General features: G+C 63.7%; 14 pseudogenes; all 14 read left to right on the forward strand.

The window, feature by feature from the left end:
- The first annotated feature begins 2,672 nt into the window (after window positions 1–2,672).
- Window positions 2,673–2,747, forward strand: LOC128580248 (uncharacterized; annotated as a pseudogene).
- Window positions 2,748–6,290: 3,543 nt separating this feature from the next.
- On the forward strand, window positions 6,291–6,365 carry LOC128580250 (uncharacterized; annotated as a pseudogene).
- Window positions 6,366–9,908: 3,543 nt separating this feature from the next.
- On the forward strand, window positions 9,909–9,983 carry LOC128580252 (uncharacterized; annotated as a pseudogene).
- A 3,543-nt stretch (window positions 9,984–13,526) lies between these two features.
- LOC128580253 (uncharacterized) lies at window positions 13,527–13,601 on the forward strand (annotated as a pseudogene).
- A 3,543-nt stretch (window positions 13,602–17,144) lies between these two features.
- LOC128580254 (uncharacterized) lies at window positions 17,145–17,219 on the forward strand (annotated as a pseudogene).
- A 3,543-nt stretch (window positions 17,220–20,762) lies between these two features.
- LOC128580255 (uncharacterized) lies at window positions 20,763–20,837 on the forward strand (annotated as a pseudogene).
- Window positions 20,838–24,380: 3,543 nt separating this feature from the next.
- LOC128580256 (uncharacterized) lies at window positions 24,381–24,455 on the forward strand (annotated as a pseudogene).
- Window positions 24,456–27,998: 3,543 nt separating this feature from the next.
- LOC128580257 (uncharacterized) lies at window positions 27,999–28,073 on the forward strand (annotated as a pseudogene).
- A 3,543-nt stretch (window positions 28,074–31,616) lies between these two features.
- On the forward strand, window positions 31,617–31,691 carry LOC128580258 (uncharacterized; annotated as a pseudogene).
- Window positions 31,692–35,234: 3,543 nt separating this feature from the next.
- On the forward strand, window positions 35,235–35,309 carry LOC128580259 (uncharacterized; annotated as a pseudogene).
- A 3,543-nt stretch (window positions 35,310–38,852) lies between these two features.
- Window positions 38,853–38,927, forward strand: LOC128580260 (uncharacterized; annotated as a pseudogene).
- Window positions 38,928–42,470: 3,543 nt separating this feature from the next.
- Window positions 42,471–42,545, forward strand: LOC128580262 (uncharacterized; annotated as a pseudogene).
- Window positions 42,546–46,088: 3,543 nt separating this feature from the next.
- LOC128580263 (uncharacterized) lies at window positions 46,089–46,163 on the forward strand (annotated as a pseudogene).
- Window positions 46,164–49,706: 3,543 nt separating this feature from the next.
- On the forward strand, window positions 49,707–49,781 carry LOC128580264 (uncharacterized; annotated as a pseudogene).
- Window positions 49,782–52,656: the final 2,875 nt, after the last annotated feature.

Consider the following 52,656-nt stretch of genomic DNA (forward strand, 5'->3'; position numbering starts at 1 on the left):
TTGAGACGATAATCAGGTCTGGTCTAATGGGGCGCTCTCATCCCTCGAAACTTCCCACAGGACGCCGCGGGCCAGGAGCTGTGTTCCCCCTGGGCGAATGGCTTCTTCTCCCTGAAGGCCAGACCGGCAGGAACAGGCGGGACCTGCTGGCACCGATGCTGCCCTCTCACATCCTCCCGGTCCAGCCGCCTGTGCGCCCTCCCTGAGCCTTGACTGGCGAACGTGCCTTCCCTCCCCCTCAGGGGCATCCTGTCGCTTTGAGGAGAGCGAGAGCCTGGCGCTGCCTGTCGGGCTGAGGCCCGCCCTTTCTCCGTGCTGAGGTCGCGTGAGAGGGTGTGTCCCTGGGCCGCAGACAGCTGAGGGCATCGCGGTCTGCCCCACGTCCGGGGCCCCTGGTCCCCTGTTGTCGATGTGCCTGGATCGATGATGACAGAACCCAAAGGATTTCCTTGCCGTCTGAACGAAATGAGTGACCGGGCCACTTCTGTGAGGTGAGGTCCAGCACGGGGACCGTGCACGACAGCCACCCGGAGGGAGTTGTGTGGGGCAGGCCGCAGTGAGCACACAGCCTGGTCCGCGGGGACAAGCCGGGTCCTCGGACGGACGTCTGCCCGCTTGCCTTGGCCAGCGGAAATGAATGGTGCCTGTTCTCTGGCTTGACCCTTGAGCGTTGGATCAGCCGTGCCGTTCAGACGCAGGGGAAAGAGGCCGTGGGGGCAAGACCTTGACTAGGGAGAGGATAGGGCATGGCCACTGCCCGTACTCGTGACACTCAGGCATTTGTCGGAGGTGCCAGGACCTGGCGTGTGAAAAACAGCCCCTGTGAGGGCCAGGGTCTGGGCACCGGCCACCGAAGTGGCCGTTGGTCCCGGTCATTGTCCTTCGAGCAGAACAAATCCCGGCGGGCTCCCCTGGGGATGTCACCAGGGGCTGCCGACTGAGCCGCTCAGGTGGGGCCTGGTGGCTCCACTCTGTTGCTCTCTCCCTTGGAGCTGAGCCCATGCTGAGCCGCATGCAGTTGTGCCCGGGACGGTGCTCTGCATGGCGGTTTTCATGCAGAGCAGGTGGCGTTTGCGCCTGAGCAGGGTGATGAGATGAAGGACGGAATAGATATGAGTGCAAGCGGAAAAGGCAATTTCATCTGTGCTGTACACGGGCAGCCCTCTCCTTTGGGACTGAGGTGCCAGTGGATGCGGCTGCCAAGCGCATTCGGTCAGCCTGTCAGTCGTTTGGGACGTCGTTTGTCTCTGCTGGGGCCACCAATTAGAGCAGGTGGGAGGACGCGTGTGGTTTGGGTACCGCGATAGGCCACGGAGGGCCTCGGGGTCTCGTGCGGCCTGGGCGCGGTGCACCCTCGTAGGATCCTGGATCCGGAGGCCCAAGGAGGGCAGGGACCTTCGTACATGGGCGCGGGCGCTCCAGCTCCATGCTGGCTCAAGCCTGGTCCGATACCGGCTGCTGGTCTTGCCAAATCTGGCATGATTAGGTGGGCTCTGAACCCACCCTCCGGGACAGGCCAAGAGATTCCAGCGTGTACCCGGGGATAGGCTAGCAGGGTGACGGGTGGTTTGGAGCGGGATGTGCCGAGTGCTCGCCACGAGGCTGATTCGGCAGAAGTGGCATCCCCCTGAAGCGAGACTTCAGTCAGTCTGATTCTCCTGGGCGAGGACATGGCGTGAGGAGGGTCCGGGTCCATTGGCGGCAGCAGGGCTCACAAGCAAATCCTGCCGAGCGCCTGTGCCCTTTGCCAGCGTGCCGGAGTTGCCCTGTGCTTGGCATGTTGCGCCGCAGCACGTGCCGCCGGATCTCACGGGGGCACCCGGGGTGTAAGTCTTGGTCGTGGGCAATGGCCCAAGTCCGTGGGCAGGGAGAGGACATTGGCCACCTGAGGTCAGCCCCGAGTCCTGATGGTGAGTTTGTCTGGGGAGCGGGCGGCGCGATGGCCCAGACTCGATTAGGCGACTCGGGGAGGGAGTGCGCAATGTGCCAAGAGTCGGGCGAGGAGTTCCAAAGAGGGAGCGTGTGTGGCCAAGGCCCCTAGGGGCTCGCTGGGGCTTCAGTCGCTCTCACATTGAGATCGTCCATTTTTCTCAGATTTCAGCTGCACCAGCAGCATCCCATGCGCGGTGAAGCGATTGGCATCCAGTTCCGAGCTTGTCAGCCGGGCCTAGGGATCACGGGCAGCCTTGGACTGGGATCGTGACCTTCCGACCGTACGGGGCCGCTGCCGCTTGTGGGGCCGTTTCCCTTCGCTCGTGCCCACGAGCGGAAAGAAGGCATGTGGTCCTCAGCGGTCCCCTGACGCCCGCTCTCCTTCCGGCAGGGCGTGGACCGAGAAGTGGCCTTTTGGGGGACGGGCGGTGAGGTCCCTGGTATGGAGGCAGAAAGGCTCTAGGGAGCAGTTGCGCCTGCCACCGCCACGGTCCAGCGGGAATCCTGTCGAGCGGTAAGGACTGTGTGGGCCGATCCCCGCTGTGACTCCTAAGGAGGGGATGGTGAGGTGGTGTGGAGGCGGGGCGCGGGCCACGCCAGCCAGCCGTGGGGCCGGGCGTGGAGTGCGATGCGGTGCCTCTGCTGGGACACAGTGGGCCCGTGCGTCCCGGGGTGACACGGAGCCACGCGCTCGGTGTCTGCCACGTATGGAGCTCCAGGTCCCGCCAATCAATGTGCCTGGATCGATGATGTCTACAAAAAAATGGAAACTTTTGAAATCTGAACAAAATGAGTGAGGACTTGAGCTGAGGTCTAGCACGGGGACCATGCCAGTAGACACACATGTGGAGGGAGCTCCGTTTGTTCAGCTGGTGGTAGCCAGAAGGCCCGTGGTGTCCGGCATGCCAAGCTGCTCACATCCGATTGGGGCCGATTCGCTGCCCGGCGCTCTGTCAGGAACCAGACCTTGGGGGCTCTAAAGTGGAGAGGCGTGGGTTGCCTGCCTGGCGGCATCCTTCCAGGCATGGCCAGAGCTCAAGCCTTGGGACTCCCAGGTGGACGGGAGGTGCCCCCTGGCCGTGGCCTCAGTGGGTTTCTTTCCCCCGTGACGTCCGAAGGCCCGATTTTGCCGTGGATGTGCCGGTGCCAGTTTGAGGCGGGCGTGATAGGAACGCGGTCGTCCGGGCCAGCCTCCAGGGCGATGTGAGCAGGGTGGTTGTGGTCCTCCACGTGGCGCGACCAATGTGGGGCCCCAGCTGCGACAAGTGCTTGGTGGGGGGCGGTGTCCCATTGGGCCTATGGTGCTTCCCCTGCACTCTCCAGATGGGGTGTGATGCGATCCAGTGACCACGGACCCGCGGACCAAGGAAGTGCTGAATGGGACACGTGCAGCAGACCCCTCCACCGCAAAGCTCAAGACAGTGGACCCGTGAGGTAACACCCAGTGGCGAGTAGACGTCCCAGCGTGGGCTGTTTGCAAATCGCGGGAACCCGGCCCGGAATTTCCCTAGCGTCCACCTCGGGTTGGTGAGCCCAGAGAGAGTCGGGCGTAGGTGAACAGAGGGTGTCCCTATGGGTGAGCTGTGCCTTGTTGCGCTGCCGTCCTCACCTGGCTTGATATTGGACGTCCAGCCCGAGCCCGATCTGCGGGCAGAGGTGGGGAGGACCTTCGTCTCTGAGGCAACTTTGAGACGATAATCAGGTCTGGTCTAATGGGGCGCTCTCATCCCTCGAAACTTCCCACAGGACGCCGCGGGCCAGGAGCTGTGTTCCCCCTGGGCGAATGGCTTCTTCTCCCTGAAGGCCAGACCGGCAGGAACAGGCGGGACCTGCTGGCACCGATGCTGCCCTCTCACATCCTCCCGGTCCAGCCGCCTGTGCGCCCTCCCTGAGCCTTGACTGGCGAACGTGCCTTCCCTCCCCCTCAGGGGCATCCTGTCGCTTTGAGGAGAGCGAGAGCCTGGCGCTGCCTGTCGGGCTGAGGCCCGCCCTTTCTCCGTGCTGAGGTCGCGTGAGAGGGTGTGTCCCTGGGCCGCAGACAGCTGAGGGCATCGCGGTCTGCCCCACGTCCGGGGCCCCTGGTCCCCTGTTGTCGATGTGCCTGGATCGATGATGACAGAACCCAAAGGATTTCCTTGCCGTCTGAACGAAATGAGTGACCGGGCCACTTCTGTGAGGTGAGGTCCAGCACGGGGACCGTGCACGACAGCCACCCGGAGGGAGTTGTGTGGGGCAGGCCGCAGTGAGCACACAGCCTGGTCCGCGGGGACAAGCCGGGTCCTCGGACGGACGTCTGCCCGCTTGCCTTGGCCAGCGGAAATGAATGGTGCCTGTTCTCTGGCTTGACCCTTGAGCGTTGGATCAGCCGTGCCGTTCAGACGCAGGGGAAAGAGGCCGTGGGGGCAAGACCTTGACTAGGGAGAGGATAGGGCATGGCCACTGCCCGTACTCGTGACACTCAGGCATTTGTCGGAGGTGCCAGGACCTGGCGTGTGAAAAACAGCCCCTGTGAGGGCCAGGGTCTGGGCACCGGCCACCGAAGTGGCCGTTGGTCCCGGTCATTGTCCTTCGAGCAGAACAAATCCCGGCGGGCTCCCCTGGGGATGTCACCAGGGGCTGCCGACTGAGCCGCTCAGGTGGGGCCTGGTGGCTCCACTCTGTTGCTCTCTCCCTTGGAGCTGAGCCCATGCTGAGCCGCATGCAGTTGTGCCCGGGACGGTGCTCTGCATGGCGGTTTTCATGCAGAGCAGGTGGCGTTTGCGCCTGAGCAGGGTGATGAGATGAAGGACGGAATAGATATGAGTGCAAGCGGAAAAGGCAATTTCATCTGTGCTGTACACGGGCAGCCCTCTCCTTTGGGACTGAGGTGCCAGTGGATGCGGCTGCCAAGCGCATTCGGTCAGCCTGTCAGTCGTTTGGGACGTCGTTTGTCTCTGCTGGGGCCACCAATTAGAGCAGGTGGGAGGACGCGTGTGGTTTGGGTACCGCGATAGGCCACGGAGGGCCTCGGGGTCTCGTGCGGCCTGGGCGCGGTGCACCCTCGTAGGATCCTGGATCCGGAGGCCCAAGGAGGGCAGGGACCTTCGTACATGGGCGCGGGCGCTCCAGCTCCATGCTGGCTCAAGCCTGGTCCGATACCGGCTGCTGGTCTTGCCAAATCTGGCATGATTAGGTGGGCTCTGAACCCACCCTCCGGGACAGGCCAAGAGATTCCAGCGTGTACCCGGGGATAGGCTAGCAGGGTGACGGGTGGTTTGGAGCGGGATGTGCCGAGTGCTCGCCACGAGGCTGATTCGGCAGAAGTGGCATCCCCCTGAAGCGAGACTTCAGTCAGTCTGATTCTCCTGGGCGAGGACATGGCGTGAGGAGGGTCCGGGTCCATTGGCGGCAGCAGGGCTCACAAGCAAATCCTGCCGAGCGCCTGTGCCCTTTGCCAGCGTGCCGGAGTTGCCCTGTGCTTGGCATGTTGCGCCGCAGCACGTGCCGCCGGATCTCACGGGGGCACCCGGGGTGTAAGTCTTGGTCGTGGGCAATGGCCCAAGTCCGTGGGCAGGGAGAGGACATTGGCCACCTGAGGTCAGCCCCGAGTCCTGATGGTGAGTTTGTCTGGGGAGCGGGCGGCGCGATGGCCCAGACTCGATTAGGCGACTCGGGGAGGGAGTGCGCAATGTGCCAAGAGTCGGGCGAGGAGTTCCAAAGAGGGAGCGTGTGTGGCCAAGGCCCCTAGGGGCTCGCTGGGGCTTCAGTCGCTCTCACATTGAGATCGTCCATTTTTCTCAGATTTCAGCTGCACCAGCAGCATCCCATGCGCGGTGAAGCGATTGGCATCCAGTTCCGAGCTTGTCAGCCGGGCCTAGGGATCACGGGCAGCCTTGGACTGGGATCGTGACCTTCCGACCGTACGGGGCCGCTGCCGCTTGTGGGGCCGTTTCCCTTCGCTCGTGCCCACGAGCGGAAAGAAGGCATGTGGTCCTCAGCGGTCCCCTGACGCCCGCTCTCCTTCCGGCAGGGCGTGGACCGAGAAGTGGCCTTTTGGGGGACGGGCGGTGAGGTCCCTGGTATGGAGGCAGAAAGGCTCTAGGGAGCAGTTGCGCCTGCCACCGCCACGGTCCAGCGGGAATCCTGTCGAGCGGTAAGGACTGTGTGGGCCGATCCCCGCTGTGACTCCTAAGGAGGGGATGGTGAGGTGGTGTGGAGGCGGGGCGCGGGCCACGCCAGCCAGCCGTGGGGCCGGGCGTGGAGTGCGATGCGGTGCCTCTGCTGGGACACAGTGGGCCCGTGCGTCCCGGGGTGACACGGAGCCACGCGCTCGGTGTCTGCCACGTATGGAGCTCCAGGTCCCGTCAATCAATGTGCCTGGATCGATGATGTCTACAAAAAAATGGAAACTTTTGAAATCTGAACAAAATGAGTGAGGACTTGAGCTGAGGTCTAGCACGGGGACCATGCCAGTAGACACACATGTGGAGGGAGCTCCGTTTGTTCAGCTGGTGGTAGCCAGAAGGCCCGTGGTGTCCGGCATGCCAAGCTGCTCACATCCGATTGGGGCCGATTCGCTGCCCGGCGCTCTGTCAGGAACCAGACCTTGGGGGCTCTAAAGTGGAGAGGCGTGGGTTGCCTGCCTGGCGGCATCCTTCCAGGCATGGCCAGAGCTCAAGCCTTGGGACTCCCAGGTGGACGGGAGGTGCCCCCTGGCCGTGGCCTCAGTGGGTTTCTTTCCCCCGTGACGTCCGAAGGCCCGATTTTGCCGTGGATGTGCCGGTGCCAGTTTGAGGCGGGCGTGATAGGAACGCGGTCGTCCGGGCCAGCCTCCAGGGCGATGTGAGCAGGGTGGTTGTGGTCCTCCACGTGGCGCGACCAATGTGGGGCCCCAGCTGCGACAAGTGCTTGGTGGGGGGCGGTGTCCCATTGGGCCTATGGTGCTTCCCCTGCACTCTCCAGATGGGGTGTGATGCGATCCAGTGACCACGGACCCGCGGACCAAGGAAGTGCTGAATGGGACACGTGCAGCAGACCCCTCCACCGCAAAGCTCAAGACAGTGGACCCGTGAGGTAACACCCAGTGGCGAGTAGACGTCCCAGCGTGGGCTGTTTGCAAATCGCGGGAACCCGGCCCGGAATTTCCCTAGCGTCCACCTCGGGTTGGTGAGCCCAGAGAGAGTCGGGCGTAGGTGAACAGAGGGTGTCCCTATGGGTGAGCTGTGCCTTGTTGCGCTGCCGTCCTCACCTGGCTTGATATTGGACGTCCAGCCCGAGCCCGATCTGCGGGCAGAGGTGGGGAGGACCTTCGTCTCTGAGGCAACTTTGAGACGATAATCAGGTCTGGTCTAATGGGGCGCTCTCATCCCTCGAAACTTCCCACAGGACGCCGCGGGCCAGGAGCTGTGTTCCCCCTGGGCGAATGGCTTCTTCTCCCTGAAGGCCAGACCGGCAGGAACAGGCGGGACCTGCTGGCACCGATGCTGCCCTCTCACATCCTCCCGGTCCAGCCGCCTGTGCGCCCTCCCTGAGCCTTGACTGGCGAACGTGCCTTCCCTCCCCCTCAGGGGCATCCTGTCGCTTTGAGGAGAGCGAGAGCCTGGCGCTGCCTGTCGGGCTGAGGCCCGCCCTTTCTCCGTGCTGAGGTCGCGTGAGAGGGTGTGTCCCTGGGCCGCAGACAGCTGAGGGCATCGCGGTCTGCCCCACGTCCGGGGCCCCTGGTCCCCTGTTGTCGATGTGCCTGGATCGATGATGACAGAACCCAAAGGATTTCCTTGCCGTCTGAACGAAATGAGTGACCGGGCCACTTCTGTGAGGTGAGGTCCAGCACGGGGACCGTGCACGACAGCCACCCGGAGGGAGTTGTGTGGGGCAGGCCGCAGTGAGCACACAGCCTGGTCCGCGGGGACAAGCCGGGTCCTCGGACGGACGTCTGCCCGCTTGCCTTGGCCAGCGGAAATGAATGGTGCCTGTTCTCTGGCTTGACCCTTGAGCGTTGGATCAGCCGTGCCGTTCAGACGCAGGGGAAAGAGGCCGTGGGGGCAAGACCTTGACTAGGGAGAGGATAGGGCATGGCCACTGCCCGTACTCGTGACACTCAGGCATTTGTCGGAGGTGCCAGGACCTGGCGTGTGAAAAACAGCCCCTGTGAGGGCCAGGGTCTGGGCACCGGCCACCGAAGTGGCCGTTGGTCCCGGTCATTGTCCTTCGAGCAGAACAAATCCCGGCGGGCTCCCCTGGGGATGTCACCAGGGGCTGCCGACTGAGCCGCTCAGGTGGGGCCTGGTGGCTCCACTCTGTTGCTCTCTCCCTTGGAGCTGAGCCCATGCTGAGCCGCATGCAGTTGTGCCCGGGACGGTGCTCTGCATGGCGGTTTTCATGCAGAGCAGGTGGCGTTTGCGCCTGAGCAGGGTGATGAGATGAAGGACGGAATAGATATGAGTGCAAGCGGAAAAGGCAATTTCATCTGTGCTGTACACGGGCAGCCCTCTCCTTTGGGACTGAGGTGCCAGTGGATGCGGCTGCCAAGCGCATTCGGTCAGCCTGTCAGTCGTTTGGGACGTCGTTTGTCTCTGCTGGGGCCACCAATTAGAGCAGGTGGGAGGACGCGTGTGGTTTGGGTACCGCGATAGGCCACGGAGGGCCTCGGGGTCTCGTGCGGCCTGGGCGCGGTGCACCCTCGTAGGATCCTGGATCCGGAGGCCCAAGGAGGGCAGGGACCTTCGTACATGGGCGCGGGCGCTCCAGCTCCATGCTGGCTCAAGCCTGGTCCGATACCGGCTGCTGGTCTTGCCAAATCTGGCATGATTAGGTGGGCTCTGAACCCACCCTCCGGGACAGGCCAAGAGATTCCAGCGTGTACCCGGGGATAGGCTAGCAGGGTGACGGGTGGTTTGGAGCGGGATGTGCCGAGTGCTCGCCACGAGGCTGATTCGGCAGAAGTGGCATCCCCCTGAAGCGAGACTTCAGTCAGTCTGATTCTCCTGGGCGAGGACATGGCGTGAGGAGGGTCCGGGTCCATTGGCGGCAGCAGGGCTCACAAGCAAATCCTGCCGAGCGCCTGTGCCCTTTGCCAGCGTGCCGGAGTTGCCCTGTGCTTGGCATGTTGCGCCGCAGCACGTGCCGCCGGATCTCACGGGGGCACCCGGGGTGTAAGTCTTGGTCGTGGGCAATGGCCCAAGTCCGTGGGCAGGGAGAGGACATTGGCCACCTGAGGTCAGCCCCGAGTCCTGATGGTGAGTTTGTCTGGGGAGCGGGCGGCGCGATGGCCCAGACTCGATTAGGCGACTCGGGGAGGGAGTGCGCAATGTGCCAAGAGTCGGGCGAGGAGTTCCAAAGAGGGAGCGTGTGTGGCCAAGGCCCCTAGGGGCTCGCTGGGGCTTCAGTCGCTCTCACATTGAGATCGTCCATTTTTCTCAGATTTCAGCTGCACCAGCAGCATCCCATGCGCGGTGAAGCGATTGGCATCCAGTTCCGAGCTTGTCAGCCGGGCCTAGGGATCACGGGCAGCCTTGGACTGGGATCGTGACCTTCCGACCGTACGGGGCCGCTGCCGCTTGTGGGGCCGTTTCCCTTCGCTCGTGCCCACGAGCGGAAAGAAGGCATGTGGTCCTCAGCGGTCCCCTGACGCCCGCTCTCCTTCCGGCAGGGCGTGGACCGAGAAGTGGCCTTTTGGGGGACGGGCGGTGAGGTCCCTGGTATGGAGGCAGAAAGGCTCTAGGGAGCAGTTGCGCCTGCCACCGCCACGGTCCAGCGGGAATCCTGTCGAGCGGTAAGGACTGTGTGGGCCGATCCCCGCTGTGACTCCTAAGGAGGGGATGGTGAGGTGGTGTGGAGGCGGGGCGCGGGCCACGCCAGCCAGCCGTGGGGCCGGGCGTGGAGTGCGATGCGGTGCCTCTGCTGGGACACAGTGGGCCCGTGCGTCCCGGGGTGACACGGAGCCACGCGCTCGGTGTCTGCCACGTATGGAGCTCCAGGTCCCGTCAATCAATGTGCCTGGATCGATGATGTCTACAAAAAAATGGAAACTTTTGAAATCTGAACAAAATGAGTGAGGACTTGAGCTGAGGTCTAGCACGGGGACCATGCCAGTAGACACACATGTGGAGGGAGCTCCGTTTGTTCAGCTGGTGGTAGCCAGAAGGCCCGTGGTGTCCGGCATGCCAAGCTGCTCACATCCGATTGGGGCCGATTCGCTGCCCGGCGCTCTGTCAGGAACCAGACCTTGGGGGCTCTAAAGTGGAGAGGCGTGGGTTGCCTGCCTGGCGGCATCCTTCCAGGCATGGCCAGAGCTCAAGCCTTGGGACTCCCAGGTGGACGGGAGGTGCCCCCTGGCCGTGGCCTCAGTGGGTTTCTTTCCCCCGTGACGTCCGAAGGCCCGATTTTGCCGTGGATGTGCCGGTGCCAGTTTGAGGCGGGCGTGATAGGAACGCGGTCGTCCGGGCCAGCCTCCAGGGCGATGTGAGCAGGGTGGTTGTGGTCCTCCACGTGGCGCGACCAATGTGGGGCCCCAGCTGCGACAAGTGCTTGGTGGGGGGCGGTGTCCCATTGGGCCTATGGTGCTTCCCCTGCACTCTCCAGATGGGGTGTGATGCGATCCAGTGACCACGGACCCGCGGACCAAGGAAGTGCTGAATGGGACACGTGCAGCAGACCCCTCCACCGCAAAGCTCAAGACAGTGGACCCGTGAGGTAACACCCAGTGGCGAGTAGACGTCCCAGCGTGGGCTGTTTGCAAATCGCGGGAACCCGGCCCGGAATTTCCCTAGCGTCCACCTCGGGTTGGTGAGCCCAGAGAGAGTCGGGCGTAGGTGAACAGAGGGTGTCCCTATGGGTGAGCTGTGCCTTGTTGCGCTGCCGTCCTCACCTGGCTTGATATTGGACGTCCAGCCCGAGCCCGATCTGCGGGCAGAGGTGGGGAGGACCTTCGTCTCTGAGGCAACTTTGAGACGATAATCAGGTCTGGTCTAATGGGGCGCTCTCATCCCTCGAAACTTCCCACAGGACGCCGCGGGCCAGGAGCTGTGTTCCCCCTGGGCAAATGGCTTCTTCTCCCTGAAGGCCAGACCGGCAGGAACAGGCGGGACCTGCTGGCACCGATGCTGCCCTCTCACATCCTCCCGGTCCAGCCGCCTGTGCGCCCTCCCTGAGCCTTGACTGGGGAACGTGCCTTCCCTCCCCCTCAGGGGCATCCTGTCGCTTTGAGGAGAGCGAGAGCCTGGCGCTGCCTGTCGGGCTGAGGCCCGCCCTTTCTCCGTGCTGAGGTCGCGTGAGAGGGTGTGTCCCTGGGCCGCAGACAGCTGAGGGCATCGCGGTCTGCCCCACGTCCGGGGCCCCTGGTCCCCTGTTGTCGATGTGCCTGGATCGATGATGACAGAACCCAAAGGATTTCCTTGCCGTCTGAACGAAATGAGTGACCGGGCCACTTCTGTGAGGTGAGGTCCAGCACGGGGACCGTGCACGACAGCCACCCGGAGGGAGTTGTGTGGGGCAGGCCGCAGTGAGCACACAGCCTGGTCCGCGGGGACAAGCCGGGTCCTCGGACGGACGTCTGCCCGCTTGCCTTGGCCAGCGGAAATGAATGGTGCCTGTTCTCTGGCTTGACCCTTGAGCGTTGGATCAGCCGTGCCGTTCAGACGCAGGGGAAAGAGGCCGTGGGGGCAAGACCTTGACTAGGGAGAGGATAGGGCATGGCCACTGCCCGTACTCGTGACACTCAGGCATTTGTCGGAGGTGCCAGGACCTGGCGTGTGAAAAACAGCCCCTGTGAGGGCCAGGGTCTGGGCACCGGCCACCGAAGTGGCCGTTGGTCCCGGTCATTGTCCTTCGAGCAGAACAAATCCCGGCGGGCTCCCCTGGGGATGTCACCAGGGGCTGCCGACTGAGCCGCTCAGGTGGGGCCTGGTGGCTCCACTCTGTTGCTCTCTCCCTTGGAGCTGAGCCCATGCTGAGCCGCATGCAGTTGTGCCCGGGACGGTGCTCTGCATGGCGGTTTTCATGCAGAGCAGGTGGCGTTTGCGCCTGAGCAGGGTGATGAGATGAAGGACGGAATAGATATGAGTGCAAGCGGAAAAGGCAATTTCATCTGTGCTGTACACGGGCAGCCCTCTCCTTTGGGACTGAGGTGCCAGTGGATGCGGCTGCCAAGCGCATTCGGTCAGCCTGTCAGTCGTTTGGGACGTCGTTTGTCTCTGCTGGGGCCACCAATTAGAGCAGGTGGGAGGACGCGTGTGGTTTGGGTACCGCGATAGGCCACGGAGGGCCTCGGGGTCTCGTGCGGCCTGGGCGCGGTGCACCCTCGTAGGATCCTGGATCCGGAGGCCCAAGGAGGGCAGGGACCTTCGTACATGGGCGCGGGCGCTCCAGCTCCATGCTGGCTCAAGCCTGGTCCGATACCGGCTGCTGGTCTTGCCAAATCTGGCATGATTAGGTGGGCTCTGAACCCACCCTCCGGGACAGGCCAAGAGATTCCAGCGTGTACCCGGGGATAGGCTAGCAGGGTGACGGGTGGTTTGGAGCGGGATGTGCCGAGTGCTCGCCACGAGGCTGATTCGGCAGAAGTGGCATCCCCCTGAAGCGAGACTTCAGTCAGTCTGATTCTCCTGGGCGAGGACATGGCGTGAGGAGGGTCCGGGTCCATTGGCGGCAGCAGGGCTCACAAGCAAATCCTGCCGAGCGCCTGTGCCCTTTGCCAGCGTGCCGGAGTTGCCCTGTGCTTGGCATGTTGCGCCGCAGCACGTGCCGCCGGATCTCACGGGGGCACCCGGGGTGTAAGTCTTGGTCGTGGGCAATGGCCCAAGTCCGTGGGCAGGGAGAGGACATTGGCCACCTGAGGTCAGCCCCGAGTCCTGATGGTGAGTTTGTCTGGGGAGCGGGCGGCGCGATGGCCCAGACTCGATTAGGCGACTCGGGGAGGGAGTGCGCAATGTGCCAAGAGTCGGGCGAGGAGTTCCAAAGAGGGAGCGTGTGTGGCCAAGGCCCCTAGGGGCTCGCTGGGGCTTCAGTCGCTCTCACATTGAGATCGTCCATTTTTCTCAGATTTCAGCTGCACCAGCAGCATCCCATGCGCGGTGAAGCGATTGGCATCCAGTTCCGAGCTTGTCAGCCGGGCCTAGGGATCACGGGCAGCCTTGGACTGGGATCGTGACCTTCCGACCGTACGGGGCCGCTGCCGCTTGTGGGGCCGTTTCCCTTCGCTCGTGCCCACGAGCGGAAAGAAGGCATGTGGTCCTCAGCGGTCCCCTGACGCCCGCTCTCCTTCCGGCAGGGCGTGGACCGAGAAGTGGCCTTTTGGGGGACGGGCGGTGAGGTCCCTGGTATGGAGGCAGAAAGGCTCTAGGGAGCAGTTGCGCCTGCCACCGCCACGGTCCAGCGGGAATCCTGTCGAGCGGTAAGGACTGTGTGGGCCGATCCCCGCTGTGACTCCTAAGGAGGGGATGGTGAGGTGGTGTGGAGGCGGGGCGCGGGCCACGCCAGCCAGCCGTGGGGCCGGGCGTGGAGTGCGATGCGGTGCCTCTGCTGGGACACAGTGGGCCCGTGCGTCCCGGGGTGACACGGAGCCACGCGCTCGGTGTCTGCCACGTATGGAGCTCCAGGTCCCGTCAATCAATGTGCCTGGATCGATGATGTCTACAAAAAAATGGAAACTTTTGAAATCTGAACAAAATGAGTGAGGACTTGAGCTGAGGTCTAGCACGGGGACCATGCCAGTAGACACACATGTGGAGGGAGCTCCGTTTGTTCAGCTGGTGGTAGCCAGAAGGCCCGTGGTGTCCGGCATGCCAAGCTGCTCACATCCGATTGGGGCCGATTCGCTGCCCGGCGCTCTGTCAGGAACCAGACCTTGGGGGCTCTAAAGTGGAGAGGCGTGGGTTGCCTGCCTGGCGGCATCCTTCCAGGCATGGCCAGAGCTCAAGCCTTGGGACTCCCAGGTGGACGGGAGGTGCCCCCTGGCCGTGGCCTCAGTGGGTTTCTTTCCCCCGTGACGTCCGAAGGCCCGATTTTGCCGTGGATGTGCCGGTGCCAGTTTGAGGCGGGCGTGATAGGAACGCGGTCGTCCGGGCCAGCCTCCAGGGCGATGTGAGCAGGGTGGTTGTGGTCCTCCACGTGGCGCGACCAATGTGGGGCCCCAGCTGCGACAAGTGCTTGGTGGGGGGCGGTGTCCCATTGGGCCTATGGTGCTTCCCCTGCACTCTCCAGATGGGGTGTGATGCGATCCAGTGACCACGGACCCGCGGACCAAGGAAGTGCTGAATGGGACACGTGCAGCAGACCCCTCCACCGCAAAGCTCAAGACAGTGGACCCGTGAGGTAACACCCAGTGGCGAGTAGACGTCCCAGCGTGGGCTGTTTGCAAATCGCGGGAACCCGGCCCGGAATTTCCCTAGCGTCCACCTCGGGTTGGTGAGCCCAGAGAGAGTCGGGCGTAGGTGAACAGAGGGTGTCCCTATGGGTGAGCTGTGCCTTGTTGCGCTGCCGTCCTCACCTGGCTTGATATTGGACGTCCAGCCCGAGCCCGATCTGCGGGCAGAGGTGGGGAGGACCTTCGTCTCTGAGGCAACTTTGAGACGATAATCAGGTCTGGTCTAATGGGGCGCTCTCATCCCTCGAAACTTCCCACAGGACGCCGCGGGCCAGGAGCTGTGTTCCCCCTGGGCGAATGGCTTCTTCTCCCTGAAGGCCAGACCGGCAGGAACAGGCGGGACCTGCTGGCACCGATGCTGCCCTCTCACATCCTCCCGGTCCAGCCGCCTGTGCGCCCTCCCTGAGCCTTGACTGGCGAACGTGCCTTCCCTCCCCCTCAGGGGCATCCTGTCGCTTTGAGGAGAGCGAGAGCCTGGCGCTGCCTGTCGGGCTGAGGCCCGCCCTTTCTCCGTGCTGAGGTCGCGTGAGAGGGTGTGTCCCTGGGCCGCAGACAGCTGAGGGCATCGCGGTCTGCCCCACGTCCGGGGCCCCTGGTCCCCTGTTGTCGATGTGCCTGGATCGATGATGACAGAACCCAAAGGATTTCCTTGCCGTCTGAACGAAATGAGTGACCGGGCCACTTCTGTGAGGTGAGGTCCAGCACGGGGACCGTGCACGACAGCCACCCGGAGGGAGTTGTGTGGGGCAGGCCGCAGTGAGCACACAGCCTGGTCCGCGGGGACAAGCCGGGTCCTCGGACGGACGTCTGCCCGCTTGCCTTGGCCAGCGGAAATGAATGGTGCCTGTTCTCTGGCTTGACCCTTGAGCGTTGGATCAGCCGTGCCGTTCAGACGCAGGGGAAAGAGGCCGTGGGGGCAAGACCTTGACTAGGGAGAGGATAGGGCATGGCCACTGCCCGTACTCGTGACACTCAGGCATTTGTCGGAGGTGCCAGGACCTGGCGTGTGAAAAACAGCCCCTGTGAGGGCCAGGGTCTGGGCACCGGCCACCGAAGTGGCCGTTGGTCCCGGTCATTGTCCTTCGAGCAGAACAAATCCCGGCGGGCTCCCCTGGGGATGTCACCAGGGGCTGCCGACTGAGCCGCTCAGGTGGGGCCTGGTGGCTCCACTCTGTTGCTCTCTCCCTTGGAGCTGAGCCCATGCTGAGCCGCATGCAGTTGTGCCCGGGACGGTGCTCTGCATGGCGGTTTTCATGCAGAGCAGGTGGCGTTTGCGCCTGAGCAGGGTGATGAGATGAAGGACGGAATAGATATGAGTGCAAGCGGAAAAGGCAATTTCATCTGTGCTGTACACGGGCAGCCCTCTCCTTTGGGACTGAGGTGCCAGTGGATGCGGCTGCCAAGCGCATTCGGTCAGCCTGTCAGTCGTTTGGGACGTCGTTTGTCTCTGCTGGGGCCACCAATTAGAGCAGGTGGGAGGACGCGTGTGGTTTGGGTACCGCGATAGGCCACGGAGGGCCTCGGGGTCTCGTGCGGCCTGGGCGCGGTGCACCCTCGTAGGATCCTGGATCCGGAGGCCCAAGGAGGGCAGGGACCTTCGTACATGGGCGCGGGCGCTCCAGCTCCATGCTGGCTCAAGCCTGGTCCGATACCGGCTGCTGGTCTTGCCAAATCTGGCATGATTAGGTGGGCTCTGAACCCACCCTCCGGGACAGGCCAAGAGATTCCAGCGTGTACCCGGGGATAGGCTAGCAGGGTGACGGGTGGTTTGGAGCGGGATGTGCCGAGTGCTCGCCACGAGGCTGATTCGGCAGAAGTGGCATCCCCCTGAAGCGAGACTTCAGTCAGTCTGATTCTCCTGGGCGAGGACATGGCGTGAGGAGGGTCCGGGTCCATTGGCGGCAGCAGGGCTCACAAGCAAATCCTGCCGAGCGCCTGTGCCCTTTGCCAGCGTGCCGGAGTTGCCCTGTGCTTGGCATGTTGCGCCGCAGCACGTGCCGCCGGATCTCACGGGGGCACCCGGGGTGTAAGTCTTGGTCGTGGGCAATGGCCCAAGTCCGTGGGCAGGGAGAGGACATTGGCCACCTGAGGTCAGCCCCGAGTCCTGATGGTGAGTTTGTCTGGGGAGCGGGCGGCGCGATGGCCCAGACTCGATTAGGCGACTCGGGGAGGGAGTGCGCAATGTGCCAAGAGTCGGGCGAGGAGTTCCAAAGAGGGAGCGTGTGTGGCCAAGGCCCCTAGGGGCTCGCTGGGGCTTCAGTCGCTCTCACATTGAGATCGTCCATTTTTCTCAGATTTCAGCTGCACCAGCAGCATCCCATGCGCGGTGAAGCGATTGGCATCCAGTTCCGAGCTTGTCAGCCGGGCCTAGGGATCACGGGCAGCCTTGGACTGGGATCGTGACCTTCCGACCGTACGGGGCCGCTGCCGCTTGTGGGGCCGTTTCCCTTCGCTCGTGCCCACGAGCGGAAAGAAGGCATGTGGTCCTCAGCGGTCCCCTGACGCCCGCTCTCCTTCCGGCAGGGCGTGGACCGAGAAGTGGCCTTTTGGGGGACGGGCGGTGAGGTCCCTGGTATGGAGGCAGAAAGGCTCTAGGGAGCAGTTGCGCCTGCCACCGCCACGGTCCAGCGGGAATCCTGTCGAGCGGTAAGGACTGTGTGGGCCGATCCCCGCTGTGACTCCTAAGGAGGGGATGGTGAGGTGGTGTGGAGGCGGGGCGCGGGCCACGCCAGCCAGCCGTGGGGCCGGGCGTGGAGTGCGATGCGGTGCCTCTGCTGGGACACAGTGGGCCCGTGCGTCCCGGGGTGACACGGAGCCACGCGCTCGGTGTCTGCCACGTATGGAGCTCCAGGTCCCGTCAATCAATGTGCCTGGATCGATGATGTCTACAAAAAAATGGAAACTTTTGAAATCTGAACAAAATGAGTGAGGACTTGAGCTGAGGTCTAGCACGGGGACCATGCCAGTAGACACACATGTGGAGGGAGCTCCGTTTGTTCAGCTGGTGGTAGCCAGAAGGCCTGTGGTGTCCGGCATGCCAAGCTGCTCACATCCGATTGGGGCCGATTCGCTGCCCGGCGCTCTGTCAGGAACCAGACCTTGGGGGCTCTAAAGTGGAGAGGCGTGGGTTGCCTGCCTGGCGGCATCCTTCCAGGCATGGCCAGAGCTCAAGCCTTGGGACTCCCAGGTGGACGGGAGGTGCCCCCTGGCCGTGGCCTCAGTGGGTTTCTTTCCCCCGTGACGTCCGAAGGCCCGATTTTGCCGTGGATGTGCCGGTGCCAGTTTGAGGCGGGCGTGATAGGAACGCGGTCGTCCGGGCCAGCCTCCAGGGCGATGTGAGCAGGGTGGTTGTGGTCCTCCACGTGGCGCGACCAATGTGGGGCCCCAGCTGCGACAAGTGCTTGGTGGGGGGCGGTGTCCCATTGGGCCTATGGTGCTTCCCCTGCACTCTCCAGATGGGGTGTGATGCGATCCAGTGACCACGGACCCGCGGACCAAGGAAGTGCTGAATGGGACACGTGCAGCAGACCCCTCCACCGCAAAGCTCAAGACAGTGGACCCGTGAGGTAACACCCAGTGGCGAGTAGACGTCCCAGCGTGGGCTGTTTGCAAATCGCGGGAACCCGGCCCGGAATTTCCCTAGCGTCCACCTCGGGTTGGTGAGCCCAGAGAGAGTCGGGCGTAGGTGAACAGAGGGTGTCCCTATGGGTGAGCTGTGCCTTGTTGCGCTGCCGTCCTCACCTGGCTTGATATTGGACGTCCAGCCCGAGCCCGATCTGCGGGCAGAGGTGGGGAGGACCTTCGTCTCTGAGGCAACTTTGAGACGATAATCAGGTCTGGTCTAATGGGGCGCTCTCATCCCTCGAAACTTCCCACAGGACGCCGCGGGCCAGGAGCTGTGTTCCCCCTGGGCGAATGGCTTCTTCTCCCTGAAGGCCAGACCGGCAGGAACAGGCGGGACCTGCTGGCACCGATGCTGCCCTCTCACATCCTCCCGGTCCAGCCGCCTGTGCGCCCTCCCTGAGCCTTGACTGGGGAACGTGCCTTCCCTCCCCCTCAGGGGCATCCTGTCGCTTTGAGGAGAGCGAGAGCCTGGCGCTGCCTGTCGGGCTGAGGCCCGCCCTTTCTCCGTGCTGAGGTCGCGTGAGAGGGTGTGTCCCTGGGCCGCAGACAGCTGAGGGCATCGCGGTCTGCCCCACGTCCGGGGCCCCTGGTCCCCTGTTGTCGATGTGCCTGGATCGATGATGACAGAACCCAAAGGATTTCCTTGCCGTCTGAACGAAATGAGTGACCGGGCCACTTCTGTGAGGTGAGGTCCAGCACGGGGACCGTGCACGACAGCCACCCGGAGGGAGTTGTGTGGGGCAGGCCGCAGTGAGCACACAGCCTGGTCCGCGGGGACAAGCCGGGTCCTCGGACGGACGTCTGCCCGCTTGCCTTGGCCAGCGGAAATGAATGGTGCCTGTTCTCTGGCTTGACCCTTGAGCGTTGGATCAGCCGTGCCGTTCAGACGCAGGGGAAAGAGGCCGTGGGGGCAAGACCTTGACTAGGGAGAGGATAGGGCATGGCCACTGCCCGTACTCGTGACACTCAGGCATTTGTCGGAGGTGCCAGGACCTGGCGTGTGAAAAACAGCCCCTGTGAGGGCCAGGGTCTGGGCACCGGCCACCGAAGTGGCCGTTGGTCCCGGTCATTGTCCTTCGAGCAGAACAAATCCCGGCGGGCTCCCCTGGGGATGTCACCAGGGGCTGCCGACTGAGCCGCTCAGGTGGGGCCTGGTGGCTCCACTCTGTTGCTCTCTCCCTTGGAGCTGAGCCCATGCTGAGCCGCATGCAGTTGTGCCCGGGACGGTGCTCTGCATGGCGGTTTTCATGCAGAGCAGGTGGCGTTTGCGCCTGAGCAGGGTGATGAGATGAAGGACGGAATAGATATGAGTGCAAGCGGAAAAGGCAATTTCATCTGTGCTGTACACGGGCAGCCCTCTCCTTTGGGACTGAGGTGCCAGTGGATGCGGCTGCCAAGCGCATTCGGTCAGCCTGTCAGTCGTTTGGGACGTCGTTTGTCTCTGCTGGGGCCACCAATTAGAGCAGGTGGGAGGACGCGTGTGGTTTGGGTACCGCGATAGGCCACGGAGGGCCTCGGGGTCTCGTGCGGCCTGGGCGCGGTGCACCCTCGTAGGATCCTGGATCCGGAGGCCCAAGGAGGGCAGGGACCTTCGTACATGGGCGCGGGCGCTCCAGCTCCATGCTGGCTCAAGCCTGGTCCGATACCGGCTGCTGGTCTTGCCAAATCTGGCATGATTAGGTGGGCTCTGAACCCACCCTCTGGGACAGGCCAAGAGATTCCAGCGTGTACCCGGGGATAGGCTAGCAGGGTGACGGGTGGTTTGGAGCGGGATGTGCCGAGTGCTCGCCACGAGGCTGATTCGGCAGAAGTGGCATCCCCCTGAAGCGAGACTTCAGTCAGTCTGATTCTCCTGGGCGAGGACATGGCGTGAGGAGGGTCCGGGTCCATTGGCGGCAGCAGGGCTCACAAGCAAATCCTGCCGAGCGCCTGTGCCCTTTGCCAGCGTGCCGGAGTTGCCCTGTGCTTGGCATGTTGCGCCGCAGCACGTGCCGCCGGATCTCACGGGGGCACCCGGGGTGTAAGTCTTGGTCGTGGGCAATGGCCCAAGTCCGTGGGCAGGGAGAGGACATTGGCCACCTGAGGTCAGCCCCGAGTCCTGATGGTGAGTTTGTCTGGGGAGCGGGCGGCGCGATGGCCCAGACTCGATTAGGCGACTCGGGGAGGGAGTGCGCAATGTGCCAAGAGTCGGGCGAGGAGTTCCAAAGAGGGAGCGTGTGTGGCCAAGGCCCCTAGGGGCTCGCTGGGGCTTCAGTCGCTCTCACATTGAGATCGTCCATTTTTCTCAGATTTCAGCTGCACCAGCAGCATCCCATGCGCGGTGAAGCGATTGGCATCCAGTTCCGAGCTTGTCAGCCGGGCCTAGGGATCACGGGCAGCCTTGGACTGGGATCGTGACCTTCCGACCGTACGGGGCCGCTGCCGCTTGTGGGGCCGTTTCCCTTCGCTCGTGCCCACGAGCGGAAAGAAGGCATGTGGTCCTCAGCGGTCCCCTGACGCCCGCTCTCCTTCCGGCAGGGCGTGGACCGAGAAGTGGCCTTTTGGGGGACGGGCGGTGAGGTCCCTGGTATGGAGGCAGAAAGGCTCTAGGGAGCAGTTGCGCCTGCCACCGCCACGGTCCAGCGGGAATCCTGTCGAGCGGTAAGGACTGTGTGGGCCGATCCCCGCTGTGACTCCTAAGGAGGGGATGGTGAGGTGGTGTGGAGGCGGGGCGCGGGCCACGCCAGCCAGCCGTGGGGCCGGGCGTGGAGTGCGATGCGGTGCCTCTGCTGGGACACAGTGGGCCCGTGCGTCCCGGGGTGACACGGAGCCACGCGCTCGGTGTCTGCCACGTATGGAGCTCCAGGTCCCGTCAATCAATGTGCCTGGATCGATGATGTCTACAAAAAAATGGAAACTTTTGAAATCTGAACAAAATGAGTGAGGACTTGAGCTGAGGTCTAGCACGGGGACCATGCCAGTAGACACACATGTGGAGGGAGCTCCGTTTGTTCAGCTGGTGGTAGCCAGAAGGCCCGTGGTGTCCGGCATGCCAAGCTGCTCACATCCGATTGGGGCCGATTCGCTGCCCGGCGCTCTGTCAGGAACCAGACCTTGGGGGCTCTAAAGTGGAGAGGCGTGGGTTGCCTGCCTGGCGGCATCCTTCCAGGCATGGCCAGAGCTCAAGCCTTGGGACTCCCAGGTGGACGGGAGGTGCCCCCTGGCCGTGGCCTCAGTGGGTTTCTTTCCCCCGTGACGTCCGAAGGCCCGATTTTGCCGTGGATGTGCCGGTGCCAGTTTGAGGCGGGCGTGATAGGAACGCGGTCGTCCGGGCCAGCCTCCAGGGCGATGTGAGCAGGGTGGTTGTGGTCCTCCACGTGGCGCGACCAATGTGGGGCCCCAGCTGCGACAAGTGCTTGGTGGGGGGCGGTGTCCCATTGGGCCTATGGTGCTTCCCCTGCACTCTCCAGATGGGGTGTGATGCGATCCAGTGACCACGGACCCGCGGACCAAGGAAGTGCTGAATGGGACACGTGCAGCAGACCCCTCCACCGCAAAGCTCAAGACAGTGGACCCGTGAGGTAACACCCAGTGGCGAGTAGACGTCCCAGCGTGGGCTGTTTGCAAATCGCGGGAACCCGGCCCGGAATTACCCTAGCGTCCACCTCGGGTTGGTGAGCCCAGAGAGAGTCGGGCGTAGGTGAACAGAGGGTGTCCCTATGGGTGAGCTGTGCCTTGTTGCGCTGCCGTCCTCACCTGGCTTGATATTGGACGTCCAGCCCGAGCCCGATCTGCGGGCAGAGGTGGGGAGGACCTTCGTCTCTGAGGCAACTTTGAGACGATAATCAGGTCTGGTCTAATGGGGCGCTCTCATCCCTCGAAACTTCCCACAGGACGCCGCGGGCCAGGAGCTGTGTTCCCCCTGGGCGAATGGCTTCTTCTCCCTGAAGGCCAGACCGGCAGGAACAGGCGGGACCTGCTGGCACCGATGCTGCCCTCTCACATCCTCCCGGTCCAGCCGCCTGTGCGCCCTCCCTGAGCCTTGACTGGCGAACGTGCCTTCCCTCCCCCTCAGGGGCATCCTGTCGCTTTGAGGAGAGCGAGAGCCTGGCGCTGCCTGTCGGGCTGAGGCCCGCCCTTTCTCCGTGCTGAGGTCGCGTGAGAGGGTGTGTCCCTGGGCCGCAGACAGCTGAGGGCATCGCGGTCTGCCCCACGTCCGGGGCCCCTGGTCCCCTGTTGTCGATGTGCCTGGATCGATGATGACAGAACCCAAAGGATTTCCTTGCCGTCTGAACGAAATGAGTGACCGGGCCACTTCTGTGAGGTGAGGTCCAGCACGGGGACCGTGCACGACAGCCACCCGGAGGGAGTTGTGTGGGGCAGGCCGCAGTGAGCACACAGCCTGGTCCGCGGGGACAAGCCGGGTCCTCGGACGGACGTCTGCCCGCTTGCCTTGGCCAGCGGAAATGAATGGTGCCTGTTCTCTGGCTTGACCCTTGAGCGTTGGATCAGCCGTGCCGTTCAGACGCAGGGGAAAGAGGCCGTGGGGGCAAGACCTTGACTAGGGAGAGGATAGGGCATGGCCACTGCCCGTACTCGTGACACTCAGGCATTTGTCGGAGGTGCCAGGACCTGGCGTGTGAAAAACAGCCCCTGTGAGGGCCAGGGTCTGGGCACCGGCCACCGAAGTGGCCGTTGGTCCCGGTCATTGTCCTTCGAGCAGAACAAATCCCGGCGGGCTCCCCTGGGGATGTCACCAGGGGCTGCCGACTGAGCCGCTCAGGTGGGGCCTGGTGGCTCCACTCTGTTGCTCTCTCCCTTGGAGCTGAGCCCATGCTGAGCCGCATGCAGTTGTGCCCGGGACGGTGCTCTGCATGGCGGTTTTCATGCAGAGCAGGTGGCGTTTGCGCCTGAGCAGGGTGATGAGATGAAGGACGGAATAGATATGAGTGCAAGCGGAAAAGGCAATTTCATCTGTGCTGTACACGGGCAGCCCTCTCCTTTGGGACTGAGGTGCCAGTGGATGCGGCTGCCAAGCGCATTCGGTCAGCCTGTCAGTCGTTTGGGACGTCGTTTGTCTCTGCTGGGGCCACCAATTAGAGCAGGTGGGAGGACGCGTGTGGTTTGGGTACCGCGATAGGCCACGGAGGGCCTCGGGGTCTCGTGCGGCCTGGGCGCGGTGCACCCTCGTAGGATCCTGGATCCGGAGGCCCAAGGAGGGCAGGGACCTTCGTACATGGGCGCGGGCGCTCCAGCTCCATGCTGGCTCAAGCCTGGTCCGATACCGGCTGCTGGTCTTGCCAAATCTGGCATGATTAGGTGGGCTCTGAACCCACCCTCCGGGACAGGCCAAGAGATTCCAGCGTGTACCCGGGGATAGGCTAGCAGGGTGACGGGTGGTTTGGAGCGGGATGTGCCGAGTGCTCGCCACGAGGCTGATTCGGCAGAAGTGGCATCCCCCTGAAGCGAGACTTCAGTCAGTCTGATTCTCCTGGGCGAGGACATGGCGTGAGGAGGGTCCGGGTCCATTGGCGGCAGCAGGGCTCACAAGCAAATCCTGCCGAGCGCCTGTGCCCTTTGCCAGCGTGCCGGAGTTGCCCTGTGCTTGGCATGTTGCGCCGCAGCACGTGCCGCCGGATCTCACGGGGGCACCCGGGGTGTAAGTCTTGGTCGTGGGCAATGGCCCAAGTCCGTGGGCAGGGAGAGGACATTGGCCACCTGAGGTCAGCCCCGAGTCCTGATGGTGAGTTTGTCTGGGGAGCGGGCGGCGCGATGGCCCAGACTCGATTAGGCGACTCGGGGAGGGAGTGCGCAATGTGCCAAGAGTCGGGCGAGGAGTTCCAAAGAGGGAGCGTGTGTGGCCAAGGCCCCTAGGGGCTCGCTGGGGCTTCAGTCGCTCTCACATTGAGATCGTCCATTTTTCTCAGATTTCAGCTGCACCAGCAGCATCCCATGCGCGGTGAAGCGATTGGCATCCAGTTCCGAGCTTGTCAGCCGGGCCTAGGGATCACGGGCAGCCTTGGACTGGGATCGTGACCTTCCGACCGTACGGGGCTGCTGCCGCTTGTGGGGCCGTTTCCCTTCGCTCGTGCCCACGAGCGGAAAGAAGGCATGTGGTCCTCAGCGGTCCCCTGACGCCCGCTCTCCTTCCGGCAGGGCGTGGACCGAGAAGTGGCCTTTTGGGGGACGGGCGGTGAGGTCCCTGGTATGGAGGCAGAAAGGCTCTAGGGAGCAGTTGCGCCTGCCACCGCCACGGTCCAGCGGGAATCCTGTCGAGCGGTAAGGACTGTGTGGGCCGATCCCCGCTGTGACTCCTAAGGAGGGGATGGTGAGGTGGTGTGGAGGCGGGGCGCGGGCCACGCCAGCCAGCCGTGGGGCCGGGCGTGGAGTGCGATGCGGTGCCTCTGCTGGGACACAGTGGGCCCGTGCGTCCCGGGGTGACACGGAGCCACGCGCTCGGTGTCTGCCACGTATGGAGCTCCAGGTCCCGTCAATCAATGTGCCTGGATCGATGATGTCTACAAAAAAATGGAAACTTTTGAAATCTGAACAAAATGAGTGAGGACTTGAGCTGAGGTCTAGCACGGGGACCATGCCAGTAGACACACATGTGGAGGGAGCTCCGTTTGTTCAGCTGGTGGTAGCCAGAAGGCCCGTGGTGTCCGGCATGCCAAGCTGCTCACATCCGATTGGGGCCGATTCGCTGCCCGGCGCTCTGTCAGGAACCAGACCTTGGGGGCTCTAAAGTGGAGAGGCGTGGGTTGCCTGCCTGGCGGCCTCCTTCCAGGCATGGCCAGAGCTCAAGCCTTGGGACTCCCAGGTGGACGGGAGGTGCCCCCTGGCCGTGGCCTCAGTGGGTTTCTTTCCCCCGTGACGTCCGAAGGCCCGATTTTGCCGTGGATGTGCCGGTGCCAGTTTGAGGCGGGCGTGATAGGAACGCGGTCGTCCGGGCCAGCCTCCAGGGCGATGTGAGCAGGGTGGTTGTGGTCCTCCACGTGGCGCGACCAATGTGGGGCCCCAGCTGCGACAAGTGCTTGGTGGGGGGCGGTGTCCCATTGGGCCTATGGTGCTTCCCCTGCACTCTCCAGATGGGGTGTGATGCGATCCAGTGACCACGGACCCGCGGACCAAGGAAGTGCTGAATGGGACACGTGCAGCAGACCCCTCCACCGCAAAGCTCAAGACAGTGGACCCGTGAGGTAACACCCAGTGGCGAGTAGACGTCCCAGCGTGGGCTGTTTGCAAATCGCGGGAACCCGGCCCGGAATTTCCCTAGCGTCCACCTCGGGCTGGTGAGCCCAGAGAGAGTCGGGCGTAGGTGAACAGAGGGTGTCCCTATGGGTGAGCTGTGCCTTGTTGCGCTGCCGTCCTCACCTGGCTTGATATTGGACGTCCAGCCCGAGCCTGATCTGCGGGCAGAGGTGGGGAGGACCTTCGTCTCTGAGGCAACTTTGAGACGATAATCAGGTCTGGTCTAATGGGGCGCTCTCATCCCTCGAAACTTCCCACAGGACGCCGCGGGCCAGGAGCTGTGTTCCCCCTGGGCGAATGGCTTCTTCTCCCTGAAGGCCAGACCGGCAGGAACAGGCGGGACCTGCTGGCACCGATGCTGCCCTCTCACATCCTCCCGGTCCAGCCGCCTGTGCGCCCTCCCTGAGCCTTGACTGGCGAACGTGCCTTCCCTCCCCCTCAGGGGCATCCTGTCGCTTTGAGGAGAGCGAGAGCCTGGCGCTGCCTGTCGGGCTGAGGCCCGCCCTTTCTCCGTGCTGAGGTCGCGTGAGAGGGTGTGTCCCTGGGCCGCAGACAGCTGAGGGCATCGCGGTCTGCCCCACGTCCGGGGCCCCTGGTCCCCTGTTGTCGATGTGCCTGGATCGATGATGACAGAACCCAAAGGATTTCCTTGCCGTCTGAACGAAATGAGTGACCGGGCCACTTCTGTGAGGTGAGGTCCAGCACGGGGACCGTGCACGACAGCCACCCGGAGGGAGTTGTGTGGGGCAGGCCGCAGTGAGCACACAGCCTGGTCCGCGGGGACAAGCCGGGTCCTCGGACGGACGTCTGCCCGCTTGCCTTGGCCAGCGGAAATGAATGGTGCCTGTTCTCTGGCTTGACCCTTGAGCGTTGGATCAGCCGTGCCGTTCAGACGCAGGGGAAAGAGGCCGTGGGGGCAAGACCTTGACTAGGGAGAGGATAGGGCATGGCCACTGCCCGTACTCGTGACACTCAGGCATTTGTCGGAGGTGCCAGGACCTGGCGTGTGAAAAACAGCCCCTGTGAGGGCCAGGGTCTGGGCACCGGCCACCGAAGTGGCCGTTGGTCCCGGTCATTGTCCTTCGAGCAGAACAAATCCCGGCGGGCTCCCCTGGGGATGTCACCAGGGGCTGCCGACTGAGCCGCTCAGGTGGGGCCTGGTGGCTCCACTCTGTTGCTCTCTCCCTTGGAGCTGAGCCCATGCTGAGCCGCATGCAGTTGTGCCCGGGACGGTGCTCTGCATGGCGGTTTTCATGCAGAGCAGGTGGCGTTTGCGCCTGAGCAGGGTGATGAGATGAAGGACGGAATAGATATGAGTGCAAGCGGAAAAGGCAATTTCATCTGTGCTGTACACGGGCAGCCCTCTCCTTTGGGACTGAGGTGCCAGTGGATGCGGCTGCCAAGCGCATTCGGTCAGCCTGTCAGTCGTTTGGGACGTCGTTTGTCTCTGCTGGGGCCACCAATTAGAGCAGGTGGGAGGACGCGTGTGGTTTGGGTACCGCGATAGGCCACGGAGGGCCTCGGGGTCTCGTGCGGCCTGGGCGCGGTGCACCCTCGTAGGATCCTGGATCCGGAGGCCCAAGGAGGGCAGGGACCTTCGTACATGGGCGCGGGCGCTCCAGCTCCATGCTGGCTCAAGCCTGGTCCGATACCGGCTGCTGGTCTTGCCAAATCTGGCATGATTAGGTGGGCTCTGAACCCACCCTCCGGGACAGGCCAAGAGATTCCAGCGTGTACCCGGGGATAGGCTAGCAGGGTGACGGGTGGTTTGGAGCGGGATGTGCCGAGTGCTCGCCACGAGGCTGATTCGGCAGAAGTGGCATCCCCCTGAAGCGAGACTTCAGTCAGTCTGATTCTCCTGGGCGAGGACATGGCGTGAGGAGGGTCCGGGTCCATTGGCGGCAGCAGGGCTCACAAGCAAATCCTGCCGAGCGCCTGTGCCCTTTGCCAGCGTGCCGGAGTTGCCCTGTGCTTGGCATGTTGCGCCGCAGCACGTGCCGCCGGATCTCACGGGGGCACCCGGGGTGTAAGTCTTGGTTGTGGGCAATGGCCCAAGTCCGTGGGCAGGGAGAGGACATTGGCCACCTGAGGTCAGCCCCGAGTCCTGATGGTGAGTTTGTCTGGGGAGCGGGCGGCGCGATGGCCCAGACTCGATTAGGCGACTCGGGGAGGGAGTGCGCAATGTGCCAAGAGTCGGGCGAGGAGTTCCAAAGAGGGAGCGTGTGTGGCCAAGGCCCCTAGGGGCTCGCTGGGGCTTCAGTCGCTCTCACATTGAGATCGTCCATTTTTCTCAGATTTCAGCTGCACCAGCAGCATCCCATGCGCGGTGAAGCGATTGGCATCCAGTTCCGAGCTTGTCAGCCGGGCCTAGGGATCACGGGCAGCCTTGGACTGGGATCGTGACCTTCCGACCGTACGGGGCCGCTGCCGCTTGTGGGGCCGTTTCCCTTCGCTCGTGCCCACGAGCGGAAAGAAGGCATGTGGTCCTCAGCGGTCCCCTGACGCCCGCTCTCCTTCCGGCAGGGCGTGGACCGAGAAGTGGCCTTTTGGGGGACGGGCGGTGAGGTCCCTGGTATGGAGGCAGAAAGGCTCTAGGGAGCAGTTGCGCCTGCCACCGCCACGGTCCAGCGGGAATCCTGTCGAGCGGTAAGGACTGTGTGGGCCGATCCCCGCTGTGACTCCTAAGGAGGGGATGGTGAGGTGGTGTGGAGGCGGGGCGCGGGCCACGCCAGCCAGCCGTGGGGCCGGGCGTGGAGTGCGATGCGGTGCCTCTGCTGGGACACAGTGGGCCCGTGCGTCCCGGGGTGACACGGAGCCACGCGCTCGGTGTCTGCCACGTATGGAGCTCCAGGTCCCGTCAATCAATGTGCCTGGATCGATGATGTCTACAAAAAAATGGAAACTTTTGAAATCTGAACAAAATGAGTGAGGACTTGAGCTGAGGTCTAGCACGGGGACCATGCCAGTAGACACACATGTGGAGGGAGCTCCGTTTGTTCAGCTGGTGGTAGCCAGAAGGCCCGTGGTGTCCGGCATGCCAAGCTGCTCACATCCGATTGGGGCCGATTCGCTGCCCGGCGCTCTGTCAGGAACCAGACCTTGGGGGCTCTAAAGTGGAGAGGCGTGGGTTGCCTGCCTGGCGGCCTCCTTCCAGGCATGGCCAGAGCTCAAGCCTTGGGACTCCCAGGTGGACGGGAGGTGCCCCCTGGCCGTGGCCTCAGTGGGTTTCTTTCCCCCGTGACGTCCGAAGGCCCGATTTTGCCGTGGATGTGCCGGTGCCAGTTTGAGGCGGGCGTGATAGGAACGCGGTCGTCCGGGCCAGCCTCCAGGGCGATGTGAGCAGGGTGGTTGTGGTCCTGCACGTGGCGCGACCAATGTGGGGCCCCAGCTGCGACAAGTGCTTGGTGGGGGGCGGTGTCCCATTGGGCCTATGGTGCTTCCCCTGCACTCTCCAGATGGGGTGTGATGCGATCCAGTGACCACGGACCCGCGGACCAAGGAAGTGCTGAATGGGACACGTGCAGCAGACCCCTCCACCGCAAAGCTCAAGACAGTGGACCCGTGAGGTAACACCCAGTGGCGAGTAGACGTCCCAGCGTGGGCTGTTTGCAAATCGCGGGAACCCGGCCCGGAATTTCCCTAGCGTCCACCTCGGGCTGGTGAGCCCAGAGAGAGTCGGGCGTAGGTGAACAGAGGGTGTCCCTATGGGTGAGCTGTGCCTTGTTGCGCTGCCGTCCTCACCTGGCTTGATATTGGACGTCCAGCCCGAGCCTGATCTGCGGGCAGAGGTGGGGAGGACCTTCGTCTCTGAGGCAACTTTGAGACGATAATCAGGTCTGGTCTAATGGGGCGCTCTCATCCCTCGAAACTTCCCACAGGACGCCGCGGGCCAGGAGCTGTGTTCCCCCTGGGCGAATGGCTTCTTCTCCCTGAAGGCCAGACCGGCAGGAACAGGCGGGACCTGCTGGCACCGATGCTGCCCTCTCACATCCTCCCGGTCCAGCCGCCTGTGCGCCCTCCCTGAGCCTTGACTGGCGAACGTGCCTTCCCTCCCCCTCAGGGGCATCCTGTCGCTTTGAGGAGAGCGAGAGCCTGGCGCTGCCTGTCGGGCTGAGGCCCGCCCTTTCTCCGTGCTGAGGTCGCGTGAGAGGGTGTGTCCCTGGGCCGCAGACAGCTGAGGGCATCGCGGTCTGCCCCACGTCCGGGGCCCCTGGTCCCCTGTTGTCGATGTGCCTGGATCGATGATGACAGAACCCAAAGGATTTCCTTGCCGTCTGAACGAAATGAGTGACCGGGCCACTTCTGTGAGGTGAGGTCCAGCACGGGGACCGTGCACGACAGCCACCCGGAGGGAGTTGTGTGGGGCAGGCCGCAGTGAGCACACAGCCTGGTCCGCGGGGACAAGCCGGGTCCTCGGACGGACGTCTGCCCGCTTGCCTTGGCCAGCGGAAATGAATGGTGCCTGTTCTCTGGCTTGACCCTTGAGCGTTGGATCAGCCGTGCCGTTCAGACGCAGGGGAAAGAGGCCGTGGGGGCAAGACCTTGACTAGGGAGAGGATAGGGCATGGCCACTGCCCGTACTCGTGACACTCAGGCATTTGTCGGAGGTGCCAGGACCTGGCGTGTGAAAAACAGCCCCTGTGAGGGCCAGGGTCTGGGCACCGGCCACCGAAGTGGCCGTTGGTCCCGGTCATTGTCCTTCGAGCAGAACAAATCCCGGCGGGCTCCCCTGGGGATGTCACCAGGGGCTGCCGACTGAGCCGCTCAGGTGGGGCCTGGTGGCTCCACTCTGTTGCTCTCTCCCTTGGAGCTGAGCCCATGCTGAGCCGCATGCAGTTGTGCCCGGGACGGTGCTCTGCATGGCGGTTTTCATGCAGAGCAGGTGGCGTTTGCGCCTGAGCAGGGTGATGAGATGAAGGACGGAATAGATATGAGTGCAAGCGGAAAAGGCAATTTCATCTGTGCTGTACACGGGCAGCCCTCTCCTTTGGGACTGAGGTGCCAGTGGATGCGGCTGCCAAGCGCATTCGGTCAGCCTGTCAGTCGTTTGGGACGTCGTTTGTCTCTGCTGGGGCCACCAATTAGAGCAGGTGGGAGGACGCGTGTGGTTTGGGTACCGCGATAGGCCACGGAGGGCCTCGGGGTCTCGTGCGGCCTGGGCGCGGTGCACCCTCGTAGGATCCTGGATCCGGAGGCCCAAGGAGGGCAGGGACCTTCGTACATGGGCGCGGGCGCTCCAGCTCCATGCTGGCTCAAGCCTGGTCCGATACCGGCTGCTGGTCTTGCCAAATCTGGCATGATTAGGTGGGCTCTGAACCCACCCTCCGGGACAGGCCAAGAGATTCCAGCGTGTACCCGGGGATAGGCTAGCAGGGTGACGGGTGGTTTGGAGCGGGATGTGCCGAGTGCTCGCCACGAGGCTGATTCGGCAGAAGTGGCATCCCCCTGAAGCGAGACTTCAGTCAGTCTGATTCTCCTGGGCGAGGACATGGCGTGAGGAGGGTCCGGGTCCATTGGCGGCAGCAGGGCTCACAAGCAAATCCTGCCGAGCGCCTGTGCCCTTTGCCAGCGTGCCGGAGTTGCCCTGTGCTTGGCATGTTGCGCCGCAGCACGTGCCGCCGGATCTCACGGGGGCACCCGGGGTGTAAGTCTTGGTCGTGGGCAATGGCCCAAGTCCGTGGGCAGGGAGAGGACATTGGCCACCTGAGGTCAGCCCCGAGTCCTGATGGTGAGTTTGTCTGGGGAGCGGGCGGCGCGATGGCCCAGACTCGATTAGGCGACTCGGGGAGGGAGTGCGCAATGTGCCAAGAGTCGGGCGAGGAGTTCCAAAGAGGGAGCGTGTGTGGCCAAGGCCCCTAGGGGCTCGCTGGGGCTTCAGTCGCTCTCACATTGAGATCGTCCATTTTTCTCAGATTTCAGCTGCACCAGCAGCATCCCATGCGCGGTGAAGCGATTGGCATCCAGTTCCGAGCTTGTCAGCCGGGCCTAGGGATCACGGGCAGCCTTGGACTGGGATCGTGACCTTCCGACCGTACGGGGCCGCTGCCGCTTGTGGGGCCGTTTCCCTTCGCTCGTGCCCACGAGCGGAAAGAAGGCATGTGGTCCTCAGCGGTCCCCTGACGCCCGCTCTCCTTCCGGCAGGGCGTGGACCGAGAAGTGGCCTTTTGGGGGATGGGCGGTGAGGTCCCTGGTATGGAGGCAGAAAGGCTCTAGGGAGCAGTTGCGCCTGCCACCGCCACGGTCCAGCGGGAATCCTGTCGAGCGGTAAGGACTGTGTGGGCCGATCCCCGCTGTGACTCCTAAGGAGGGGATGGTGAGGTGGTGTGGAGGCGGGGCGCGGGCCACGCCAGCCAGCCGTGGGGCCGGGCGTGGAGTGCGATGCGGTGCCTCTGCTGGGACACAGTGGGCCCGTGCGTCCCGGGGTGACACGGAGCCACGCGCTCGGTGTCTGCCACGTATGGAGCTCCAGGTCCCGTCAATCAATGTGCCTGGATCGATGATGTCTACAAAAAAATGGAAACTTTTGAAATCTGAACAAAATGAGTGAGGACTTGAGCTGAGGTCTAGCACGGGGACCATGCCAGTAGACACACATGTGGAGGGAGCTCCGTTTGTTCAGCTGGTGGTAGCCAGAAGGCCCGTGGTGTCCGGCATGCCAAGCTGCTCACATCCGATTGGGGCCGATTCGCTGCCCGGCGCTCTGTCAGGAACCAGACCTTGGGGGCTCTAAAGTGGAGAGGCGTGGGTTGCCTGCCTGGCGGCATCCTTCCAGGCATGGCCAGAGCTCAAGCCTTGGGACTCCCAGGTGGACGGGAGGTGCCCCCTGGCCGTGGCCTCAGTGGGTTTCTTTCCCCCGTGACGTCCGAAGGCCCGATTTTGCCGTGGATGTGCCGGTGCCAGTTTGAGGCGGGCGTGATAGGAACGCGGTCGTCCGGGCCAGCCTCCAGGGCGATGTGAGCAGGGTGGTTGTGGTCCTCCACGTGGCGCGACCAATGTGGGGCCCCAGCTGCGACAAGTGCTTGGTGGGGGGCGGTGTCCCATTGGGCCTATGGTGCTTCCCCTGCACTCTCCAGATGGGGTGTGATGCGATCCAGTGACCACGGACCCGCGGACCAAGGAAGTGCTGAATGGGACACGTGCAGCAGACCCCTCCACCGCAAAGCTCAAGACAGTGGACCCGTGAGGTAACACCCAGTGGCGAGTAGACGTCCCAGCGTGGGCTGTTTGCAAATCGCGGGAACCCGGCCCGGAATTTCCCTAGCGTCCACCTCGGGTTGGTGAGCCCAGAGAGAGTCGGGCGTAGGTGAACAGAGGGTGTCCCTATGGGTGAGCTGTGCCTTGTTGCGCTGCCGTCCTCACCTGGCTTGATATTGGACGTCCAGCCCGAGCCCGATCTGCGGGCAGAGGTGGGGAGGACCTTCGTCTCTGAGGCAACTTTGAGACGATAATCAGGTCTGGTCTAATGGGGCGCTCTCATCCCTCGAAACTTCCCACAGGACGCCGCGGGCCAGGAGCTGTGTTCCCCCTGGGCGAATGGCTTCTTCTCCCTGAAGGCCAGACCGGCAGGAACAGGCGGGACCTGCTGGCACCGATGCTGCCCTCTCACATCCTCCCGGTCCAGCCGCCTGTGCGCCCTCCCTGAGCCTTGACTGGCGAACGTGCCTTCCCTCCCCCTCAGGGGCATCCTGTCGCTTTGAGGAGAGCGAGAGCCTGGCGCTGCCTGTCGGGCTGAGGCCCGCCCTTTCTCCGTGCTGAGGTCGCGTGAGAGGGTGTGTCCCTGGGCCGCAGACAGCTGAGGGCATCGCGGTCTGCCCCACGTCCGGGGCCCCTGGTCCCCTGTTGTCGATGTGCCTGGATCGATGATGACAGAACCCAAAGGATTTCCTTGCCGTCTGAACGAAATGAGTGACCGGGCCACTTCTGTGAGGTGAGGTCCAGCACGGGGACCGTGCACGACAGCCACCCGGAGGGAGTTGTGTGGGGCAGGCCGCAGTGAGCACACAGCCTGGTCCGCGGGGACAAGCCGGGTCCTCGGACGGACGTCTGCCCGCTTGCCTTGGCCAGCGGAAATGAATGGTGCCTGTTCTCTGGCTTGACCCTTGAGCGTTGGATCAGCCGTGCCGTTCAGACGCAGGGGAAAGAGGCCGTGGGGGCAAGACCTTGACTAGGGAGAGGATAGGGCATGGCCACTGCCCGTACTCGTGACACTCAGGCATTTGTCGGAGGTGCCAGGACCTGGCGTGTGAAAAACAGCCCCTGTGAGGGCCAGGGTCTGGGCACCGGCCACCGAAGTGGCCGTTGGTCCCGGTCATTGTCCTTCGAGCAGAACAAATCCCGGCGGGCTCCCCTGGGGATGTCACCAGGGGCTGCCGACTGAGCCGCTCAGGTGGGGCCTGGTGGCTCCACTCTGTTGCTCTCTCCCTTGGAGCTGAGCCCATGCTGAGCCGCATGCAGTTGTGCCCGGGACGGTGCTCTGCATGGCAGTTTTCATGCAGAGCAGGTGGCGTTTGCGCCTGAGCAGGGTGATGAGATGAAGGACGGAATAGATATGAGTGCAAGCGGAAAAGGCAATTTCATCTGTGCTGTACACGGGCAGCCCTCTCCTTTGGGACTGAGGTGCCAGTGGATGCGGCTGCCAAGCGCATTCGGTCAGCCTGTCAGTCGTTTGGGACGTCGTTTGTCTCTGCTGGGGCCACCAATTAGAGCAGGTGGGAGGACGCGTGTGGTTTGGGTACCGCGATAGGCCACGGAGGGCCTCGGGGTCTCGTGCGGCCTGGGCGCGGTGCACCCTCGTAGGATCCTGGATCCGGAGGCCCAAGGAGGGCAGGGACCTTCGTACATGGGCGCGGGCGCTCCAGCTCCATGCTGGCTCAAGCCTGGTCCGATACCGGCTGCTGGTCTTGCCAAATCTGGCATGATTAGGTGGGCTCTGAACCCACCCTCCGGGACAGGCCAAGAGATTCCAGCGTGTACCCGGGGATAGGCTAGCAGGGTGACGGGTGGTTTGGAGCGGGATGTGCCGAGTGCTCGCCACGAGGCTGATTCGGCAGAAGTGGCATCCCCCTGAAGCGAGACTTCAGTCAGTCTGATTCTCCTGGGCGAGGACATGGCGTGAGGAGGGTCCGGGTCCATTGGCGGCAGCAGGGCTCACAAGCAAATCCTGCCGAGCGCCTGTGCCCTTTGCCAGCGTGCCGGAGTTGCCCTGTGCTTGGCATGTTGCGCCGCAGCACGTGCCGCCGGATCTCACGGGGGCACCCGGGGTGTAAGTCTTGGTCGTGGGCAATGGCCCAAGTCCGTGGGCAGGGAGAGGACATTGGCCACCTGAGGTCAGCCCCGAGTCCTGATGGTGAGTTTGTCTGGGGAGCGGGCGGCGCGATGGCCCAGACTCGATTAGGCGACTCGGGGAGGGAGTGCGCAATGTGCCAAGAGTCGGGCGAGGAGTTCCAAAGAGGGAGCGTGTGTGGCCAAGGCCCCTAGGGGCTCGCTGGGGCTTCAGTCGCTCTCACATTGAGATCGTCCATTTTTCTCAGATTTCAGCTGCACCAGCAGCATCCCATGCGCGGTGAAGCGATTGGCATCCAGTTCCGAGCTTGTCAGCCGGGCCTAGGGATCACGGGCAGCCTTGGACTGGGATCGTGACCTTCCGACCGTACGGGGCCGCTGCCGCTTGTGGGGCCGTTTCCCTTCGCTCGTGCCCACGAGCGGAAAGAAGGCATGTGGTCCTCAGCGGTCCCCTGACGCCCGCTCTCCTTCCGGCAGGGCGTGGACCGAGAAGTGGCCTTTTGGGGGACGGGCGGTGAGGTCCCTGGTATGGAGGCAGAAAGGCTCTAGGGAGCAGTTGCGCCTGCCACCGCCACGGTCCAGCGGGAATCCTGTCGAGCGGTAAGGACTGTGTGGGCCGATCCCCGCTGTGACTCCTAAGGAGGGGATGGTGAGGTGGTGTGGAGGCGGGGCGCGGGCCACGCCAGCCAGCCGTGGGGCCGGGCGTGGAGTGCGATGCGGTGCCTCTGCTGGGACACAGTGGGCCCGTGCGTCCCGGGGTGACACGGAGCCACGCGCTCGGTGTCTGCCACGTATGGAGCTCCAGGTCCCGTCAATCAATGTGCCTGGATCGATGATGTCTACAAAAAAATGGAAACTTTTGAAATCTGAACAAAATGAGTGAGGACTTGAGCTGAGGTCTAGCACGGGGACCATGCCAGTAGACACACATGTGGAGGGAGCTCCGTTTGTTCAGCTGGTGGTAGCCAGAAGGCCCGTGGTGTCCGGCATGCCAAGCTGCTCACATCCGATTGGGGCCGATTCGCTGCCCGGCGCTCTGTCAGGAACCAGACCTTGGGGGCTCTAAAGTGGAGAGGCGTGGGTTGCCTGCCTGGCGGCCTCCTTCCAGGCATGGCCAGAGCTCAAGCCTTGGGACTCCCAGGTGGACGGGAGGTGCCCCCTGGCCGTGGCCTCAGTGGGTTTCTTTCCCCCGTGACGTCCGAAGGCCCGATTTTGCCGTGGATGTGCCGGTGCCAGTTTGAGGCGGGCGTGATAGGAACGCGGTCGTCCGGGCCAGCCTCCAGGGCGATGTGAGCAGGGTGGTTGTGGTCCTCCACGTGGCGCGACCAATGTGGGGCCCCAGCTGCGACAAGTGCTTGGTGGGGGGCGGTGTCCCATTGGGCCTATGGTGCTTCCCCTGCACTCTCCAGATGGGGTGTGATGCGATCCAGTGACCACGGACCCGCGGACCAAGGAAGTGCTGAATGGGACACGTGCAGCAGACCCCTCCACCGCAAAGCTCAAGACAGTGGACCCGTGAGGTAACACCCAGTGGCGAGTAGACGTCCCAGCGTGGGCTGTTTGCAAATCGCGGGAACCCGGCCCGGAATTTCCCTAGCGTCCACCTCGGGTTGGTGAGCCCAGAGAGAGTCGGGCGTAGGTGAACAGAGGGTGTCCCTATGGGTGAGCTGTGCCTTGTTGCGCTGCCGTCCTCACCTGGCTTGATATTGGACGTCCAGCCCGAGCCCGATCTGCGGGCAGAGGTGGGGAGGACCTTCGTCTCTGAGGCAACTTTGAGACGATAATCAGGTCTGGTCTAATGGGGCGCTCTCATCCCTCGAAACTTCCCACAGGACGCCGCGGGCCAGGAGCTGTGTTCCCCCTGGGCGAATGGCTTCTTCTCCCTGAAGGCCAGACCGGCAGGAACAGGCGGGACCTGCTGGCACCGATGCTGCCCTCTCACATCCTCCCGGTCCAGCCGCCTGTGCGCCCTCCCTGAGCCTTGACTGGCGAACGTGCCTTCCCTCCCCCTCAGGGGCATCCTGTCGCTTTGAGGAGAGCGAGAGCCTGGCGCTGCCTGTCGGGCTGAGGCCCGCCCTTTCTCCGTGCTGAGGTCGCGTGAGAGGGTGTGTCCCTGGGCCGCAGACAGCTGAGGGCATCGCGGTCTGCCCCACGTCCGGGGCCCCTGGTCCCCTGTTGTCGATGTGCCTGGATCGATGATGACAGAACCCAAAGGATTTCCTTGCCGTCTGAACGAAATGAGTGACCGGGCCACTTCTGTGAGGTGAGGTCCAGCACGGGGACCGTGCACGACAGCCACCCGGAGGGAGTTGTGTGGGGCAGGCCGCAGTGAGCACACAGCCTGGTCCGCGGGGACAAGCCGGGTCCTCGGACGGACGTCTGCCCGCTTGCCTTGGCCAGCGGAAATGAATGGTGCCTGTTCTCTGGCTTGACCCTTGAGCGTTGGATCAGCCGTGCCGTTCAGACGCAGGGGAAAGAGGCCGTGGGGGCAAGACCTTGACTAGGGAGAGGATAGGGCATGGCCACTGCCCGTACTCGTGACACTCAGGCATTTGTCGGAGGTGCCAGGACCTGGCGTGTGAAAAACAGCCCCTGTGAGGGCCAGGGTCTGGGCACCGGCCACCGAAGTGGCCGTTGGTCCCGGTCATTGTCCTTCGAGCAGAACAAATCCCGGCGGGCTCCCCTGGGGATGTCACCAGGGGCTGCCGACTGAGCCGCTCAGGTGGGGCCTGGTGGCTCCACTCTGTTGCTCTCTCCCTTGGAGCTGAGCCCATGCTGAGCCGCATGCAGTTGTGCCCGGGACGGTGCTCTGCATGGCGGTTTTCATGCAGAGCAGGTGGCGTTTGCGCCTGAGCAGGGTGATGAGATGAAGGACGGAATAGATATGAGTGCAAGCGGAAAAGGCAATTTCATCTGTGCTGTACACGGGCAGCCCTCTCCTTTGGGACTGAGGTGCCAGTGGATGCGGCTGCCAAGCGCATTCGGTCAGCCTGTCAGTCGTTTGGGACGTCGTTTGTCTCTGCTGGGGCCACCAATTAGAGCAGGTGGGAGGACGCGTGTGGTTTGGGTACCGCGATAGGCCACGGAGGGCCTCGGGGTCTCGTGCGGCCTGGGCGCGGTGCACCCTCGTAGGATCCTGGATCCGGAGGCCCAAGGAGGGCAGGGACCTTCGTACATGGGCGCGGGCGCTCCAGCTCCATGCTGGCTCAAGCCTGGTCCGATACCGGCTGCTGGTCTTGCCAAATCTGGCATGATTAGGTGGGCTCTGAACCCACCCTCCGGGACAGGCCAAGAGATTCCAGCGTGTACCCGGGGATAGGCTAGCAGGGTGACGGGTGGTTTGGAGCGGGATGTGCCGAGTGCTCGCCACGAGGCTGATTCGGCAGAAGTGGCATCCCCCTGAAGCGAGACTTCAGTCAGTCTGATTCTCCTGGGCGAGGACATGGCGTGAGGAGGGTCCGGGTCCATTGGCGGCAGCAGGGCTCACAAGCAAATCCTGCCGAGCGCCTGTGCCCTTTGCCAGCGTGCCGGAGTTGCCCTGTGCTTGGCATGTTGCGCCGCAGCACGTGCCGCCGGATCTCACGGGGGCACCCGGGGTGTAAGTCTTGGTCGTGGGCAATGGCCCAAGTCCGTGGGCAGGGAGAGGACATTGGCCACCTGAGGTCAGCCCCGAGTCCTGATGGTGAGTTTGTCTGGGGAGCGGGCGGCGCGATGGCCCAGACTCGATTAGGCGACTCGGGGAGGGAGTGCGCAATGTGCCAAGAGTCGGGCGAGGAGTTCCAAAGAGGGAGCGTGTGTGGCCAAGGCCCCTAGGGGCTCGCTGGGGCTTCAGTCGCTCTCACATTGAGATCGTCCATTTTTCTCAGATTTCAGCTGCACCAGCAGCATCCCATGCGCGGTGAAGCAATTGGCATCCAGTTCCGAGCTTGTCAGCCGGGCCTAGGGATCACGGGCAGCCTTGGACTGGGATCGTGACCTTCCGACCGTACGGGGCCGCTGCCGCTTGTGGGGCCGTTTCCCTTCGCTCGTGCCCACGAGCGGAAAGAAGGCATGTGGTCCTCAGCGGTCCCCTGACGCCCGCTCTCCTTCCGGCAGGGCGTGGACCGAGAAGTGGCCTTTTGGGGGACGGGCGGTGAGGTCCCTGGTATGGAGGCAGAAAGGCTCTAGGGAGCAGTTGCGCCTGCCACCGCCACGGTCCAGCGGGAATCCTGTCGAGCGGTAAGGACTGTGTGGGCCGATCCCCGCTGTGACTCCTAAGGAGGGGATGGTGAGGTGGTGTGGAGGCGGGGCGCGGGCCACGCCAGCCAGCCGTGGGGCCGGGCGTGGAGTGCGATGCGGTGCCTCTGCTGGGACACAGTGGGCCCGTGCGTCCCGGGGTGACACGGAGCCACGCGCTCGGTGTCTGCCACGTATGGAGCTCCAGGTCCCGCCAATCAATGTGCCTGGATCGATGATGTCTACAAAAAAATGGAAACTTTTGAAATCTGAACAAAATGAGTGAGGACTTGAGCTGAGGTCTAGCACGGGGACCATGCCAGTAGACACACATGTGGAGGGAGCTCCGTTTGTTCAGCTGGTGGTAGCCAGAAGGCCCGTGGTGTCCGGCATGCCAAGCTGCTCACATCCGATTGGGGCCGATTCGCTGCCCGGCGCTCTGTCAGGAACCAGACCTTGGGGGCTCTAAAGTGGAGAGGCGTGGGTTGCCTGCCTGGCGGCATCCTTCCAGGCATGGCCAGAGCTCAAGCCTTGGGACTCCCAGGTGGACGGGAGGTGCCCCCTGGCCGTGGCCTCAGTGGGTTTCTTTCCCCCGTGACGTCCGAAGGCCCGATTTTGCCGTGGATGTGCCGGTGCCAGTTTGAGGCGGGCGTGATAGGAACGCGGTCGTCCGGGCCAGCCTCCAGGGCGATGTGAGCAGGGTGGTTGTGGTCCTCCACGTGGCGCGACCAATGTGGGGCCCCAGCTGCGACAAGTGCTTGGTGGGGGGCGGTGTCCCATTGGGCCTATGGTGCTTCCCCTGCACTCTCCAGATGGGGTGTGATGCGATCCAGTGACCACGGACCCGCGGACCAAGGAAGTGCTGAATGGGACACGTGCAGCAGACCCCTCCACCGCAAAGCTCAAGACAGTGGACCCGTGAGGTAACACCCAGTGGCGAGTAGACGTCCCAGCGTGGGCTGTTTGCAAATCGCGGGAACCCGGCCCGGAATTTCCCTAGCGTCCACCTCGGGTTGGTGAGCCCAGAGAGAGTCGGGCGTAGGTGAACAGAGGGTGTCCCTATGGGTGAGCTGTGCCTTGTTGCGCTGCCGTCCTCACCTGGCTTGATATTGGACGTCCAGCCCGAGCCCGATCTGCGGGCAGAGGTGGGGAGGACCTTCGTCTCTGAGGCAACTTTGAGACGATAATCAGGTCTGGTCTAATGGGGCGCTCTCATCCCTCGAAACTTCCCACAGGACGCCGCGGGCCAGGAGCTGTGTTCCCCCTGGGCGAATGGCTTCTTCTCCCTGAAGGCCAGACCGGCAGGAACAGGCGGGACCTGCTGGCACCGATGCTGCCCTCTCACATCCTCCCGGTCCAGCCGCCTGTGCGCCCTCCCTGAGCCTTGACTGGCGAACGTGCCTTCCCTCCCCCTCAGGGGCATCCTGTCGCTTTGAGGAGAGCGAGAGCCTGGCGCTGCCTGTCGGGCTGAGGCCCGCCCTTTCTCCGTGCTGAGGTCGCGTGAGAGGGTGTGTCCCTGGGCCGCAGACAGCTGAGGGCATCGCGGTCTGCCCCACGTCCGGGGCCCCTGGTCCCCTGTTGTCGATGTGCCTGGATCGATGATGACAGAACCCAAAGGATTTCCTTGCCGTCTGAACGAAATGAGTGACCGGGCCACTTCTGTGAGGTGAGGTCCAGCACGGGGACCGTGCACGACAGCCACCCGGAGGGAGTTGTGTGGGGCAGGCCGCAGTGAGCACACAGCCTGGTCCGCGGGGACAAGCCGGGTCCTCGGACGGACGTCTGCCCGCTTGCCTTGGCCAGCGGAAATGAATGGTGCCTGTTCTCTGGCTTGACCCTTGAGCGTTGGATCAGCCGTGCCGTTCAGACGCAGGGGAAAGAGGCCGTGGGGGCAAGACCTTGACTAGGGAGAGGATAGGGCATGGCCACTGCCCGTACTCGTGACACTCAGGCATTTGTCGGAGGTGCCAGGACCTGGCGTGTGAAAAACAGCCCCTGTGAGGGCCAGGGTCTGGGCACCGGCCACCGAAGTGGCCGTTGGTCCCGGTCATTGTCCTTCGAGCAGAACAAATCCCGGCGGGCTCCCCTGGGGATGTCACCAGGGGCTGCCGACTGAGCCGCTCAGGTGGGGCCTGGTGGCTCCACTCTGTTGCTCTCTCCCTTGGAGCTGAGCCCATGCTGAGCCGCATGCAGTTGTGCCCGGGACGGTGCTCTGCATGGCGGTTTTCATGCAGAGCAGGTGGCGTTTGCGCCTGAGCAGGGTGATGAGATGAAGGACGGAATAGATATGAGTGCAAGCGGAAAAGGCAATTTCATCTGTGCTGTACACGGGCAGCCCTCTCCTTTGGGACTGAGGTGCCAGTGGATGCGGCTGCCAAGCGCATTCGGTCAGCCTGTCAGTCGTTTGGGACGTCGTTTGTCTCTGCTGGGGCCACCAATTAGAGCAGGTGGGAGGACGCGTGTGGTTTGGGTACCGCGATAGGCCACGGAGGGCCTCGGGGTCTCGTGCGGCCTGGGCGCGGTGCACCCTCGTAGGATCCTGGATCCGGAGGCCCAAGGAGGGCAGGGACCTTCGTACATGGGCGCGGGCGCTCCAGCTCCATGCTGGCTCAAGCCTGGTCCGATACCGGCTGCTGGTCTTGCCAAATCTGGCATGATTAGGTGGGCTCTGAACCCACCCTCCGGGACAGGCCAAGAGATTCCAGCGTGTACCCGGGGATAGGCTAGCAGGGTGACGGGTGGTTTGGAGCGGGATGTGCCGAGTGCTCGCCACGAGGCTGATTCGGCAGAAGTGGCATCCCCCTGAAGCGAGACTTCAGTCAGTCTGATTCTCCTGGGCGAGGACATGGCGTGAGGAGGGTCCGGGTCCATTGGCGGCAGCAGGGCTCACAAGCAAATCCTGCCGAGCGCCTGTGCCCTTTGCCAGCGTGCCGGAGTTGCCCTGTGCTTGGCATGTTGCGCCGCAGCACGTGCCGCCGGATCTCACGGGGGCACCCGGGGTGTAAGTCTTGGTCGTGGGCAATGGCCCAAGTCCGTGGGCAGGGAGAGGACATTGGCCACCTGAGGTCAGCCCCGAGTCCTGATGGTGAGTTTGTCTGGGGAGCGGGCGGCGCGATGGCCCAGACTCGATTAGGCGACTCGGGGAGGGAGTGCGCAATGTGCCAAGAGTCGGGCGAGGAGTTCCAAAGAGGGAGCGTGTGTGGCCAAGGCCCCTAGGGGCTCGCTGGGGCTTCAGTCGCTCTCACATTGAGATCGTCCATTTTTCTCAGATTTCAGCTGCACCAGCAGCATCCCATGCGCGGTGAAGCGATTGGCATCCAGTTCCGAGCTTGTCAGCCGGGCCTAGGGATCACGGGCAGCCTTGGACTGGGATCGTGACCTTCCGACCGTACGGGGCCGCTGCCGCTTGTGGGGCCGTTTCCCTTCGCTCGTGCCCACGAGCGGAAAGAAGGCATGTGGTCCTCAGCGGTCCCCTGACGCCCGCTCTCCTTCCGGCAGGGCGTGGACCGAGAAGTGGCCTTTTGGGGGACGGGCGGTGAGGTCCCTGGTATGGAGGCAGAAAGGCTCTAGGGAGCAGTTGCGCCTGCCACCGCCACGGTCCAGCGGGAATCCTGTCGAGCGGTAAGGACTGTGTGGGCCGATCCCCGCTGTGACTCCTAAGGAGGGGATGGTGAGGTGGTGTGGAGGCGGGGCGCGGGCCACGCCAGCCAGCCGTGGGGCCGGGCGTGGAGTGCGATGCGGTGCCTCTGCTGGGACACAGTGGGCCCGTGCGTCCCGGGGTGACACGGAGCCACGCGCTCGGTGTCTGCCACGTATGGAGCTCCAGGTCCCGCCAATCAATGTGCCTGGATCGATGATGTCTACAAAAAAATGGAAACTTTTGAAATCTGAACAAAATGAGTGAGGACTTGAGCTGAGGTCTAGCACGGGGACCATGCCAGTAGACACACATGTGGAGGGAGCTCCGTTTGTTCAGCTGGTGGTAGCCAGAAGGCCCGTGGTGTCCGGCATGCCAAGCTGCTCACATCCGATTGGGGCCGATTCGCTGCCCGGCGCTCTGTCAGGAACCAGACCTTGGGGGCTCTAAAGTGGAGAGGCGTGGGTTGCCTGCCTGGCGGCCTCCTTCCAGGCATGGCCAGAGCTCAAGCCTTGGGACTCCCAGGTGGACGGGAGGTGCCCCCTGGCCGTGGCCTCAGTGGGTTTCTTTCCCCCGTGACGTCCGAAGGCCCGATTTTGCCGTGGATGTGCCGGTGCCAGTTTGAGGCGGGCGTGATAGGAACGCGGTCGTCCGGGCCAGCCTCCAGGGCGATGTGAGCAGGGTGGTTGTGGTCCTCCACGTGGCGCGACCAATGTGGGGCCCCAGCTGCGACAAGTGCTTGGTGGGGGGCGGTGTCCCATTGGGCCTATGGTGCTTCCCCTGCACTCTCCAGATTGGGTGTGATGCGATCCAGTGACCACGGACCCGCGGACCAAGGAAGTGCTGAATGGGACACGTGCAGCAGACCCCTCCACCGCAAAGCTCAAGACAGTGGACCCGTGAGGTAACACCCAGTGGCGAGTAGACGTCCCAGCGTGGGCTGTTTGCAAATCGCGGGAACCCGGCCCGGAATTTCCCTAGCGTCCACCTCGGGTTGGTGAGCCCAGAGAGAGTCGGGCGTAGGTGAACAGAGGGTGTCCCTATGGGTGAGCTGTGCCTTGTTGCGCTGCCGTCCTCACCTGGCTTGATATTGGACGTCCAGCCCGAGCCCGATCTGCGGGCAGAGGTGGGGAGGACCTTCGTCTCTGAGGCAACTTTGAGACGATAATCAGGTCTGGTCTAATGGGGCGCTCTCATCCCTCGAAACTTCCCACAGGACGCCGCGGGCCAGGAGCTGTGTTCCCCCTGGGCGAATGGCTTCTTCTCCCTGAAGGCCAGACCGGCAGGAACAGGCGGGACCTGCTGGCACCGATGCTGCCCTCTCACATCCTCCCGGTCCAGCCGCCTGTGCGCCCTCCCTGAGCCTTGACTGGGGAACGTGCCTTCCCTCCCCCTCAGGGGCATCCTGTCGCTTTGAGGAGAGCGAGAGCCTGGCGCTGCCTGTCGGGCTGAGGCCCGCCCTTTCTCCGTGCTGAGGTCGCGTGAGAGGGTGTGTCCCTGGGCCGCAGACAGCTGAGGGCATCGCGGTCTGCCCCACGTCCGGGGCCCCTGGTCCCCTGTTGTCGATGTGCCTGGATCGATGATGACAGAACCCAAAGGATTTCCTTGCCGTCTGAACGAAATGAGTGACCGGGCCACTTCTGTGAGGTGAGGTCCAGCACGGGGACCGTGCACGACAGCCACCCGGAGGGAGTTGTGTGGGGCAGGCCGCAGTGAGCACACAGCCTGGTCCGCGGGGACAAGCCGGGTCCTCGGACGGACGTCTGCCCGCTTGCCTTGGCCAGCGGAAATGAATGGTGCCTGTTCTCTGGCTTGACCCTTGAGCGTTGGATCAGCCGTGCCGTTCAGACGCAGGGGAAAGAGGCCGTGGGGGCAAGACCTTGACTAGGGAGAGGATAGGGCATGGCCACTGCCCGTACTCGTGACACTCAGGCATTTGTCGGAGGTGCCAGGACCTGGCGTGTGAAAAACAGCCCCTGTGAGGGCCAGGGTCTGGGCACCGGCCACCGAAGTGGCCGTTGGTCCCGGTCATTGTCCTTCGAGCAGAACAAATCCCGGCGGGCTCCCCTGGGGATGTCACCAGGGGCTGCCGACTGAGCCGCTCAGGTGGGGCCTGGTGGCTCCACTCTGTTGCTCTCTCCCTTGGAGCTGAGCCCATGCTGAGCCGCATGCAGTTGTGCCCGGGACGGTGCTCTGCATGGCGGTTTTCATGCAGAGCAGGTGGCGTTTGCGCCTGAGCAGGGTGATGAGATGAAGGACGGAATAGATATGAGTGCAAGCGGAAAAGGCAATTTCATCTGTGCTGTACACGGGCAGCCCTCTCCTTTGGGACTGAGGTGCCAGTGGATGCGGCTGCCAAGCGCATTCGGTCAGCCTGTCAGTCGTTTGGGACGTCGTTTGTCTCTGCTGGGGCCACCAATTAGAGCAGGTGGGAGGACGCGTGTGGTTTGGGTACCGCGATAGGCCACGGAGGGCCTCGGGGTCTCGTGCGGCCTGGGCGCGGTGCACCCTCGTAGGATCCTGGATCCGGAGGCCCAAGGAGGGCAGGGACCTTCGTACATGGGCGCGGGCGCTCCAGCTCCATGCTGGCTCAAGCCTGGTCCGATACCGGCTGCTGGTCTTGCCAAATCTGGCATGATTAGGTGGGCTCTGAACCCACCCTCCGGGACAGGCCAAGAGATTCCAGCGTGTACCCGGGGATAGGCTAGCAGGGTGACGGGTGGTTTGGAGCGGGATGTGCCGAGTGCTCGCCACGAGGCTGATTCGGCAGAAGTGGCATCCCCCTGAAGCGAGACTTCAGTCAGTCTGATTCTCCTGGGCGAGGACATGGCGTGAGGAGGGTCCGGGTCCATTGGCGGCAGCAGGGCTCACAAGCAAATCCTGCCGAGCGCCTGTGCCCTTTGCCAGCGTGCCGGAGTTGCCCTGTGCTTGGCATGTTGCGCCGCAGCACGTGCCGCCGGATCTCACGGGGGCACCCGGGGTGTAAGTCTTGGTCGTGGGCAATGGCCCAAGTCCGTGGGCAGGGAGAGGACATTGGCCACCTGAGGTCAGCCCCGAGTCCTGATGGTGAGTTTGTCTGGGGAGCGGGCGGCGCGATGGCCCAGACTCGATTAGGCGACTCGGGGAGGGAGTGCGCAATGTGCCAAGAGTCGGGCGAGGAGTTCCAAAGAGGGAGCGTGTGTGGCCAAGGCCCCTAGGGGCTCGCTGGGGCTTCAGTCGCTCTCACATTGAGATCGTCCATTTTTCTCAGATTTCAGCTGCACCAGCAGCATCCCATGCGCGGTGAAGCGATTGGCATCCAGTTCCGAGCTTGTCAGCCGGGCCTAGGGATCACGGGCAGCCTTGGACTGGGATCGTGACCTTCCGACCGTACGGGGCCGCTGCCGCTTGTGGGGCCGTTTCCCTTCGCTCGTGCCCACGAGCGGAAAGAAGGCATGTGGTCCTCAGCGGTCCCCTGACGCCCGCTCTCCTTCCGGCAGGGCGTGGACCGAGAAGTGGCCTTTTGGGGGACGGGCGGTGAGGTCCCTGGTATGGAGGCAGAAAGGCTCTAGGGAGCAGTTGCGCCTGCCACCGCCACGGTCCAGCGGGAATCCTGTCGAGCGGTAAGGACTGTGTGGGCCGATCCCCGCTGTGACTCCTAAGGAGGGGATGGTGAGGTGGTGTGGAGGCGGGGCGCGGGCCACGCCAGCCAGCCGTGGGGCCGGGCGTGGAGTGCGATGCGGTGCCTCTGCTGGGACACAGTGGGCCCGTGCGTCCCGGGGTGACACGGAGCCACGCGCTCGGTGTCTGCCACGTATGGAGCTCCAGGTCCCGTCAATCAATGTGCCTGGATCGATGATGTCTACAAAAAAATGGAAACTTTTGAAATCTGAACAAAATGAGTGAGGACTTGAGCTGAGGTCTAGCACGGGGACCATGCCAGTAGACACACATGTGGAGGGAGCTCCGTTTGTTCAGCTGGTGGTAGCCAGAAGGCCCGTGGTGTCCGGCATGCCAAGCTGCTCACATCCGATTGGGGCCGATTCGCTGCCCGGCGCTCTGTCAGGAACCAGACCTTGGGGGCTCTAAAGTGGAGAGGCGTGGGTTGCCTGCCTGGCGGCCTCCTTCCAGGCATGGCCAGAGCTCAAGCCTTGGGACTCCCAGGTGGACGGGAGGTGCCCCCTGGCCGTGGCCTCAGTGGGTTTCTTTCCCCCGTGACGTCCGAAGGCCCGATTTTGCCGTGGATGTGCCGGTGCCAGTTTGAGGCGGGCGTGATAGGAACGCGGTCGTCCGGGCCAGCCTCCAGGGCGATGTGAGCAGGGTGGTTGTGGTCCTCCACGTGGCGCGACCAATGTGGGGCCCCAGCTGCGACAAGTGCTTGGTGGGGGGCGGTGTCCCATTGGGCCTATGGTGCTTCCCCTGCACTCTCCAGATGGGGTGTGATGCGATCCAGTGACCACGGACCCGCGGACCAAGGAAGTGCTGAATGGGACACGTGCAGCAGACCCCTCCACCGCAAAGCTCAAGACAGTGGACCCGTGAGGTAACACCCAGTGGCGAGTAGACGTCCCAGCGTGGGCTGTTTGCAAATCGCGGGAACCCGGCCCGGAATTTCCCTAGCGTCCACCTCGGGTTGGTGAGCCCAGAGAGAGTCGGGCGTAGGTGAACAGAGGGTGTCCCTATGGGTGAGCTGTGCCTTGTTGCGCTGCCGTCCTCACCTGGCTTGATATTGGACGTCCAGCCCGAGCCCGATCTGCGGGCAGAGGTGGGGAGGACCTTCGTCTCTGAGGCAACTTTGAGACGATAATCAGGTCTGGTCTAATGGGGCGCTCTCATCCCTCGAAACTTCCCACAGGACGCCGCGGGCCAGGAGCTGTGTTCCCCCTGGGCGAATGGCTTCTTCTCCCTGAAGGCCAGACCGGCAGGAACAGGCGGGACCTGCTGGCACCGATGCTGCCCTCTCACATCCTCCCGGTCCAGCCGCCTGTGCGCCCTCCCTGAGCCTTGACTGGCGAACGTGCCTTCCCTCCCCCTCAGGGGCATCCTGTCGCTTTGAGGAGAGCGAGAGCCTGGCGCTGCCTGTCGGGCTGAGGCCCGCCCTTTCTCCGTGCTGAGGTCGCGTGAGAGGGTGTGTCCCTGGGCCGCAGACAGCTGAGGGCATCGCGGTCTGCCCCACGTCCGGGGCCCCTGGTCCCCTGTTGTCGATGTGCCTGGATCGATGATGACAGAACCCAAAGGATTTCCTTGCCGTCTGAACGAAATGAGTGACCGGGCCACTTCTGTGAGGTGAGGTCCAGCACGGGGACCGTGCACGACAGCCACCCGGAGGGAGTTGTGTGGGGCAGGCCGCAGTGAGCACACAGCCTGGTCCGCGGGGACAAGCCGGGTCCTCGGACGGACGTCTGCCCGCTTGCCTTGGCCAGCGGAAATGAATGGTGCCTGTTCTCTGGCTTGACCCTTGAGCGTTGGATCAGCCGTGCCGTTCAGACGCAGGGGAAAGAGGCCGTGGGGGCAAGACCTTGACTAGGGAGAGGATAGGGCATGGCCACTGCCCGTACTCGTGACACTCAGGCATTTGTCGGAGGTGCCAGGACCTGGCGTGTGAAAAACAGCCCCTGTGAGGGCCAGGGTCTGGGCACCGGCCACCGAAGTGGCCGTTGGTCCCGGTCATTGTCCTTCGAGCAGAACAAATCCCGGCGGGCTCCCCTGGGGATGTCACCAGGGGCTGCCGACTGAGCCGCTCAGGTGGGGCCTGGTGGCTCCACTCTGTTGCTCTCTCCCTTGGAGCTGAGCCCATGCTGAGCCGCATGCAGTTGTGCCCGGGACGGTGCTCTGCATGGCGGTTTTCATGCAGAGCAGGTGGCGTTTGCGCCTGAGCAGGGTGATGAGATGAAGGACGGAATAGATATGAGTGCAAGCGGAAAAGGCAATTTCATCTGTGCTGTACACGGGCAGCCCTCTCCTTTGGGACTGAGGTGCCAGTGGATGCGGCTGCCAAGCGCATTCGGTCAGCCTGTCAGTCGTTTGGGACGTCGTTTGTCTCTGCTGGGGCCACCAATTAGAGCAGGTGGGAGGACGCGTGTGGTTTGGGTACCGCGATAGGCCACGGAGGGCCTCGGGGTCTCGTGCGGCCTGGGCGCGGTGCACCCTCGTAGGATCCTGGATCCGGAGGCCCAAGGAGGGCAGGGACCTTCGTACATGGGCGCGGGCGCTCCAGCTCCATGCTGGCTCAAGCCTGGTCCGATACCGGCTGCTGGTCTTGCCAAATCTGGCATGATTAGGTGGGCTCTGAACCCACCCTCCGGGACAGGCCAAGAGATTCCAGCGTGTACCCGGGGATAGGCTAGCAGGGTGACGGGTGGTTTGGAGCGGGATGTGCCGAGTGCTCGCCACGAGGCTGATTCGGCAGAAGTGGCATCCCCCTGAAGCGAGACTTCAGTCAGTCTGATTCTCCTGGGCGAGGACATGGCGTGAGGAGGGTCCGGGTCCATTGGCGGCAGCAGGGCTCACAAGCAAATCCTGCCGAGCGCCTGTGCCCTTTGCCAGCGTGCCGGAGTTGCCCTGTGCTTGGCATGTTGCGCCGCAGCACGTGCCGCCGGATCTCACGGGGGCACCCGGGGTGTAAGTCTTGGTCGTGGGCAATGGCCCAAGTCCGTGGGCAGGGAGAGGACATTGGCCACCTGAGGTCAGCCCCGAGTCCTGATGGTGAGTTTGTCTGGGGAGCGGGCGGCGCGATGGCCCAGACTCGATTAGGCGACTCGGGGAGGGAGTGCGCAATGTGCCAAGAGTCGGGCGAGGAGTTCCAAAGAGGGAGCGTGTGTGGCCAAGGCCCCTAGGGGCTCGCTGGGGCTTCAGTCGCTCTCACATTGAGATCGTCCATTTTTCTCAGATTTCAGCTGCACCAGCAGCATCCCATGCGCGGTGAAGCGATTGGCATCCAGTTCCGAGCTTGTCAGCCGGGCCTAGGGATCACGGGCAGCCTTGGACTGGGATCGTGACCTTCCGACCGTACGGGGCCGCTGCCGCTTGTGGGGCCGTTTCCCTTCGCTCGTGCCCACGAGCGGAAAGAAGGCATGTGGTCCTCAGCGGTCCCCTGACGCCCGCTCTCCTTCCGGCAGGGCGTGGACCGAGAAGTGGCCTTTTGGGGGACGGGCGGTGAGGTCCCTGGTATGGAGGCAGAAAGGCTCTAGGGAGCAGTTGCGCCTGCCACCGCCACGGTCCAGCGGGAATCCTGTCGAGCGGTAAGGACTGTGTGGGCCGATCCCCGCTGTGACTCCTAAGGAGGGGATGGTGAGGTGGTGTGGAGGCGGGGCGCGGGCCACGCCAGCCAGCCGTGGGGCCGGGCGTGGAGTGCGATGCGGTGCCTCTGCTGGGACACAGTGGGCCCGTGCGTCCCGGGGTGACACGGAGCCACGCGCTCGGTGTCTGCCACGTATGGAGCTCCAGGTCCCGTCAATCAATGTGCCTGGATCGATGATGTCTACAAAAAAATGGAAACTTTTGAAATCTGAACAAAATGAGTGAGGACTTGAGCTGAGGTCTAGCACGGGGACCATGCCAGTAGACACACATGTGGAGGGAGCTCCGTTTGTTCAGCTGGTGGTAGCCAGAAGGCCCGTGGTGTCCGGCATGCCAAGCTGCTCACATCCGATTGGGGCCGATTCGCTGCCCGGCGCTCTGTCAGGAACCAGACCTTGGGGGCTCTAAAGTGGAGAGGCGTGGGTTGCCTGCCTGGCGGCCTCCTTCCAGGCATGGCCAGAGCTCAAGCCTTGGGACTCCCAGGTGGACGGGAGGTGCCCCCTGGCCGTGGCCTCAGTGGGTTTCTTTCCCCCGTGACGTCCGAAGGCCCGATTTTGCCGTGGATGTGCCGGTGCCAGTTTGAGGCGGGCGTGATAGGAACGCGGTCGTCCGGGCCAGCCTCCAGGGCGATGTGAGCAGGGTGGTTGTGGTCCTCCACGTGGCGCGACCAATGTGGGGCCCCAGCTGCGACAAGTGCTTGGTGGGGGGCGGTGTCCCATTGGGCCTATGGTGCTTCCCCTGCACTCTCCAGATGGGGTGTGATGCGATCCAGTGACCACGGACCCGCGGACCAAGGAAGTGCTGAATGGGACACGTGCAGCAGACCCCTCCACCGCAAAGCTCAAGACAGTGGACCCGTGAGGTAACACCCAGTGGCGAGTAGACGTCCCAGCGTGGGCTGTTTGCAAATCGCGGGAACCCGGCCCGGAATTTCCCTAGCGTCCACCTCGGGTTGGTGAGCCCAGAGAGAGTCGGGCGTAGGTGAACAGAGGGTGTCCCTATGGGTGAGCTGTGCCTTGTTGCGCTGCCGTCCTCACCTGGCTTGATATTGGACGTCCAGCCCGAGCCCGATCTGCGGGCAGAGGTGGGGAGGACCTTCGTCTCTGAGGCAACTTTGAGACGATAATCAGGTCTGGTCTAATGGGGCGCTCTCATCCCTCGAAACTTCCCACAGGACGCCGCGGGCCAGGAGCTGTGTTCCCCCTGGGCGAATGGCTTCTTCTCCCTGAAGGCCAGACCGGCAGGAACAGGCGGGACCTGCTGGCACCAATGCTGCCCTCTCACATCCTCCCGGTCCAGCCGCCTGTGCGCCCTCCCTGAGCCTTGACTGGCGAACGTGCCTTCCCTCCCCCTCAGGGGCATCCTGTCGCTTTGAGGAGAGCGAGAGCCTGGCGCTGCCTGTCGGGCTGAGGCCCGCCCTTTCTCCGTGCTGAGGTCGCGTGAGAGGGTGTGTCCCTGGGCCGCAGACAGCTGAGGGCATCGCGGTCTGCCCCACGTCCGGGGCCCCTGGTCCCCTGTTGTCGATGTGCCTGGATCGATGATGACAGAACCCAAAGGATTTCCTTGCCGTCTGAACGAAATGAGTGACCGGGCCACTTCTGTGAGGTGAGGTCCAGCACGGGGACCGTGCACGACAGCCACCCGGAGGGAGTTGTGTGGGGCAGGCCACAGTGAGCACACAGCCTGGTCCGCGGGAACAAGCCGGGTCCTCGGACGGACGTCTGCCCGCTTGCCTTGGCCAGCGGAAATGAATGGTGCCTGTTCTCTGGCTTGACCCTTGAGCGTTGGATCAGCCGTGCCGTTCAGACGCAGGGGAAAGAGGCCGTGGGGGCAAGACCTTGACTAGGGAGAGGATAGGGCATGGCCACTGCCCGTACTCGTGACACTCAGGCATTTGTCGGAGGTGCCAGGACCTGGCGTGTGAAAAACAGCCCCTGTGAGGGCCAGGGTCTGGGCACCGGCCACCGAAGTGGCCGTTGGTCCCGGTCATTGTCCTTCGAGCAGAACAAATCCCGGCGGGCTCCCCTGGGGATGTCACCAGGGGCTGCCGACTGAGCCGCTCAGGTGGGGCCTGGTGGCTACACTCTGTTGCTCTCTCCCTTGGAGCTGAGCCCATGCTGAGCCGCATGCAGTTGTGCCCGGGACGGTGCTCTGCATGGCGGTTTTCATGCAGAGCAGGTGGCGTTTGCGCCTGAGCAGGGTGATGAGATGAAGGACGGAATAGATATGAGTGCAAGCGGAAAAGGCAATTTCATCTGTGCTGTACACGGGCAGCCCTCTCCTTTGGGACTGAGGTGCCAGTGGATGCGGCTGCCAAGCGCATTCGGTCAGCCTGTCAGTCGTTTGGGACGTCGTTTGTCTCTGCTGGGGCCACCAATTAGAGCAGGTGGGAGGACGCGTGTGGTTTGGGTACCGCGATAGGCCACGGAGGGCCTCGGGGTCTCGTGCGGCCTGGGCGCGGTGCACCCTCGTAGGATCCTGGATCCGGAGGCCCAAGGAGGGCAGGGACCTTCGTACATGGGCGCGGGCGCTCCAGCTCCATGCTGGCTCAAGCCTGGTCCGATACCGGCTGCTGGTCTTGCCAAATCTGGCATGATTAGGTGGGCTCTGAACCCACCCTCCGGGACAGGCCAAGAGATTCCAGCGTGTACCCGGGGATAGGCTAGCAGGGTGACGGGTGGTTTGGAGCGGGATGTGCCGAGTGCTCGCCACGAGGCTGATTCGGCAGAAGTGGCATCCCCCTGAAGCGAGACTTCAGTCAGTCTGATTCTCCTGGGCGAGGACATGGCGTGAGGAGGGTCCGGGTCCATTGGCGGCAGCAGGGCTCACAAGCAAATCCTGCCGAGCGCCTGTGCCCTTTGCCAGCGTGCCGGAGTTGCCCTGTGCTTGGCATGTTGCGCCGCAGCACGTGCCGCCGGATCTCACGGGGGCACCCGGGGTGTAAGTCTTGGTCGTGGGCAATGGCCCAAGTCCGTGGGCAGGGAGAGGACATTGGCCACCTGAGGTCAGCCCCGAGTCCTGATGGTGAGTTTGTCTGGGGAGCGGGCGGCGCGATGGCCCAGACTCGATTAGGCGACTCGGGGAGGGAGTGCGCAATGTGCCAAGAGTCGGGCGAGGA

Source organism: Nycticebus coucang, chromosome 2 (assembly GCF_027406575.1).
Source record: "Nycticebus coucang isolate mNycCou1 chromosome 2, mNycCou1.pri, whole genome shotgun sequence".
NCBI classification, from domain to species: Eukaryota; Metazoa; Chordata; class Mammalia; order Primates; family Lorisidae; genus Nycticebus; species Nycticebus coucang.